The sequence below is a fragment of the Rhipicephalus microplus genome, chromosome 10, assembly GCF_043290135.1.
Source record: "Rhipicephalus microplus isolate Deutch F79 chromosome 10, USDA_Rmic, whole genome shotgun sequence".
Taxonomy (NCBI): Eukaryota; Metazoa; Arthropoda; class Arachnida; order Ixodida; family Ixodidae; genus Rhipicephalus; species Rhipicephalus microplus.
The window spans coordinates 19892931-19965019 of NC_134709.1; the positions used below are offsets into that span (position 1 = coordinate 19892931).

General features: G+C 47.1%; 1 protein-coding gene across 1 annotated transcript; it reads right to left on the minus strand.

Annotated features, from left to right (window-relative positions):
- Positions 1-6260: 6260 nt before the first annotated feature.
- Positions 6261-21491, minus strand: LOC142774616 (sterile alpha motif domain-containing protein 3-like). Its single transcript, XM_075875193.1, has 9 exons — positions 13084-21491; positions 10142-10251; positions 9834-10064; positions 9682-9766; positions 8818-8964; positions 7180-7404; positions 6874-7048; positions 6666-6739; positions 6261-6579 (listed from the first exon to the last, which is right to left on the minus strand). The coding sequence occupies exons 1-9, from the start codon at positions 13225-13227 to the stop codon at positions 6310-6312; spliced, it is 1461 nt and encodes a 486-aa protein (XP_075731308.1). The 5' UTR covers positions 13228-21491; the 3' UTR covers positions 6261-6309.
- Between the last annotated feature and the right edge of the window lie 50598 nt (positions 21492-72089).

Here is a 72089-nt window from a genome sequence, read left to right on the forward strand (position 1 = left end):
CACAAGCGCCAAAAGCTGCGCAGAAACGATTCTTGCGCCGCGAAAGCATGTAGTGTTGGCATACTACGCTCCAACAACAACAACAACAGCAGCAACAACAAAAAACCTTTATGCCCACCACTCTAAAAATTGCTGGTGAATAGTTACAGAACTTCACCTTAGAATCTTTGTTTCGAAAGCTGAATGCCCATTGATGTGAGCTCGAAGGCAGTATTAGAGAAATAAAATGAAGCAAATAAAGACTTTTTTCAAAACTAAAACGCAAACAATGAAGTCGACGTTCATTAATGCAAATCCGCTGTGTGTGACGTGGTCGTCAAGCATTCTGAGAGTGTTTTTTTTTTTTTTCAGGCTTCAAGCACGTTGAGAGAATGTCGCAAGCTAAACAAAAATGTCCGTGAAAGGGGAAAAAAATCGCCCCACCTCAGATTTCGTAACAGGACGAATTATTCGTCCACTGCTAATCCTTCTTTCTGAGAAACACCGCATGAGTGTCCGTCGTACCTTCGAACAGTATATGGATGGCAATATTGCCCTCTTCTGGGCTTATATAGATTTCCACATCACAGTGATCAATCAAGTATGGTTCCACTGAACAATGCGGGAGCAGGAGCGACACGCAGCACAGCACCGGTCTCTGAAAGTATACATATTGCTTCGGCTTTAGGAAAAAAATGACTCAAACTCGCGGTGTTAACGTTGTACGTGTCACCGTCAGGGGGAATACGAGAGAAATGCAAGATGTATTGAGAGGGTGTCGGTTGGTGGAGCGTATTCTTCGCGCATGTGGTATATAAGGTACGTGGTATCAGATGTGTGGAGGAAGAAAGGGGGGGGGGGGGGGTAAGAGGACTTAAGGCATGTTTTCCATCTACAAACATCCACGTTTCTCCGCCGCGACGTGCATTCTCTCCCTTTTTTTGACAAATGAACCCCCCCTCAGCGGAGGACAGGAAATGAAAGCTGCCCCCGCCGGCTGTGCTTTTGGCGCGGTTCGTAATAATAATAGGTGAGCTCTCCGAGGGAGGGCGCGACAGGACACGCGACAGCAGCGGCGCCTGGCGGACGTTGGCGTGCGTGCGTTTGTCTTGCGGCCGGCACATTGTATGCGCGTATAATAAGCGCGCGTCGACGCGCGCCGCTCGCAGTCATTGCTGACTGCGAGCGGCGCGCCGCATGTGCAGGGAGATCACGATTCTGGCGCTCTTTTCCGCTGCAACGCGTGCGACGTATTCGTAAACGTGTGGCAGCTCGTGCTCGGCGAAACGGCCTGTATTTGCATCTGGTGGTTTCCGAACTCGTTAATCAACGTGCCCAGATGTGGCGCGGTTGCTTCCGTGCGCTCGTATTTATTTTTTTTTCGTTGGTATTGTGTATACGTGCCTTCCCCCCCCCCCCCTTTTTTTTTTGTCATGGTCGCGTGGAAGAGAACAGACCCTGCTGTGTATGTTCCTACTTCCGCGTTCCTGGACCCGATGTTGGATGGCAAGACAGCTTACACCCCCGACTTGCAAACGAAGCTTTGTTGTGCATCTTTTCCTCGCTCTTCCCCTGCTTTGGTATTGGTCACGGTTTTACAGAGGGTCTCCCGTGTAAACGCCCTTTTCCTCCCATTTGTCATGAAAATGAACTTTTTTAGCTCTATAACTACGGCCTGTGTGGTTCGTCACGAAAAAAAAAAAGCTGTGTCACATATAGTTCAGTCGTGTACTAACCAGGCCAAATGCGTGTACACGTCTTCAGTGCCGTAATTTTTTACGCGATTTCTTGTGTATGTGTTTCTGTTCTATATATAGTTCGTTTCTTTACTCCTAAGCAGTTGTCTAAACACGTAGAGGCGCTTTCAAATTACGTGACGTCATTTATGTGGTTCCGAGCTTCCTGCCATCGGCCATTCGTTTTTAACTCTTTACTGGCCAACCCAAGTCGGCTATTGTGGTAAGGGTGGTGCTGTTCATGTACTCTGTTCTTTTCGAATCTGTCCTCTCTGTCTGTCTGTCTCTGTCTGTCTGTCTCTGTCTGTCTGTCTGTCTCTGTCTGTCTGTCTCTGTCTGTCTGTCTGTCTCTGTCTGTCTGTGTCTGTCTATCTGTGTCTGTCTCTGTCTGTCTGTGTCTGTCTATCTGTGTCTGTGTCTGTCTATCTGTGTCTGTCCGTCTGTCTGTGTCTGTCTGTCTCTGTCTGTCTCTGTCTGTCTGTGTCTGTCTGTCTGTCTGTCTGTGTCTGTCTGCCTGTCTCTGTCTGTCTGTCTCTGTCTGCCTGTCTCTGTCTGTCTGTGTCTGTCTATCTGTGTCTGTCTCTGTCTGTCTGTGTCTATCTGTGTCTGTGTCTGTCTATCTGTGTCTGTCCGTCTGTCTGTGTCTGTCTGTCTGTCTGTGTCTGTCTCTGTCTGTCTGTTTGTGTCTGTCTGCCTGTCTCTGTCTGCCTGTCTCTGTCTGTCTGTCTGTCTGTCTCTGTCTGTCGGAACTAGAAGTCCCTGCAGTCTTTATTCTTCCCATAACTTCTCTTTCTCTACCTAAGTCTCCCTCGTGTTTCTGGGATAGATTTCGGTATTTTCGTTTGCGCGCTGTGGAATGCATTACGAGGTCTACCCGGCTTTACGGTATATATGCGTTACCAGTACTTAGACTGGTGCACGTCCGCGCATGCTTGCATCAGTGCGCGCACAAGTTGCGGCTCTCTGAAACGGGCGCTGCGTGTCAGCGTCGCGCAATAATTGCTTCACAAAGCGCGCGCTCGTTTGAATTGTCTCTGACGAAATAACACTGGCGTTCGTTTCGCGCGTCGCGCAGAAGATTATGCACTGCATCGCTCGATTATGCGCTGTCGCCCGCCCGCCCGCATGGGGGAAAATCGTTGAGCAATTTCTCGCCGCGTGTAATACCTCGATGGCGACTGCGACGATGGGAGAACTCCGCAGCGCGAGTAGGTCTTCCAACCTTGAACTCTTCGCGTCGATGTTAGTCGTTGTCGCTGGCCCGTATACGCTGGGAAGTGCGCGCAGTTCAGGCGTATAACGGACTTTCCGAGTGGTTGCGTTAGACAAACAGGCGCAAAGAGCGTTCTTCGCGTCAACGCCTGCACTGTGGCGCAGCTCAAAAATACCGGTGCTCGTCCTTGTGGGCGTGTGCGCGCGGTTTTGTGTGTGTGTGTGTGTGTATGTGGGGGGGGGGGTGCTAAGTTGCTGCGCGCATGTTTGTGCAGCACATGCGAATATGTGCAAAAATCTTTCATGACATTCGAGTGTGCACTACTATTTTTTGTTTGTGTGTGGGGTGCGCGCCAGAATCGCAGAGCTGACGTCCCCATAGGGTTCAATCAACTACACGGCTTCGAGCTATCTGCCAGATTCAATAGTAATTAAGTTTCTTCGGATACGGAAACGTATACTGCTAAACATAAAATATATATAGTAGATACATCTGCCCACGTACTCGGTTGAACAGATGGATGGATGGACGGAAGTTAGTTATGGCGTTTTCGAAAGATCGCCAGAACGTTCTCGCTTTTTACTTCCGGAGGGCGTATTCTGAAACCTTATATTCCCAAAACATATTATAACGATATACTGTTTTTACTGAGTGACGTATATAGCCGGTGGCGGTGTCTCTCAGCCCTGTACATTAGGAAGCGCTGCGGAAAGGAGGCAAGTGTACGTAGGGCAACAGTGAATATGAAAATAAAAAAAAAGAGAGACACAGGAAGTGAATATCACGATGGGAAAGGGGAGAGGGGTTAAATACAGAGTTCCTTTTAGCGCTTAGTTTTAGCTGCCGACAACGCTTTATATTCCGCTTGAGTTGGGAGACGAAGATATTGCTTTCGAAAGTGCGTATCGACGAAGCAGGCCGTGCATCGCGTATACGGTTTTCCCGAGCGGATGCGCTGGTATCGATGGCCAAGTGTCCCCGCAAGGTCTCGGGGAGGAAAGCCCTCACATCAAAGGCGAGTGAGAGCACCCGTGAAAAGGGATGGAAATGTACGATACCGGGTGCGTGGGAACTAGCTTGTAAAGGAGGGACATCGATCAGGATTTGTTATACCGCTCATTTGAGCGTATACTCCTATGGAGTTATGAGCACGCCATTTTCAATTTTTATTTTTTTACTTTTGTTTTGTAGGGAACTACGCTGCTCTTTAACCTTTCATTTGTTATATGCGGGGCGTTGAGTATATAGGTAAGGCAAGGGGTGTCATGTTAGCCTGTAATGGTACATTACTCATTTCAATGCGTCCCGTTGTGTTTCGCAAGCTTGCGAATCGCTGCATCGTTAGCTTTTATAAGGTATTGATTCAGGTAGTCTCTGTAAATCGAGGCGTGTTGATTCGCCTCAGCTCACACTGATGAAGAAAAAGAAAAAGAAAGGTAAGACTGCTGTTTTGAAATAGTGGTATGGATCCGTAATGCTGCTTTCTCTCTCTCTCTCTCTCACTCGGTGCGTGTGCGCGTGTTTATATTTGCGCATTGTTCGAGTTTGAAGAAGCAATACAAGTTTGTTTGGTTTGTGGAGTACGTGTAACTACGCGACATTATACCTTATAGTTAAGAAACAACAAAGTATGTCCCCTGTGCTTTGTTTGCTATGTTTAATTGCTGTCTGTTTCATTAGTTGTGTATAATAGATGTCTGATTGATTGGTTTATTGTTTGGTTTTGACGTCTCGATTCAACACTGGTGCTGCAGGTGGACACCTTGGGTTCCTCGCCACTTTCGATGTCACGAATTTCCGCCCAAACTACTACACCTAAATGCGATCCCCGTGGCCAGGAATCTACGATATTGCGTAACGTAACGTAAAACCGTCGTTTTAGCGCAACGCACAATCGCAACGTCAGTTCACATGTTGTGACGTTATGTAAATGAGGAAGGAAAGTATAAAAGTAATGCTTGGACGCATTAGTACGACATCGCCCTTTGCGCCGTTTTATTTCAGCCGTAGGACTGAAGGAATCTATAGGGAGGGTAGCTCCTGTGGGAAAGAAAATGATCAAACAAGCAAACAAAAAAATACGGCGCAAAATTGAGCCGAAGCAGTCCGGCGGACCTAACTGGCTCGAGTGCGAACTCCCTCCTGTGGGAAATCACTTCCCCCGATGCTTTCTTCTCCACCCCGTTCCTTCCCATCCTCGCTCTTGGTGGAAGGGGGGGTGCTCGACGCGTTTGGAACCGGTGTATTCAAATCCCATTAGTCAATTACCGCAGTGCTGGGTGGGTTGGCCCGGATCACCGTGCCGCTCGCTGCTCGAGCGTAATCTGAAGTGAGGTATATAAGGCGGATTCGAAAGATTTGCACTCGTGACGATGACGAGAAAAAAATACAAAAAAAAACGAGAAAACATTACACGCTCGAGCAGGCATTCCACGGTGCCCGGGCGCCCATCGTTGCGAATTAAGCGCCCGATTATTCAGCTTAATGCGCTCGGATGGAGCGGCCGCCCTGCACTCTTAAAAAAAAAGTAGTGCTACTTGCTACTTTTGGGTAGTAACAGTTTGTCACATATGTTACAACCCTGTTAGTAACGGGAGTTAGTAACGGCAAGCGTAGTCACTGTTACTACTCTTGCCGTTCCTAGCAGCAGCTAGTAAAAGCAAGGGTAGGAATCCTTACTACCGTTGCTGTTACTAACAGCAGGTAGCAACAACAAGGGTAGTAACTGTTACTGGCCTTGCCATTACTACTTCCTGTTAGTAACGGCATATGTAGCAATAGTTACTACTACTCCCATTACTATAATATGGTTGTAACATATGTGACAAGCCGTTGCTACCCAAAAGTAGCAAGTTCCACTACCTTCTTCCAAAGTTACGAAGCTAATATGTTAGTAATCGATGCTACGTTCTTACTAGCTACGGCTGGTATGGAGGTACGACAGACTCTTCGAATACACAATTGTGTGCACACCAGGTTAGTTGAATTGATTATTCTGATGGCCATATTTTACCGAGAACATTGTAGCTGTAATGAATGCGACGAAAATGCGGGTATATATACCAATAATATAGATATGCACTATACATATAAAATCAGAATAATTGCCAATGTATTGCATCATGGTATTTAGCACTTTTTCTTGGAAAACACCTGGTTCTGTTCCACACTGCGAAATATATTATCATGAAAGACACTACGAACACACCTCCAAATTCACTGCTGAGTGTCAACGGCCGTATAAAACCACAGGTTTATGCGGCTGACATTGTCAGGAACAAAACAATGCATTGTTCCAAAAGCCAGGGAGCAATGAAATATGCCACACAGTGCATTTTTATATGAAAACATTTATTGATAACACACGTCTGTAGGCATAACTTAAGTTGCCTTTTCAAGCGATGATATTTGCCGTATGACTAGCGGCATCTGCTTTGCACTTGTCGGCAAGCCACAGAAATGTTCAAGTAGAGTGAATGTTTTTTTGTTGGCGCCACTGTACTTGACATCGAATATCCAGTATATTTCCATAAGCGCCGTCATACCTGCAATTACATCAAGCACCTCTACACTAAGCCCTTCAAAGCTCGCAACTATGTTTGTAGCTTCAGAGGCATTTTTGCCCTTCAGCGAAAGGGCAGGGTAGGTGTCCTGTAAAATGAGTAATACATAAAATCAGCATCACTGATGAAAAGTATACTAGCTGATATAAAAAAAGGTAAAGCAAATAAGCTCACCGGTCCCTGCAGAAATCGCGGCTGCTCCTTTAGGAGCATGGGCAGCAACTCGACAATGCCAACGGCAAAGCGATCTGTTGACGAAATATTTTTAGGCACATCAAACTTTCACATATAAGGGCATTGACAGTAATACTCCTATGAAAATGACTTATAAAAGTTTGGAAATTTGGGAAAACTGGAAAAGCTGGCAAGCTTCTACACGTACATTTCTTTTCGTCACCATCCAGTGCCTCGACTTCTTCTTCAATTGCTTTCACAGCTTCCTTCGCGCAACGACGACACTTCGCAAGCTCAAAACACCGGTCTCCATACCGGTTTATAAATTCCAGGACCTTTTTTTCTAAGTTAACGCCAGTGAGAGCAATGAACTCCTCATGAAGCTAGAACGACAAAAAAATTGTACCGAATCACCAACAAATTTGCAACTATCGATAACATAAAAAAACTCATTGTTAAGTTCTCTCACATACATTTCTGCAGCAGGATCAAAACCACAGCTGTTTCTGCTCACCATTTCAGCCTTTGCCAAAGCAGGGTATTTCAGCACCACATCTGCTGTTGATGGCCTCATTTCCTTCATCCACTTCTGTCTAGATGGTCTTGTCTGCTCCATAGAATCACCGAGTTTTTGCATGTCAGGAATAGGCCGCTTGATTTCTTTCACCATGTAGTCAATATGGCTATTAATTGTAGCCTCATCATGCTGAGAAGCGACATGTTGGGAGAGATCTACAATCTAATCAGCAAAAAAAAGATGGTACTGCACAGTGAAAGATCACGACAAATGACATGAAATAGGCAGACATGAAAACTCAACTTTTTGCTAGCTCAGTTGAAGAATGTTGGCATTTTTTTGAACTGGACATGTGTAGAGAACTCAATTACAGGGTTGACTTACGTAAGAGAACTGAAGCAGTGTGTACTGATACCATCTTGCTCTGCGAGTGTGTCATAAATTATGTTAATATCAAAGTTCTCACAATGATTCTCTCCAATGTCGACCACCTCGGCACTTCACCACTTCCAAATTTACACCTTGTGAACCAGCATATCGCAAATGTGTGTGTAAAACCAGTGAACCACGCCTCCTACCTATATCAGAAGGAGTCTGAAGAGGTAACACTGATTTTAAATATTGCCAACTGCGGTGTCGGTGTTAGAATACAAGAGTTGTTGCCTTTATATGTATGTCATATATGTAAAACTTTGACCAGATATTAGTTAGTAGTGCTTGTTCTTTCATATAAAAAGAAAGTTTGAAAACTTGAAATTTCGAACCTAATATGTATCTTGCCTCCCCCCCAAAAAAAAATGTTCACCTCTAAAAAGCTTCTGGAAAAACATTGGTTTATGTATAGTTACATGGTGTAGTCAACAAATAAAGAGCAATAAGGAGCTTTTCTAATGTAGAGGACAGACAGATATTGAAGCCAAGCATAGCATATGGGCATTGTTTATGGTGGCCACTGAAAGGGCATTAATTATCGCTGGTTGGAGCTTTCACATCACATGCTCACTGAGCTGCAGTAGTTTGATTTCACCTGTCCACTTATTTCAGTACTCATGCGAGTTTAATAGTTGAATCAAAGGATTGTCAGTCACTTTCAGTGATAAGTATGGTGCAAAATGTAGAACACAATATTTAAAGCTGGAATGATGCATGATGTCAATAACAAGCTGATACCGAGCAATAAATCTACTACTTGCTAACCAAGGAGCATGGAATCAGCCAAGTCGGGAACCTAGCTACAAAATGAAGAAAAGAATGAGGAATCGAGCAACATGCCCGCGGCACTTGCTGAAACGCCGAGTTTTAAACATACAGGGACACATAGAAGTTTGATAGAGCGTTACCATCTTGACTCAAATAATAGAGCCTTGCATGAAAACTGTGAAAGTTGTTGTTTTGTTCTCCATAGGAGATAAGATGATTTTTTTGTTTACCAAATTTATTTTGTCTTATTTTGCATTTACTATACTTTAACTGTCAATATGGCCCTGAAAACTTGCCTGGCTTCTTAATGTGTTGATATGAAGAGGTTATATCGTTAAAAACATGAATAATGTTTTACTTCAGTAGCTCACACATAAAATAAGAGTGACTTCATAGTTGAGTTCTATGTACCAGTCCATTTGACGTTTCACTTACCACATGGCAGTGCCGCTTAGTATTGGTGCTTTCTTCTAAGTCTTTGCGTTTTCCGTAAGCTGCTCTCGCTGCTTGAACAGCTGGAACTGTGCACAGAGACTTCCTCATATATGCGAATTTGTATTTCAAGGAGACTTTCCATGAGTCCTGGAAACAACAATTTTTTTTATTATTTCAAATTTCCGCACAGTGGACACTGTCCTCTTTGAACATGGTCACTTTTGAAGCAAATGATTCTTTGGGAACCTTGATACACTGCTTTTAACCTGCTATGGGGCAGAAGCAGATTCAGGTGACAATACCTGGCAAATTTAGCTGTTCCTAGTAATATCAGCATATCTGTTGTATTTTAGCTTTATCTGCTCATTCCAAACTCCGGTTCCTGCATTTTATGTATGTGCTGGAGCCATGCGGCATGGCGAAGATCGTGGCATTTCAGTCGCAGAACTGAGCTTGTGTGAGCCTCTATTCAAGCTGTGATTAGAAACTACATATACCATTAGTGGTAATATTCAATCCCCAGAAGCGATGCATTACATCTGTATTTATCCTCTTAAACCGGTGTTAAAGCTTATAACCAGGGCCAGTTTTTAACTTTATTAATGCATGATATGAATATATTGGCCATGGGCACCTAGTTGATGATTATTATCAAACCCTCAAGTTAATGTCTGCCATTATCAGAGTTCGATGAAACGACTCTAAGAACATGCATGGCAATTATTCAAATGTAATAAATATGGGGTTGAAACTTCTTGAATGCTCTCCAAGAACAAAATAACTTGAAGGGCACCTGCAGTCTAGCTCACCAACATGTATGACATCCCAATAAAGTTATAGGAATGCCATTGCTTTAGTGCTTACCCAGCCTGTGCCAATAGTGTCCCTTAGCACTGGATATTCCAACACGAGAGATTTTGCAGCTGCTTCGTAGAGGCTTCCTGGATAGCTGTAAAAAAGAGCAACTTTAAAACCTGTACTGAATTAAACACATGCAAATACATGCCTATACTTACACTGTTATAGTCATGAGATGATTTGCAATCCACCCTACAATGCGGGATTTAGTGTGACTGGACACTTTTCCTGGTTGTGTCCTTTCAATCGCATCCTTAATATCTAAGGGCACAGGTGGTAGCCTATAATCATTTTCACAGCAGGCAAGCTGCTGACTAGGTGACTGCTCATTACTTTCAAGGGTCTTGGGCAGGCTACCTTCATGCACTGCTGTCACTTTGTCAGTTGTGCTGAAAACAGAGGCTAGTAAGTGATGCAGTTTTCCAAAAGCAATATTAAACTTGGCACCTGAAATTTAGGTACTGACCTGCAGCTCATTAAGAAGTTTTCACTGCACACAAGCCTGATTTTATCTTTCTCAGAGAAGACATGGCCAGCTGGTGGGTCCACAAATTCATCATGTCGGACGTTGTATACCTGAAAGAGATTCAGATGTGATGTTCAAATTCCCATAAAGTTACCTCAATAGGCACAGAACCTGAAGTAAGCAGACTACCAATGTTATATTCAATAGCACCCTAGAATCACTTTACTTGTCCTGTTTTTTTTTATTATTATCATGATGCCGTGTGTATTGTCGAGAAACCCTTAATGTATGTATTGTAAAGAGCATTGTAAATTACTCGTCTGGACATTCGGTATCAGTAAGTTCAGATTTGTGAAATAGTGACAATTAAACTTGTGAAATTTCACTGTTTCATAACATCAATTAGAAATAAACAAAAGCATTTAATGATTGCTGTACTAGCAGAAGATAATCACTGTGCTACAACGAAAAACCACACTCACAGTATCTGCTATCTATAAAATACTGTATACGCTAATGGCACAAGTCTTCATTCAATAGACCATGGAGCCTTATATTTTCGCACGTTGAAGGAATTATTAGGCTGCATTTCTTGCGTGCGCTAAGCTGAAGCAAATTTTTTAGCTCTGTTGTTATCTCTGTCGTCAAACTTTTCTTCTACAGTGTATCACAATTTAGAAATTAGAAATGGCTCTAGCCAAGTTCGTAGAGATCTCGACGTTTCGGAACCAATTCGGTATTTTCCTAAGGAGATGACTATATTGGTCATGGAAGCATCTCCCCGTCTTGTTTGACAATGGCCCCTGCTTTCTCTTTCTCTCGCGTATCGGAGGCTGTGAACGTATACAGAGGGAATTGTTCCTAACGACCGGTTCATGTTTACAGGTGTGTTCTGAATGTAACAGCATTTGAACAAGAGCCTCCTTCATAGATTCCTTTCTGTTTCAAGAACAGAAGCGATGTCGAAGTCGATCTTATGATCGTGCTTCTCATATTACTCTGCAAGAACGCTATGCTGCACTTCTATCTTCCAGACTGTTTCTGGGAAACACTTTCTCTGACCTATGTAGCTGGCTTTACCTGGCAGCTATCACCTTTACAAAAATGGCTAAAATTCAAACTGTGTTTCAACATCCAACACCACCGCTTGGCAACACCATAGTTTTTTGCAGAAGCGAAATCATGCGCTAATAAATACAGTGTTGATAGCCCATTAATGTTTCGAGTGCACACATTTCGGCAATGAAATAGCTAAATAGAGATAAAGGATCCGTCGCTATTCCATTGGTAATTTGAATACTCACACACCTAATAATTATTGATGATTTCACTACACAAAGCAACACAATATATCAAAGAATACAAAGCATTAAACACACCTAACGACACCTGCGAGACAGAAATGCCGACCGTGGGGCAAACGTACAGCATTGGTGAACAAGCATCCAGAACACAAGACTGCGCGCGCACGCACGCACGCACGCACGCACGCACACATACACACACGCACACGCACGCACGCGCACACACACGCACGCACGCACGCACACACACGCACGCACACACACACACACACACGCACGCACACGCACGCACACACACACACACACACACGCACACACACACACACACACACACACACACACACACACACACACACACACACACACACACACACACACACACACACACACACACACACACACACAACACTTTACGCTAGCTTTGAGAATTTTCAGTTTCTGACGAGCATACCTGGGAGCACAGCTGGCGGTCCCCCCGCCCCTCACCCTATTGTCAATTAAGACGTAGAAGGGGGTCGCCATGTTTGCCCCACTCATTGACACAATAGGGAGAGGGGTGCTGAGTTTCAGAAGGCAGCGCAAAGTCAGCCAGGGTAGTATGCAGATATCTTTTTCAGAGGGGAGGGCACGTTTCTGATCTATAGTGGGTACCGGGCAGGTAAACGTTCATTTTGTTCTGTGTAGGCAGAGCGAAAAAAAATTTCGGGGTGGGGGGAGAGAACGTGCCCGGCGTGCAACCTTCACCCAGCCCCCCTCTTCAGAGGGGAACCCTGCGCATGCCGATGCTAACAAGCAGCTTCTGCACCCACGCTATTTTCACTATGGAAGATACATGCAGTAACCACAGAAATTAGCCTATTCCATGTCCTTCGAAATTGATAATAAGTCTTTCTTGTAGTCCAATTTTATTGATTTCATGTTTTACGTGCGGTACAAAAGTCTTACTTTTTTTTGCTGATCTCCTTACATACCTAACCTCTTAACATCCTAGCTATGCCTTTATTCGTGAACAATCTCGCTCAATTTGAACACCAGGAAACGAACTCAGCGACGGCCACTCATCTTACCAACGCCGTGTCTTGGTGCATTGCCTGCTCGATAACTGGATGACCAAGCGCGCTGCCCCACTTTCCGCTAATGAAAGTTCGTGCGTGCCTCCGAGAGACAGATCGAGTGCGCATTTTTTTTTACCATTTTCACCTCTCATCCTCTACATCTGTCATTCCCACTTCCCCATCCTCGGTGCAGTGTTGTTGAGTTGACCTCCGAAGTGAGCCACAGTTACGAGGCCACACTTATTTCTTCACTTTTTTTTAAAACCACCCCGATAGCCGATTCGCACCATTACATTATCGCAACACAACCACTGCGAATGCCAGCAAAGGGTGGTTGCGCGCCGCCGAAGCGGAGATTAAACCTGGTTTACATCTCCCATCAGCAACTCCGAGACCACGTGCACGCTTCGCGGGCCGACAGCTCCAGTGAGAGAGCAGGGCAAGAAAAGCCCCACGCTTCGAAAAGCGCGAGCGCATGCTTGGTAAAACTGTTGAAGCACGTGCTAACAACGGAATATAATCAGTACTGTTTGGGCCACTGTCACAATGCAATTCGATGCACTTCAGGATAGAGACAACATACCTCAATCCGGCATGCTTGCAAAGAATGGCCAAAGTCTGTCGTCTTCAAGGCTTCCAAAATGTCCGCCTCCGTCGGTCCACGAGCAGAAATAATCTTCTTGCGGCCTTGAAATGACACCAAATATTGGAATTCCGGCGGCTCCATGAATACACAAGCACGTGGGCGCGGGAGGAAAGCTGCTGACACGTTCACACTGCGACAACCTGCTCTTTGCCTGGCTAGCCACCCTAGCCTGGCTCAGCTTCCGTCGATGTGTGCGCCCCCTGCCGCGTTTCAGTAATCAGCGCCTCCTGAAGGTAACTATCACAACGACGCTGTCTGTTGTTAAAATTTTGAATCTTGAAGACCATTTGGCTCTGTGCAGCGGAAATTTGTCCTGTCTGAAACCTGTAGCTGGCATGCGAAGGTAATAAAGAACATTTTATTCATTATGCCGGTCCAGTTGGGGACAGCGAGTGAGTAGAAGGGCATGAAAAGAGAACAAGTTCTCCCCCCCCTTTTTTTTTCCTGGTCTCTTCTCTCGCTTTCTTATTCCCATTTCATCTCTCCACTCTAGTCTATTATCCCCCTTCCCCAGTGAACCACTGCTCAGGTGTCGCAGTTGGCGGCAAATATTTGCGGGGTTCACTTTTCCTTTCTTTTCCGATTCTGAAAACCACTGCCCCCCCCCCCCCCCCCTAACGTTCGACACTGTAACGCGCCACCACCTTCCATGTTTATATAGCTTACAATTATGCGCTTAACCAGATGGACATTGGTACAAATAAGTAAGACCACCACAAAGAAGCTAACTCAATTCAATTTGTGTGCATCGAGCGCACAAATTAATTAATTTATATTAATTCTCTGCTGCATGACTCGCTCGTGTAGGCAGATGCCACGTCCGTTTTAACGTGAATTTACGACGACAGAAGTCATGTGCAGCTACCACTTCGCTCAATACTAATTAAGCAGCGGTTGTGTTATTTCAGATAGTGTGATGCAGCTCCCCACGTGTTGTTTTGAAAGGTGTGAGACACAGTTTTCAAGGCCACTCGTAAAAACAAACTGCTTCAAGCATAATGTAGGCAAAGAATTCTGTTATCTCTCGGCCATTCGATGAGAACTTGAATATGTTCTCCGAGCACGTGAATGAAGTGCTAAGATTTCATTTATCGTGGCCATTGAGTTCGTGACAAAACAATCACCGGTGTCAACATCATTTATTCTACAAGCGATATTATGTCACTTCCGCACGGTCTCACTCCGAGAGAGACTCTAATGGAGTGATTGTGTTGCATGTAGGTAATATTCACTATCAAAACCTGTGTGAGAAATTTTTTTTGTTGCTTCAAGGTCTTGTTGTTCTGTTAGGAAAGATATACATACATTGGCTGAAGGAAAGAAGTGAAAACTGAACGGCTCGTTTTTCTTTGTTCGACAGAATATTAATGAGGACTAACAGACAATGATGCCAGAGATAGTATAGGGAATGTTATTCGTAGTTATTGCAATGTAAGTTTGACGAAATAAAAGTGGACGAAAAGGTAACTTACCGCAGTCAGGGACCGAACCTTCGACACGTGCGATGCTCTAGAGCAGAAGTTGGCACAGCGACGGGCCAAATGGAAGGGGGGGGGGGGCTTTGCGAGCAAAGGGATAATGTAAAAAAACTGTAAAATCATGTTTATTTTAAGCACGCGTCATGAGGTTCCAATTAAACATTGGTTACTAAAAAAATTGCATTTTAGGCCAAAACTGCCTGGTCCTTTAAGTATACGAAGAAATAAGGTTAGAAGGAGAGGGGGGGGTGGACGTCCTGCCGGGGCCACATATATAGTAGTGCCTCGCGGGCCGCAGGTTGCGAACCCCTGCTCTGGAGCATCGCATGCGTTATTCGAAGGTCACAGGTTTGGTCCCTACCAGCGGACTGCTATCTTTCCATGCCATTTTCTTTCTTTACATGTACATTGCAATTACTTCTAATAACACCCTCTATATATTTCTTGGAGTCATTGTCTGTTAGTTCTAATTAAAATCATGTTAGTTGACAGAATAATGGGGCGGGTGGCTGCCTTTACAAAGCTCGTCGGAGATATGACCATATATAGTTTAGCTAGACCACTGCGACGCATTTAATCAGGATGGCCCCGGCATATCGTACAATTGAATGGTATCCAGAGGACCGCTGAATCACACTAAAGAGTTCAAACATATCGGGCGCGTATGTCTTCTCGATCTGCAGTTGTCCAATTAATGTTTTATTATTCTTCTTAGAAAGTATTCCCAACCTCCGCTTCTTAAGATGGCACACTGTCTGCCATATTAAACCAGTACACTGCAGCGTCGAATCGGCATGCATATTCCATCGGCATATTTCACTAGACCAAAAAAAGTGACACTTTTTGGTTGAGATCTCGGTTTGTGCTCCGAAACACGGAGCCCAGAGTGGTCTATAGCCACTCTAGACCACTCTAAGTTACTGTGACCATTGTGCCAATAGACAACTGAGGTGGGTGTACGTGGGGCAACCGGGTTGGTGTGTAAAAATGGCTGATTGTTCGAGTTGGTGTCGGTGTGTAAACATTCGGCTAAGCGAGCATCTTAATAATTCTTCTACAAACGGCTATTCACTCAAGTCTAAACACTGTGTAAAGTAGGTACCAATAACACGTGTCACCCACTTCTCGACAAAACAAACATTTGGTATCGCCGCCGGGATCGTTGCACTCGAGAGTCGTTCAAATTTTTACATCATCACCAGACGTGGACGCAAAAGCAAACCTTTGCTACCTTTTGATGATTGTGAGCTGGAATAAGCATGGTACGTGGGCGTAATCTCGGCACCACACAAGTTGGCTGGACGGTGTCCGTGGGTCAGCCACGTTGACAGAAATGCCTGGATGCCTGAAGAAGCACACCATACCTTATGTGAAATGCGTGACGGTTGCATAAATACCGCTGTCGTGTGGGAATACGTACGTAGGCCAAACAGGACGCTGTCTCAACGACCGACTCGGGAGCATCCTTTATCTCTAAAGAATAAAAGAAATGCGTATTTACCTGCGCATGGTATAGCCTGCAGATGTGATCCTCGGCTTCGCGAGGTCAAGATAATAGGCAGAAGCAACGAAACATTAGTGCGAGCTATTGGGGGCGTTTGACATTAAGAAAAGAGGCACAGCTTACATTATTGATACGACTATTTTACTTTACCAAAACGAGCTGCAGCTTTCTGACACGCGAATGTGACCAGTGTTTACCGATTTTGACGCACGCATTCGCAGAGATTTGTAATCTGGTGGCCTGTTCTTTCAAATAAACAAAGAAGTTTATCGCACGACCTTTCTGCTCCCTCCTACTTATTTACTAGAATCTGTGTTTTTTCCAAGTTTGCGGTATTATGTACCCTACTGACGTTAAATCAAATCGCCCAACAACAATTTATACTTAGTGTTGCATATTCAGAAATTTTTCAAAAATAGTTTCCTTCGCTTTACAAGTACGTTTCATAAATGTTACTTTACTGTTTCTGTCGCATACATTTCACACAAAAAATTCAACGGTAATGTTTGCTTATAACACCCTCATCACCTGTCGAGAACGACGGGTGATGAAATTGGTCCCCCGCATTGAATATGTTCCATATTTTTGATCCCATAAATTATGCAGTTTAAAAGAAAACTGGGTTCCTTTTCGGGCTGCTTGGTGCTATATACATAAAATATGAAATACTCAATCAAATGTGATACATCCTTTTCAGATTCCTGTCGATCTCACTTCAGTTCGGTTTATTACCTTATCTCCCGTGGAATCACCCGTTTAATTTCTATAACCATGGTTAGGAGACTAATTGCGGTTATGCTTGCTGTGCAGTCCTTTAATTAATGGACTTTACTTGAAACAGAGGGACGCCAATCAAAGTAAGGAGTAAACAAATGTTTTGTTTTGTTGTTCTTAGGTGCAATATCAAGACTAACAAAGAAAAACTAGCCCTTGAAATATCCACTTCTTTTCTTCTTTTTTTTTAGCTGCAAGAAAAAATTCCACGATTCGCGTACTTTTTCTTCCTGCCGTGGGGTCGTGCCTATTCTTCATGATGAGCGAAATTATATTGAGCGCACTCGATTAGCAGCGCACCTTAAGCCGGTTGAAGTTACTGGCTGTCTCCTTGCGAAAGGGGCATGCCCTTCCTGTACCGACGTGGGTGCCGCCCGCAGCCGACCAGCCGTCTTGAAAGACGTCAGCTCCTCAGGGGAATGTGTAAAAAGTTTGTTGACTGACTGACTGTCTTGGATAGGCCAGGATTTCGCGAAAACCTGTTTAAATAAGCTGCATCTTGTTCGACGACGCCGGCATTGTGAAAATAGATGCCGTGGTCCGCGAACGTACTCTTTGTCACTGGAACTTGGGGACATCGCTCTTATGTTGCCGTAGCTTCTCAGGAAGTTCAATACTTGCCCTACGAATGAAATGTCACAATAAGCACGTGCGTGGCATGAAGTAAACCAACCCATGCGCTTTCCCTACGGGCAGCCTGTATTTCGGGCACGATGAAGGGCAGGTCCAAGAAATCCACCTGCACAGTGTACTTCCACGAAAAGCATGTCCGTCCAGTTTAGCGTGGCTTTTTCAAATCTTGAACTTGTTTTGCAAATAAACAAACGCTCGCTAATTGCAACGTATATCGTTGCAAATTTGGCGAGTGTTTGTTTATTTGCAAGACACGTATGCCCCTCGCCAGACGGTGTTTCGTCGAATCCTTCACTAGATCTTGAACTTGATTTTGAAAGAAACCGTTTCTGCATCGACCAATATTCACGGCGCTGCTAGACACGTGTAGGAATGTGTACCCTCTCGCTACCCGCAGCTAAGACGGCACATGAATTCCCGTGTAAAGGCAACTACTCCTTATCCTTATTGTCAGTGAAAATATCTCACCCTTGCCACCCACCCCCCCCCCCCCTTCCTCCACGACGCCCGCCTTCCAGGTGCAGTCTAGCCCGGCCGTGCAAAAACCCTCAAAGAATGCGGAGCTTCCACGTGTTGCCGGTTCATGTTTTTCGCCCTCCGCCGTCTTGTCAACTTTTTGGTCCTAAATGGTAAGCCATGCTGGCCCAGTTCGGCTGGTGAAAACTACGGATAGAACTGCAGTTACGTCTGCCATGTAGCTACCTGTAATCATGGTGAGCCGTCGGCGTACTTAGTCCAGAATACCGCCCAGCGGCTGTACGCAAATACTGCCGCGAGTGAACATGTTACACTCATGCCCAAGATGTGCGTTCTCGTCCACGAAGCTCTGCAAAGTCGTCTGGCACATAAGAGACCATCGCCACGACAATAGATTTTCTATCATGTGCGGTGTGGATGGGTGTGCGAAAACCTACAGTGAGTTCGAATCTTATCGAAGGCACATTTACCGTGTGCACAGACGATATATGGACATGGATGACGCAGAGGAAGCCGGTGTTGAACCAACAGTCCTCGAAGAACCACCGGTGCGTGCCACAACAAGCTGCGCTGCGCACGACACAGTGGGTGATCACAGTGAAATGTTTTCATCTGGTTGCTCGTCGAACATGATCAACACGGAATGCGATGCGGTCTCTGTTCCCACTGCTCGAGTGACCACAATCAACGACTTCGTGCTGAAAATAAAAAAACAGCTGTGCTTACTTTTTTTTCGTGTTGCAGAAGTGCACAAGCTACCGCACTCTACGGCAGAAAGTGTTTTCAATGACTTCAAGATTACCTTTCTCGACATAATTCGGACATTCGCTTCTGTCATTGAAAATAACATCGCGATGGAGTCGGCAGGAATCGAACTGCGCAAGTTACTCGCTGGTGAATTCTTAGAGGATATTTTTCAAGCAGCAAGTAGTAAATATAAGCGAGAGCAATTCGCCAAGCGTCACCTGCCATACGTAAAGCCTGAAGTGCGTGATCTTGGTGCTGGTGAGACTTTTCAGTTTGTTCCTATAAGTGGTGTCATGCGAAATCTTATGTCCTCTGAGAACTTCCGCGACCACATAGAGCTAGATTTCTCAACAGGAGCGCCTTCACCAACGCTGCATAATTTTAGGGATGGCTGCATATACAAAGAAAAGTTGCATGCACTACTCGAGGATGGCGCGCAGTATACGCTTTTTTTTGTGTTGTACAGCGACGAAGTGGAGATAGTGAATCCGCTGGGGTCAAAGCGGGGTGTTCACAAAATCCTTGTCGTGTATTTCAGCGTGGTAAACATCCATGCCAAATACAGATCACAGCTCAGCTCTATCCATGTAGTTTTAGTTGCACCATATAGACTTGTCATCAAGCACGGAATCAATGTTATTTTGAAGCCAGTTGTAGATGACGTATCAGCTTTATGGATGACTGGTTTCACTCTGTGGAAGAACTCTGTTGCGGTAAAGGTGAGAGCGATTCTTGTTGCCTTTTCCGGTGATAACCTTTCAATGAATCGACTTGGCGGATTCACGTGTTCTTTCAGCCGTGGTCGTCCATGCAGATTTTGTACTTCACCAAACTCGGCGTTCAACACTGCCTTTCACGAGAGTGATGTTCAGGTTCGAAATCTGCCCTTGCACCAAAACCACGTTGCAAGTGCTAAAATAAATAGGCAGCTAGGCACAGCACTGTACGGCGTTAAAGATGAATCTCCACTCACAGATGTTGCCTATTTTGATGTGACAGTGCAACTGCCTCCGGACTTGATGCACGATGTGCTGGAGGGAGCCATTCCACATGTATTAAGGCACATTTTGCAAGGCCTGCTTCGTTCTGGAGTAATTAGGCACTCAGACCTTGATCGTATCCGCACATTCGTTTTTGGTGCTCACGACAAAAAGAACAAACCGGAAGAAGTCGTGAAATCCTTTCTTAATGGGCAAAGTGCATACAAGGGAACAGCTTCTCAAAAGTGGTGCCTATTCAGATTTTTTTCTCTTATGTTTGCAGATATTGTTCCTAAACAAAATGAGCACTGGGAAGTGTACCTACTTCTGAGAAGCATTGCAGATATAACATTTGCCGACAAGATTCCTCACGACCATTTGGCATATCTGCAAGATGAAATACGATTTTTTTTATCTTCATTTGCTGCTCTCTACCCTGGTGCAATAATACCCAAACTGCATTTCTTGATTCATTACCCTCGGCTCATCAGTGAACTTGGTCCACTAAAGCAATACTGGTGCATGCGATATGAAGCCAAACACCAGTACATGAAAACTATTGCACAGCGCAACCAAAACTTTCGAAATATATGCAAGTCTATCGCAGAAAGACACCAGTTGCTGCAGAGTTTCGAATTTTCCAACTTAGAAGTGGACCGTGGCATACAGACTAAAAGATCCAGGCAGCTGAAGCTAGAAGACTTGTGCTCATACATGCGCAAAGTTGTCTCTCCTGGCATTCCAGTGTGGGAAGTTGGTTCTGCCGAGGTGGAAAACTTGGTTTTCAAAAAGTTCGATGTAGTCATCCTAGAGAAGCAACAGCTGCCACTTTTTGGCCAAATAAGAAGGCTGTATATTTACTGCGGAAGCCTTTTCCTGCTTGTAGATGTGCTCATGACAGTCAGATTCGATCGTCACCGCTGGTCGTATGTTGTCGACAATACAGACGAGCAAAAACTTGTACAGCCCTTCAATCTTCCATCACCTCAAGTTCTTGACCTATATTTTGGTGCTGAGCTGATGCTACGGCCTGAAATTATGATTGTTGAATGATGTCCAAATTGTCATCTTAGACAGCTTTTTGTCACGGGCTGAATCTAAACTACTAGTAGCGTAGCCAATGTTTTTTTAGGAGAGGGGTTTCAGTCATACTTCATATATTTTTGCTCTGGAGTTTGTGTATTTGGAAATGTCCTCCCTGGCTACGCAACTGAAGATGACGTATGATTTTATGTTACATCTCTCTTTTAGTGTATGGTTTCTAGTGTGCTGTCTTTACTGTATTTATCTTTTACTGTACCTGATGCACCCTTTCATCTACTGTTTTCTAACCAAAGCTTGTTACATTCTTTTTCTTTTATCAGTGTTATTGGTCTCTTCCCACTGTATTGCTGCAGAGCGCATGGCACTTTGTGTGATAACAAATTAAATGATATCCACCACATTTATAGTGAAACGCATTGTGCATGGTTACTTTGTTACATATTGCTCTGTTTATTTAGTAGTATCCGGAGCGGATAATTGATATGATTGTTACTTTGGACTATCTGATGCGCACATCTGCTGTTAATGTGAAATTGCTACCTTCAACTGCAACCGAAATATTATCATTCAGCGAACAATTTCGGTTAATCAACATGAAACACAATGGGCAGCCACAAAGTTACGGCTTAGGGCCTGTTAGCTTAGAGTTATGCAAATGTACAGCTGTGAAAATTTACACCTATAGAATATTTTCTGTTTTTTACACATGGTGCCTATATATATATATATATATATATATATATATATATATATATATATATATATATATATATATATATATATATATATATATATATATATATATATATATATATATAAGGGAAAGAAGTGTATAATTAAGGGCTCGTGTTTGCGTGTTTTGACACAATAATAATGAGATCTAACAGACAATAATGCCAAGAGGAAAGTATAGGGAAAGGTATTAGACCAAATTGTAATGTAAACGTGAAGAAAGAAAAGTGGGTGAAAAAATAACTTTGCCGTGGGCAGGGACCGAACCTGCGACCTTCGAATAACGACCTTCGAATAATATATATATATATATATATATATATATATATATATATATATATATATATATATATATATATATATATATATATATAAGGGTCATGAACCACCCCTGGGCTTGGTGAAGAGAGAGACCGTGATCAAGTATAGAATTTGTATTTCAATACCTTCAACTACTCAACATTTCAACTCTTTACTAACAAGAATACGAAAAAGTTAGTAATACCTCAAGTGAGGTAGTAAACGTTGCAGCTACTATACTTCTTTGCATGCAGCTAGTAACTGCTTACTAATGTATGTAGTAAATAGGTAGCAAAGAGGTAGTAAAAATTCAAGAGAGGTAGTAACAGCTGCAGTTGCTACCCTATTGCAGTTAGGTTGCAACTGTTTACTAATGTAAGTAGTAAATAGGTAGGAAGAAGCTAGGAACGGTTCAGGAAAGGTAGTAACCGTTGTCGTTACTACCTGTTCGCTTGCAGTTACTACCTTTTTACTAACTTTTTTTTAAGAGTGTGTCGCTGCTTTCAGTCACCGTGCACGCGTGGCTATGTGAAGACGGGAAGGAACAAAAAGATCACCAGATCGGCTGACCCAATAACTTGCGTTAAGTTGAAGTGAATCAGGCAACGCTGTATGAATCATTTTGCCCGTACTTTTTATTTTATAAGGCGCATCTCTTGGATTGTATTGGCTGAGTTGTAGGGATCCTGATGAAAAGCACTGTAGATGAGTTTTTCCACGATGTTCACACCGTAAGTATGCTTGCGCAAGGTCCTTTTTTTACTAGGACTTTTTCAGTGTTTCAGTCCGTTGATTGGTCTACTAACCGACGAACTATACTCCGTTTCATACATCATGTGCTACGCTGTCAAAGCTAGCGCTCTTGTTTGCGCTGTGTACTGCCGCGACCAAAAAGTAGTGCGTCGCTTGGGGTGTACGAGAATCAATAAATGCTTCTCGGGAAACTTCTAAGCATACATATTTGTCATCAGGTTAAAAAACAAACGCCTGTGTTGTCGGACAAACAATCCAAATATGCGAGTTGGTAATTTATGTTTGTCGCTTTCGTATCAGGTTTTCGCTCTCCGCGCGACCCGCGCCGCCGTTTTTTTTTTACTTGTTGTGGGAGCTTCGAAAAAATGCACCTGTAGTTAACCCAGCCTCATTGGAGCTGCTGTGCTACCTAATCAATGAATTAACGTCAGCTTACACGCAGTACTCGCTCACATCAACGAGGTAAACCGACAACGCGGTATAATCGCGACAGAATCGCCATGCTGGTCAAACCTCGGCATGCCAGCTCAGCAGGTTCCGGCCCTCACAAGGGAACACGGTATGCTACAAATGAATAGATACGTGCAGTTCACTTCCGTGTGCAATTAAGTTGAAGTTACTGAAAAAAAAAAAACATTTCGAATTTGCACCACGTGGATTCGAACCCATGCACTTCAAAACTACGGTGAACTCTCCGGAGCGACGCGTCAGACCATTCGGCTACGAAACCTTTTTTTTTTCTTTATTTCCGGTAAACTTCACATGCGGGTTGCTACGCTTAATATATTACAATTCACATTGAGCAATACAAAAAACTGGAAAATAACTAAGCCCGTCAAGCATTACTATAACACATCACGTTCTAGAATTCCTTCATGGTCAGTAGGGCTTCTACCCTTTCTACCCATAAAGGTACACATTCATCTGTTCTTACTACCTCGAGAAATCTTGAGATGCTTTCTTTAAAATACTCTCTTGCTGGTCTTCTGTCTGGGTCACAATGAAATCCAGCCATTCTAGAGCGCCATATACTATGCAAGGCAGTCATCATAATAAAATCGAAAGGAAATCCATCATCATTCTCTATATCCAAATACCTGATCCCATGAGGATCTAACGGGAACTCTTTTTTTATTGTCCTTTGTAATACGTCCCAAAAATAAACTCCTTCCCAACAGTGCAGAAAAACATGGTCAATAGTTTCCGGTTTCTTACAGATGAGACAGTGAGATCCCCAAGGCATATAAAACCCACGCTCCTCTAGGAAGGTTCTTACAGGAAGTGTTCCAGTGTGTAATTTGAAAAAGAACGTTTTCGCACTTGGAGCTGCTGGCATTTTTTTAACTCGTTTAAGTACATTCTGGCCCTTGCGTGCTGTATATAGCGCTCTGTACAATGGGATGGGGAGCATCGTGTCACATAAATCTTTGTACAGTTTTTTCTTTCCAACAGACCACAGGTAGTCAGTTGAAAACCGAACACACAAAAACCGCACGCTGGCCACAACTTCCTTCATGTATCCTTGCACAGCCCCTGTGGTAACATGAGTGCTCACAACAAACTCGGGCAACAGTCTACTTAGTCTTGTTTGACACACTGTTAGTAGGAAAGGGTCTCTTGTCTCACGAAAAAAGAAAAACCTATTTACTAACTGCTTGATAAACAGATGTCCTAGCCCAAGGCCTCCACACTTCACCCGTCTAAACAAATTCGTGCGACTGCACCTTTCCCAGTTAGAACCCCACACAAATACTGCAAACACCCGATGTAATTTTTGCACATTGACCCGGGAACAGTACAGCACTTGCATCACATACCACAGCTTTGACACAAAAAACCAGTTGCATGCAGTAGCCCTTGCAAACATGGACAGATAGGTTGCATTCCACCTATTCGCTTTCTCTTTAATTTCTTTCGTTTGCTGTGTCCAATATTCATCAGTACTTTTGTATGACTCAAGCGGTACTCCGAGATATTTAACTGGCGTTCTTGTCCATTTAATTGCTGCAAAAAATTCTGGTGTTGAAGGCCAATATCCATGCCAGAAGCCGAGGCATTTACCCCAGTTTATGTGGCTTCCTGTAACTTCGGCGAAAGATTTAGAAACTCTGATTGATTCTACAATACCGCCATAGGTAGTGCTACAAATCGCAACATCATCAGCGTATGCGAGTAGTTTGACCTCTGAAGATTGTACTCTAAACCCATTAATGATGTCATTCTGCAATATCGACTGACATAAAGTTTCAATATAGATGCAAAACAAAAGTGGACTAACAGGGCAACCTTGACGCACTGAGCGCTCGATTCTTATGGGGGGGCCCAATGTCTTGTTGATAATTAGTCTCGTACTACCGTTCCGATATGCCATGGCTACTCCGTCAATAATTATCTTACCAACATTAATGTGCTTCAATACTGCAAACAAAAGAGCGTGGGAAACGCAATCAAACGCTTTCTCCAGATCCAGCTGAAGTCAGCAGAGCTTGACTGGTGTCAACACATTCGAGCACGGATCGCATTTTATGACCATTTGTAGCTATTGACCGCCCTTTGATTCCACACGTTTGGTGTGGACCAACGATATCTTTTATAACTGACTGAAGTCTAGCTGCCAAAATTTTCATTAATATTTTGTAGTCTACATTTGTCAGTGCGATTGGCCTGTACGCTGTGACGTGCCTGAGCTTTTCAACCTCGTCTGTTTTCGGAATAAGAACGGTACGCGATTCACCAAAGGATGGTGGTAATTTCTTTTCCTGATATGCCTCATTAAATACGCCCGCAAGTATTGAAGACAATTCACTTTTAAAACATTTGTACCACTTGGCACAAAGACCATCTGGTCCTGGAGATTTCCCGGGATTTAACTTATCAATCGCCCGTTCAACTTCAGATGCAGATATAGATAATTCCAAAGCTTTTTTCACTTCCTCATTCACTTGCGGCATGCGTCCTAAATATTCGTCTTTAAATCTTTCTAGGTTTACCTGTCTACACGCAAAAAGGGATTCAAAATGACTTGAAAATACGGATAAAATGCTGTCCGTATCGGTTACTTTGTGACCGTCCTTCTCTATTTTTTCGATATGATTCCGTCGAGCGTTCGTTTTCTCCACGCCTAACGCTCTTTTGGTCGGCGTCTCTCCAGCCGCTAATGCCTCAGCCCTAGCACGGACGAGAGCACCGCGGTAGCGTTCCTCGTCAAACAGAGCAAGTTTCTGCTTAATATTGCGTATGTCAATTTTATACTCTCCCGGTTGTTTGCACTCCAAGTCTATTAGTCTTTCCAAAGTCTTTCGGAGTTCTTTTTCTTTCTTTTTCCTTTCGTAACTCAATGCGCAAGAACGATCAATAGCTTTTATTTTTATTCGCAGCTTGAACTCTTCCCATTGTTCTGCAAGTTTAACTTCATCATCCATTTTTATTTCATTGATACAGTTCATTGCCTGATCTAAGAAATACTCGTCAGTGATCAAAGTGGAATTCATCTTCCACAGCTCCCATGAGAAAGTTCCACCTTTTGTTTTCTCTCCCATATCACATTTAACTAAACAATGATCACTGAAGTGTATTGGGTAGACAGCATATGTCTTGCAGTGGGCTATTAATTCAAGCGACACGTAAATGCGATCAAGACGCGCATGGCTATTCCCCTGAAAATGTGTGAAACGCACATCCCGCGTTCCCTCCATACAGCTGCCCACGTCTTCTAACTCGAATTCAGTAACTACGTCCGCTAGCGTCCTACTACTTTTATCGTAAATGGCGCGTCCGTTTGCTCGATCTCGCCCATTGAGGACGCAGTTAAAATCACCCAGTAATACATATTTCCTTTCCAAAGTGAAGTGCTGCTTTAGGCTGGAAAAAAACATTGCTCGCTCCTCGCAAATGGTTGGTGCATAAATACACACTATACGCCACTGACATTCATTGAATACTAAATCACAGGAAACCAATCTACCAGACGGGCAAGAAAAGGTATCTTGCACTACCAGACCCGGTACCTTCTTAATGAACAAAACACAGCCTGCAGAAGTGCCTATTGCTTGAGTTACAATTGCGTAGTAACGCGTCGTGAACCTCAGCACCATGCCCCGGGCCTCCTTCTCACCGTCTACTTTTGTTTCTTGTACAGCTAGCACATCCAGATCATGATCCACAAGTAGCCTGTAGACCTGGCTCTGTTTCCGCTTGGCGGCGAGACCTCGAACATTTAACGTTGCCACTCTAAGTTTCGGTGCAACAGCCATGTCTACACAGTGAAGAAGTTAGTCCGGGGCATGGTGCTTACCTTCGGCGTCTAGCATAGAGCTAGACATCTTCGGAGCCTCCAGGTGGACCCGTGCCACTGGAGGACAAAGGTGGCCAGTGATTGTCCGATATCGGGTTGGGACGCAGCCTTGTGCTTCTGCGTCTGAACGAAGTCGCCTTCGCAGGTGGCCCCTCTTCTTGCTTTTCGCTGGACGCCTCACGCCGTCCTGCAGACTGCTCGCGGGGTCTTTTGCTTGGCGCCCCACCACTGATACTCTCGCACGACACTGAGTGTTCGGTTAATTCCACCGGCTCAGGCTCCTTCGATGAGGTGCTTGTGAAGCCTTCTTCGGCTTGGCCGGCTGGCTCTTGAGTAACCACCTCCCCAGATGCTATGTCTGCTTTGGCTGTTGGTTCATCACCACCAGTCGGTGTAACTGTACCTGTTGAAGGTTCAGGGTTCACCGCGTCGCCTGCGCCTTTTGCCGCGTCTTCAGCCTCGGTCACGTCCATCATCAACTCTGCTGTGTCGTCACCTTCGGCTGATCCGATAGCCGATGCGTACGTGCGCATGCACGCATCTTCGCTGTGGCCGAACCGCCGACAACGCGAGCATCGGGGTACCTTACACTCTCTTCTGACATGGCCGGTACCTTGGCAGCGCAGACACTGCATTGGCCGACCAGGTGCAACCACAAGTGCCAGTTCACCAGCCACCCTGATTTGATGGGGGAGATCTTCAACCTTCACGCCACTCTTGAGCTTAAGAAGCACAGTCCGTGTGGTTGAACCCTTGTCGCTGACACCCTGAACACGCCAATGCTCCCTTGTGACTTGTACGACCTTCCCATAAGCCGCCAACGCCGTTCGCACGTCTTCATCGTTGACGCCGTACAGCAGCCAATGAAGACGCAGCCGCACCTGCTGATCCTGGGGGTCTACGATGATGCAGCGTCGGCCCTTGACTTTCAACTCCTTCACATCCAGCAAGCGTTTCGTAGCGTCCGCGTTGTTCATGGTGACCGCCCAGACATGATTTATCTGGTAGGCCCCCAGTGCCAACACCTCCGGCAGCAGTCCTGTAGGTCCGAGCGCGTCTCGGAAATCTTCGACTCGATACGGTCTGCCGCGCACGTCACCGTGTAAAAACACGGTGTTTTGCGCGACGCGTCCCTTGGGCAGTGGTGGCAAAATAATCTCATATCCTGCGTCTTGGTCTTCGGTCATCCAGTTACCGCGACTAGTATGTGCCGCAAACGCCGCTCCTACGGAGCACATGATTCTTGCGTCCGACGCGCGTGAGAGCCGACGAAAGAATGATTCGGCTACGAAAACCGCGTGGAGCAACACCTCGTGTTTTCTTTACGGACTACTTGCCTAGCCTTCACAGCGTTGCACCTGATGTATGAAACGGAGTATAACAAACTTCACGTCAACGAAAGCCTACGCGTGGATTCGCGTGTTCGACATTCAGGATAACGCTTTTCAGGACTGCGGCCGTCTTCTGCAGTGGTTTAGAGACAAATGTTTGCGACTGCGCTGACGCATTTCGACGGCAGACCATCCCCGGAATGAATCTTTTTAGATATATGTCGACCGCACAAGCCCTACCAGCAAACGGCTAAGGATGCGGTATTGTGGTTGGAATGAATAGCAAACCGGCTATATGGCAAGTCTGTGTTGCCATTTAACAGCAGGGATTATGTGCTCGTGCCCGATTTCTGATTTTAAAACTATTCTAATGACCTACCTCCTTCATTTCGTAGGGCAGTAGCTAACCCATTCATTGTTTGCTCGGCGTCAACTGCCTATATTTTATAGACGTATTTCTCGGACCTCTCACATTATCAAGCAAACATATAGTAGTGAAACTTCGGGGTTTTTCAAGCTAGACACATCTGGTGACCATCCGGACGAAGAAGTGTGGGAGCAATTCCGCACAGACATTAGCGGAGTACCTTGCGCAATATCTCACGTTGTATAATATTTCTTACATCGTATATGTGACGAATCTCAAAGCATACTGATGTGACGAATCTCAAAGCAAAATATGACGAATCTCAAAGTATCCTTTGCTTTCTTTTCCCCCCAAGCGCATTATTTTTTTAATCGAACGAGATATGTGAAAGTGCCTTGCATTGCTTGCTTGCTCCATTTACCGATGACGGCGTTGCGATTTTGAATGGGCGTTTTGAATATGCATACTTCATCAAACGGCCCCCATCCCGCATGACGATGCCGTTTTCTCACTGCGCTGACCCGCATATAAAACGCTCTAGTTATCCGTTCATTGTGGAGGCTCAATTTTGCTGCGCGCGCTTTGAAGTATTGATCGGCGCGTTAATCTGGGTGAGTGCGTTTGGAGAAGGAAGAACCTCGCGTACGATAGCAAGTGAGCTTTGCCTATTAAGCCCGCATGCATTTTCCTAACGAAGCGCGCGAAGTGCGCAGTAATTCGGCAATTGGATTCTCCCAATATAGTACCTTCATTTTACCCTCGATTCTTAAACAGCAGCAGCCACCGAATTGGCGGAGCTTATCTACTATACACGCAGGACGTGTGCGATTCAACGCCCCTGCCTATAACCTGCTCCACGTATTTCACTCCCGTGTTATCTTTGTTCTTTCAGTATACTGCTGTCGCCCGTACGACAGCGGTTCTGTTACTGCTTGGGCGAATGCAAATTGACTTCGTATTGGAATCTCTTCTCAAAAAGAGCGGGCCGTCGCGGCGGTCCTTTGCGATTTCTCAATGAATCCCACGGTGGGTTTTTAATAAGGCGAGCTATAGCTTCTAAACGGGGCCTGTAGCCGGGTCTCGCACTACCGTGGCTTGAACCGTGTGCTTTCCGTCTTTTGTTTTGTTGTGTTTGAACATTGCACCTTCTGTTAAGTGTCTTGAAAGCGTTTTCCTTTTTCTTTTTTTCATGTCCTTGGGAACCGATTAACAAAGCTACGCCCTAGGCACCGCTTTCTATCTTGGATACAAATGGTTTACTCTCTTGAGGCTTCTTTTATTTGTATACGAGCGCGCCCGAGAAAAATGAGCGTAAAATTTGTTGTTTCCCTAACAAGAGGGCTACGCATTTAGGGCAGGATGCGGTGGACAAAATCTAGACACTCAGCTAAAGTGGCTAGCAAAAAGGAAGAAAGAAGGGAGGGGGACGCGAACAGTAAAAGCATTTTTCTACACTTCCTGATGGCCCTGCGCCTCATCAGGCGGCTGAAGGGCGGGAGCACTTTGCAAAATGCTTTTTTGTTCGTTCCAAACCTCCTTTTGTAGGTCCAAGACGATTCTTGCAAAACCGGGGAGCTAGGTGTGGGTGGGAGCACCCGACGAAGCGGTAGTAGTGCATGCGGCAGTGCGCATCGTCGGGACAATAAAAAAGTGCATAGCAATGCAGCGCAACTACTACAGGCGAGGGAGACGAGAGGCTCCGACTAAATGTAAGAAAAAAAAAGAGCAATGGGGAAGCCGGGGCTGCACTGTTGTGCCTTGAGCAGCGGAAAAGATAAAGCGGCGTGCAAAAGTTGGCGCCCAACGTAGGAAGAGCACGCGCACCACTTCTGCCTACCAGCATGCACGACCGCAGCGCCGCCTTCGGCGGCAGCCCGATGTTGTCGCAGCGCGAGTTTTTTCTTTTCGCAGTTTGTATTTAACAATTTTTTTTCTTGCTTTCGTTTTTGGATGCTTGCTTGGAGCGCGTTCCGGTCCGCCTCAGGGTGTCGGCTCCGCCTACCTACCGCCGCGCAGGCGGCTTCGTAGGCAACGAAAACGAACCCCCCGAGTGACGCTGCGTGTGACGTCATACAAGTGGTAGGAAGACAGCGCCTTCTTTGCGCCTCGCGGCCGGAACGCGCGTTTCTTGTTCTCTCCGGCGCTTTCACCGACCATTCTGCCGGTGGCGGCTGGTTGCACAAGTGAGCTCGAACCAGTCTTGCATTCGCTGCTGTGGCTTCTTCGGCGCCCAACGAGCGGGGAAGCCGGTCACCATCGACGTCCTTGTCTCGGTGGCGGCTGTGCAGGGCCTCTCCCCGTGCTTGTGTATGTGTGCGTCGTCTGTGAGTGCTGTGTCCGCGCGCCGCACCGGCGACGACGCTTTTTTCGTGACATTCCATTCGCGTCTCTGTTGCCGCCGGCGACGCGTCGCGCTTGGCTCGTCTTGAAAACTTCGAGCTCCCGCGCCTCGCCGCAAGAGAAACCCCGCTGCGCCGAGGTTTCTTCCCTCGAATTCGCGTTGCTTCGTTCGAGGCGGCCGAACGGCGCAACCTGGCTTGCCGAAGCGAAGAAGCCGACGTCCTCGCACCGTAACCCCGTCTTTCTACCGGGCCTTGACGGTTTCCCCAGCGACGTCGTCGAACCTAGCGAGGTATGTTCCGTGAGTGAGAGTGCGTGTGTTGACCGTGTGGTACGTGCATCTTTCTGTGCGTCGAGTGTGTCTTGGTGATGTTGACCATGCCGTTTCCTTGCCTCCTTCGCACGGGCTGCATGCAAGGACGTTCTGCCTTGGCTTCATCCTTCTCCTGCGTGTTTTTCCTCGTTCGCCGTGCTTGGCAAATGTTCTTTCTTGACGCGTTTGCTTAGATCTCCGCGAAACCTTTGCTTGTTTGTTTGTTCGCGTCCTCGAGCATTTACGCGATAGCCGTTTGAAGAAATCCGCCAGTTTAGTTATCGCTCCCTGTAGTAGTAGTAGTAGTAGTAGTAGTAGTAGTAGTAGTAGTAGTAGTAGTAGTAGTAGTAAAAAAGAGGTTGCCAGGGAGACCAGCCTCTAGTGGGCCAGCCTCCCTGCAGTACTAGGTGGAGTCCCTAGTCAGGGACCCCATTGGTCGTGGCCGCTGACCTGGCACGTTGGACCATGGCTCGTTGGGCCGCGAGGTCCTGGCAACCTGTAGCACGGCCCTTCATTAAGTTCGATGGTATGTTCATGAATGACAGCACTGTTGTTTTTAGTACACTTGCTGTTTCCTTCCATTGGTCAAACATTATCTAAGATGGCGTGCCATTCACCAAACGGATGCCAGTACCACTAAAAAGGAGCCTAGTTTGCTTTATGTCTCTGATGTCACTTTGTTTAATTTCATGTAACTTAAGTGGTTGCTGGAACAATGCTACAGATTATCAACAGCCCTACATCTCTGCGTGTGAATTGTTGGCATTAATGACCGCCAAGTTACGTTCGTGTAAGCTTACGCATGTTGGAAAGCCTTCGGTGTAACGTCGGTGAAGCCGGCGTGATGTATTCACCGTGAGAGCGTCGTGAGTTGGGACAATACGAGGCAGCGATGGAACGTCAACCAACTCCCATCTTCACACCCCGCGACATAGTTGACGAGAAGTTTTGGATGAGGTAACAGTTTCGTTTCTACACCAATTTCAGTACACGCCTACTGGAAGCTGCGAACGCGTGGTGTCGCTTCGACTTCACTCTCCGTGTGCTCAGATTCGGGTGCACGTTGAAGAACCCCCAGGTGGTCGAAATTTCTGGAGCCCTTCACTACGGCATCTCTCACAATCGTACACTCTAAGCCGAAAAGGACTAAAGTGGGCTATGTTATTGGTCCTTTATGGGCATGCCACAGATTTTGAACCAGTTTTGAACTAACTGCAGGGGTTCAACTGTTACCCCCTAGCACTCGCTCCACTTGGTTTAAATGTTGGTCCAAATAAATGCTCCAGTGGGACTAACAGTTGAACCGTCTAGACGAATGGCAAAAAAAAAAAAAGATGGTGGCCCTGCACTTGGGGAGTATATTGTATGTTTATTCCAATTTAATCAGCACTGAAGAGCGCAGTATATTGGTCATGCAACAGACACACTTACATACGCACCATTATTTCAAAGTAAAACACCGCAAACACTGACCGCCTGCGCTACACTATAGAGAATGAACTACCTGATATATATTGCACAGTATTTTGACCTCCCATGTAGTGTGAAGTAGGCGACTTTTACTCTGCTTAAAAAACAATAAACATTCACACCGTAACCTGTAAATATACATGGACTCATTCCATCTAATCTTCACCATATCTCCCGTCAGAATGCGAATTATCAGCTGGCATTCGATCATGTCGGCTGAACCCCAGCGTTCCCAGTGCTGGTGCACGAGTTCTCAAACACAAACATGGCAGCGGCGCTCGTACAGGAGAGCCGGCGAAGCGGCCAGGCTCCCCACCGATGACACGTATACCGTGTCGGCTTGCCGATGGCGTCGCTAGGCTTACTAGGAGTACGGCTAAACGACCACCGGCGATCGCAACATGCGGTTCGCGTGGAATTTTCGCCGTCTTTATTTTGTAGTCACAAATGAACAATATGATGTCGACTGTTGGTGGCGTATTACAGAGTGATGTAGATATATGCATACTTACACTGCGACGATACCGCTCGTATGCAGGGTACTTTCATTCCGCTCGCTGTGCGCCGCTGGCGTCACGATTGGTCGTATCCGCGATCGCCTTCACGCTTGATGTTTGACAGCGATTGTCGCGTGGAGAAAAAGACCTACCTTTATATGAGCTTTAATGCAGAAGATATTATTTTCTGTGAAAGAAATTGTATGCAATGTTTCCTTCGTGTGTGCCGGAAATGCACTCGCATCGACAACCAGCTTGATACCGATGACGTTCGAAGCTTACTTTTTTTTTATATCGCTTATGATGTTCTGGCCAGTGACTGTGCGGGCACACGACCGCCGACGAACAGCTTGCTTGGATTAGTGTTGTCAGTGTACTTCGTAGTTCTAATTCAGCACATTCAAGCGAGTTATCCATGCATTGCCCGTGTTCGCGGAGACTTTCACTCGGTTTCGGCCCTCCCGTGCCGGCATTGTGGAAACCCGAGGGCGCTTGCTGTGTGCACTCACTGCTTGTTGAACTTGCCTCTCATAACAGCTTCTGTTAGTTTCATAGTGCTTCACTTTCACAGTGGCGTATAGACGATATAGCTCGTTTTCGTGATAGTCGACAGTGCAGCATCGACAGGCGATCGCGGCCCAGTTGCCCTCCCCGTTGGCCCCTTCATTGCCGGGCGTTTGCGCACGGCACGCACTGTCGCGCATTTAGTCCCTGCTGGACGAACAGTTCTTCCGTTGCTTTAACGGCTGCAGTTAGTCCAACTTTGCCGAACTTCGACTTAGAGTGTAATGCAGTTTTGGGACGTTAAACCCCACATATCATCGACTGCACTCTCGACATAATGTACTCGTGTGCAAGTGCGTAGCCAGAAATGTTTTCATTTTTCGAGGGGGGGGGGGGGGGGGGTCAACCTTAAGTGTATATCATAATGTTCTTCCTCGAAGCAGCAGGCGTGATTAGTCTGGCGAACTGTCGAGGTAGTGGAGTGCAGGTATCACCTCACTTGGTTGTTGCTCAGGCTTAAATGCGATAAATTCTTGTTTATCGCATTAAATCCTAGTTTGGGCTAGTTGGTATGACATGACGATAGTTATAGCGCGAGAACGGAGCGACGACAATGCGTGTCCTTCTTGTCTCTTTGTCGTCGTTCTGTTTTCGCGCTATGACGATCGTCTTGTTTTACGCCGTGCATACAAACGTAAAGGGAATGTTCTCCTCCTTTACCATCTTGTTTCAATGATGGGCAGGCGATGTCGGCCCCAAAGCAACAAAACAAGCGCATTTGAACCGCTTAACACTGCCTTGAGCATGTTAGTTTTGCGAAGATGTTTTCCAACCGAAAGCACGAGTGAAGCTTTCCTGTTAACACTACAGGGGGCGCTCACTTTTCCGCAAAAAAAAAAAATATATAGTTTTGGGTTTATTAGGTGTTACGGCTTGGTGGCGCTAGCCACCGCCCGATCTAAAGGGTACAGCCATATCCATCCATCCATCCATCCATCCATGGTACCCAGTTAGTCCCGGTACCTCACAGAGCTCGCCTGTTTATCTAATAGAGGGGTGAGGTACCCTCGTGTCGGCTCACTAATGGTGAATTCCGCTGGAAGATCCGGAGCGGCCGCCGAAATCCTGGAGCGAGCACTGGGATAGCGCCAAGCCAGATCTGGCGAGTGGGACACGTGAATGCCCGTGAATGCCTGAAGTTGTTTGCACATACGTCACTAACCAGTCCTGAAAACTGCCGATTATCTTCGGTCGAGACTTCGGCCACGGCGGGAAAGCACGTGCAACTAGTCCTCGCTGCTGCTACTAGTGCTGTCGCTCAAAGCAAACCAGCAGCAGCACGCCCAACAGCGTCAAACAATGCCATTTTAGAAATGTTAACCCGTGCAGAGGGCACCACCTCGAAAAAGAAAAAAGAAACCGCTCATGGCAGCTGCAGGCAACAGCACTGCTTTACTGTGCCGGAAATGACGGCAACGCATTCTCGGAGTTCCGGCGAAACCCGTCTCTGCAAGACGGAGCCAGAGGAACGCTCCGCCACGGAGATAGTTGCTCCTAATCTGCCAGTGGAACATGCGAACTTTCTCCCAATCTACCAGCGAAACACATATTCTGGGCCGTGGTGCAAGAAAACTTTTCCCGCTCGACGAGTGGAATTCGCCATAAGATGTAGTGGGAACAGACCAAAGTGCGGAAGCAAGTCTGTAGACAAGAGTTGTTGCTTGGAAAACAGACCTTGCAGGGAAGCATTCTGAAGCATTTTTCCTTTTAATCGATGCACTGTTCGTAGTATATGTCAATCAATCTTGCCGTCGAGGCATAACGTAATCGAAGTCTACTGGCCAATGAAAGGGAGAGTATGAACAGTAGAAAAACACTAAGGACTAGGCCTCTTGAGCTTTTCTAGGCAGCAAAGGTCCCCAGGACCGCCGGTGATCGTATTCGTGTGGTTCAGTCGTTCTGTTGGTGCACACTGATCGTTTCCGAGCGCTCTGGAGGCTGCGAAATATTTTCGCCAAGTAGCGAGTAGGAAGGGGGAACGTGGCTTGCATACCTGCTCGCTCTCGTTGCGAGGCTTCGGAGCTGTTGTTGATTTCAGCACTTTAAAACATTCGGAGCGCTCTCAAATGACCACCCGAATGTGCCCACATAAGCATGTGGAACTGAGGCGAAGGCACGTCGTTGCCGGCAAAGACCGCGGCAGCTTTTCGCGGGGGCCTCCCGTACGTACGAGTCTTGCGTTGCGAAGTCGTGACAGGCTGACCGAGATCGAAATATATATATATTTTTTTCTTTTCGCCAATCCCTGGCACCGCGGAGAGCCGCGGTGCGTTCATTTCTTGCGGACGGAGAGAATGGCACGACTGCCTCCTCTGCTCTCTCCCCTTCTCTCTTCTCCCCTTCTCTCTTCTCCCTCTTCTCTCTGAGATTGCGCCCCTCTCTCATGGGATTGCTTTCGAGATCGTTTACCTCGTGGGCGGAGGAGAGAGAGGACGTTGGCGAGGGAGAGAGGACGTTTGGCGACGCTCGCTCGCCGTTGACGATTACGGAATATTTCGGGCCCACGATCGTTGTTGCACAACTGGTGGCCAAGCTCCTCGCCTCTCTGCTCGTGTGTTTATATATGTTGCACCGGGAGGATCCGAGAGAGACGAACTCGCGTAGTCACGGCCTGGTCGTCCCGGCTTTTTTTTTTTTTTTTTTTTTTCGTTTTGCTATGGTAGGGGGTCCATTGGGTCTCGCTGGCGCCTTGACCGTCCCAAGGAAAAACTCGTGTGAAGCTGCCAGGTTTATTTCAGCGCATTTTCTTCTCTCCGCCAAGTTCTTCCGTGCCCCGCCGCACCTGCTGCGCTCCGATTGCCTGTTTTTATTTTTTTCTTTAAACTATTACAGGTGTAGTAAGTGAGCGTATGACCGCACGTGGATGCCTTTCGCACTTTTTTTTTTGTCTTCGTTTCGCTGCGTCGCCTGCAGTTGTTTGTTGGTGGTTTCGGTTCGTTGGGGGTTGTTCCTTCAGTTCCTTCCGGGATACCAGTGGTACACACGGAATAATCGCGATTAGTTATTTTTTTAATGAATTATACGAACAGTACAACAGGTAACAATTGATTGGCTTGAAAGCGAGATAAAGGAGCAGCCTGGAGAGGGAGACAAGGAGTTTTTGAAGCGTATTACTCGAGGGGAGCTAGTTAGCGGATTGGAATCCTTGAATTAACCTCCTTGGTTAGGATAAAATATTAGCACGCATCTACATCTTAGTATTCGGGTGGCGCGAGGCAGGAACAGTTATTGGAGTACAACAGTGGACAGGTACAAAATAGCCTATTGACGTTCTTCTTTTGAGACATGCCGACCGATTTAACGTCGCGCAAGATTTATTCGGCAGGGTTGAGGGCCATAGACGAACTGGGGCTCCGGACATTGGTCAGCGATATACGGCTCCAAGTTCTATTTCGGAGTGTCCACCGCGGACTGCTTCAGAAACGAAATGGTTCACTAGGGGCCGCTTTCGTTTGGAAATTGGAAAAAGAAATCTTGACCTTATAGTCATCTAGTCTTATTTATGGTACTGTGGAAAAAATAACTTCGAAGTGGTTTTTTGCGGAGTTATATCTATTCTTGATACTGTGTCTGAATAATACGTGCGGAGGATGCCGCAACAGGGGCTCGTTTTGGGCAAATGTTGCTGTGCAGGGTTCAGGATTGCTTCCGCAAACGTTCTTCTGCCGCAGTGGCTTTTATAACTTATGCCAGAGAACATGTCAAGTTTAGGCAATGCTATTACATGAAGACGCAGCAAGTGGATATTGGCGAGCCTGATGTGGAAGTTAACGTGTGTACTCTAAACTGCGCCTTATATAACTACGTCTCAATATTGAGAACGCCTGAAGTGCTTGGAAAAGAAGCATGGTTGTCAATCACTCGATCGGTGACACGCACGCGGAAACATTTAATGGATCAGAATTGTTAGATGGGCCGAATCTAACAGCACGCAAAATATCTAGCGCGAAAAATGTACACCTTATTTCTATATCTCTGACTCGAACTAAGTGCTTGCGGTTAAGAGCTGTACGTTTTTAATTTTTGTTTTCTTGTAATGAGGTCCTCTGTGTTGGCACCGGCGCTGGGCGGCATATCGCGAGATAGCGGTCGGCTAAGGAAGTCCGCGGGGGTCGTTTACGCGCCGAGCTCACGGGTGTCGCGTTTCTCGAAGCCAGGCGCTATGTGCGTGCTGTATCTTATATATGTGAACACCCCAGGAAATGTTCGCGTGAGACCTTACAGCCTTTATAAACCGTATCTTTCTAAACTCATCTCACAGCAGTCATCATCGTTTCTTTTTAAGTTTTGCAATGTTTACTACCTTCGGCATCAATATAATGAATTCATTCTTTATATTTATTGCCACTACTATACACGTGATGTTGCTACGGGAGGTGCGAGGCAGTTTTTCAGGCATGGCCAGGAATCTGCGTATTTCGTTCTCTCCGGCTGCCCTGTGCCGTTCTGGTAGGGGCCGAGACAACTGCAGTCCACCTTTTCCATCTCGCTATGCCGCCCTCTCGTGTTTTGGTAGAGTTTGGGGAAGGGGCCACCGTGATGGGGAGAACTGGCATCGCTAGAACGAAGGCCTCCGAGACTATAGGTGTCGCTTCGCGACTTTTCTGCCAGGCAAGCGTGCATGCGCCGCGGCATCGTGTGAAAAAGTGGATTGCCAGAAGCGAAGCATCCGAGATGAAGAGGCGTTTCTCGACTTTTGCGCGAGGGGAATGTTGCATGCGCTGGGCATCGCGGAACAAGGCGTATATGGCCTCGGCCCTGATATTTCCTTGTAATGCCGCTCGTGACATGCATTGGGAACTTCGTGCTTTGTTCTTTCTCACTCTTTTTGTAAAACGCGCGTGCATCGGATGGCTTACCTAGCGTTACATCTACCCTGAAGAGTTATGAATATAGAACCATCGCCAAGCCATAAACGTCACAGGAGGTTATTTCTACAATCGCATTTGGACGGATTTATCAGCGCAAAAAAAAAAGAAAAAAAGGCGGAAACTTTAGAGAAGAAACACACACACTGCGCTGTGTGTTTCTTCTCTAAAAGTTCCGTCTTTTCTTTTTTGCGCTGATAAATCTGTTTAAATAATCATGAACCAACACGCCCAAGAAGCAGTATTAGCAAAATCACATTTGACAATCAAGTAATGAAACCAGGGAAATCTTGGTGTTACTTGTAATCTTTTAATTAAAATGTTGAAATTTCGAGGTGAATAGACAGTGTGCAACAAGGGCATAAGCCTCCGGTTGGGATCGAATTCACAACCTTCCACGCCGCAGTGGCGTGCTGGGCGGCCGGGATCCGATCATTTGACGTCAGTGTACGACCAGTCCCTTTTGCGGAGCGAGCTGATCAGAGTTCGGTTCGTTTCCCGACGTCCGCGCTTCTGTGCGTATATGGGCGTCGGCACGTCCCGTCCTTCGGGTGGCGAAACGGGAGAGGAGCATAAAAGCCCGCGTGGTGGTGGAGTTCGCCGACTCTTTGTTTTTTGCCTCTCCGAAGGACGCTACTATCCCCGTCCGTCCGGATTCGCCCGAATGCTTTTCGCCGCAGTTTATGCGGCAACGCGATTACGTAGCGCTGCGCCGATGCATGCGCGGTAAATCGCAGTTGCGAGCAGCGCCGAGTGAGCGTCAGCGGCTTCCAACCAACACCACCCAGACTACTGACTAGTCTAGGTGACACCACCTAGACTTCTGACTAGTCTAGGTGGTGTTGTTCCAACTCGGGGACGAAATGAAGCGGCCGCCGTCAGTGGTGTTCTTTCGCGTCGCTTTTCCTCGCTGTTTTACTGTCTGGGACTTGCCACTGTTGCCGCTGTTCCTGCTGATATGTAGTATATTTATTAATTTATCAATTACAAGGTGTTGAAGCCGCTACCGGGGTATAGTACCGCTGTGTCACTTTTGTTTTTTTGCTAGTTATCATTTGTGAAATCACCATGACTTTGAGTACTGAAGCGCACGTCCGTGTTTTGGTTCGTTAGAGTGGTTTAAGTTACGTTGCGCTTTAAAGTGGTTTAAGTTGGGCTGCGCAGTTTTAGCACGTCCATGTGGAACCTTACTTGCTAGACCCGCGGCATATGTTACACGGTGTTTCTTTTCTTCAATAGACAGCATTCCTAGATTACGCAAAGGTTATTTCGCAACTTCCTTAATTGCGAGACTCGCCATATGCTTACGTACCAATGCTTGTGTTAACGTACTACCCACCCTTATTGGTAGGGGTCTTCCATTCAGGGTGGCGTGCTTTCCTGCCGCTCAGAGCCTTTTAACCGTGCTGCACGCAACTCGGGCACACACACGCGCACGGACTTGAGACCGGTCTCGGCAGTCCGTGACGACGATATGACGACGATGGCGCGAGGAGCCGCGAAGGTTTCTGCACTTGTGTATTTATTTACGTGCAGCGTGAAAGTGCCGGCGAGGCTCGTTTGGAGGAAGCCGAGTGGTCCGCGGGACTCTCCCGTTCTTGCAGTCTTGTTGCGCTTGGAGACTGGTTGAAAAACAATTTTTTTTTTTCTTTCTCGGTGGCAACTTCAGTCTTAAGTGCCCTGCGAAGATGACTCGGGTTGTTTGGAGGAGGTTGAAAAGCATCTGGACGCCCTGCGCGAATTTCGGAGTGGCTTTTCGAACTTTGCTGTCGCAAATGACTCCCCAAAGAAGGGAGGAAGGGCACAAATAGTCTTTCCCTTCGGGTGCGGTTGTTTCATTGTGCGTGCCACGGTTGTTCCGATCCTTCATGTTGACATGTCTTGCAGTTCCGGATTTTCCTGTCCCGTCGCTTTAGTTTTTGTGGTAGCTTACTAGTGTTTGTCAGAGGACGGACGTAACAATGCACTTGAGTTGACCCTTCGAAACTATCACATCGGAGGCGTCGATGTTTGAGCTTGTTACCCGCAGCACTGGTGTAGTGATTATGGCGCTTTACTGACCCGGAGGTCGTGGGATCGAATCCCGGCCTGCATTTCCATGCAAGCGAAATGCTGGAGGCCCGTGCGCTTTGATTCGGATGCACGTTGAAGGACTCCAGATGGTCAAGCTTTCCGGAGCCCACCACTACGGCGGCTCTCTTAATCGTGTCGTGCTTTTGGGGCGTGAAACCTGAACAAATAATACTTGGGCTTTTTTTTTGTTGTTGTCCAAAATCCTGCATTCTGTATACAGCTCAAAGACTGCAACAGCTATCACGTGACGCGGTCATTGATGCGGCACGATGAGTTCTGGTGATTTATGTTGCGCGCTAAGACTCACTCGTCCGTCGTTCACGGAGGCTGTGCATTCGCTGCCTTCGCGAACAGCGGTTAATCCAGCGCATGTTTGAGACATTATTTTGTAGAATCAGTTGGTCTCCCCCCCCCCCCCCCCAAAAAAAAAAGAGGAAGGATGTATTTTGCTTATTATGATCAAGTTTTACTGTTCAATATATCCGTATTGTGCGCACGCAAAGGCTGCATTTACAGCGAACCGGCTTCTGCCGTCACCCGGGCCGCCCCGCCGCGGTGGTCTAGTGGCTAAGGTACTCGGCTGCTGACCCGGAGGTCGCGGGTTCGAATCCCGGCTGCGGTGGCTGCATTTCCGATGGAGGTGGTAATGTTGTAGGCCCGTGTGCTCAGATTTGGGTGCACGTTGAAGAACCCCAGGTGGTCGAAATTTCCGGAGCCCTCCACTACGGCGTCTCTCATAATCATATGGTGGTTTTTGGGACGTTAAACCCTCATATCAATCAATCAATCCATCACCCGGGCCACCTTCGCAGCTTGCCGCCAGGCTGATGCCACGGTGTTTTTGCACGTTTGCTGTTTGGGGTGTAGTTTGTTGATGCCTCAGCAGGGTCTAACGTATTGGGTGAAGCAGGCTATGTACCATGTGATACTGTTAAAATTTGATGTATACATGTTAACGACGTCGTGGTTTAAAAACAGTTTATGCAGCTCATATTGACAGGTGAACGAGGTGTCTCTGACGGGGAACACGCTGTTCAATCGCGTCATTGCCGTTCCATTCGCACACTCTCGGACCGTGCCTACACGCGCGGGATAAAAACGACCCCAAACTCCCGACTTTCGCATCGGTGACACTTTTTTTCCCTCCCTTTTCTACCTTTTCATTACAACCTCTTTTACTATTCGTGTTACGGAGTGCGTATGTGCAAGCTGTTGCTCGCGTCGTAAACACTCCGCAGCAGTCTTCCTTCGGCCATCCCATTTTGGACGCCTGCGGTTCTTTCCCCACTTCGAGGATATTTTATGGCCGCCCTCCGCTTTCTGTTTTGTTGCCTTCCCCTACATCTCCCCAGCTTTCGCGTAGCGACCCGACCGTTCGCCGCGGTGAACGCGAGGAAGGAGCTTTGCGTATTTCTTTTCCCGCTTTGCCACCTTCGTTGTGCCTACCGCGCCACGCGCTGTTTGTATGGGATCGGATCGCCTTGCCGTGGCTTTTCCTTTGCTTTGCGCGAAGAAATGGGAACGCCGCCGTGTGGCCCGCTGCTCTCGGGATGGGGGAGGGGGAGGGATGTTACTGAAAAGCCACGGGAAATGACACTGCGTTGGCGAGAGAGAAAGCGAAATGTCATCTATTACCGAGGAAAGAAGCACGGCGACATGAGCGGAACCGGATGTGGCGGGGTTTTCTTTCGTTCCGACACCAGCCCACTGAAACCACCAGCATCGCTACTTGTCACTTCGGGAAAGAAATACTGAGACCTTTTTTTTTTATTTCGTTTGTATTACCCGGGAAAAAAATCCATTTCCAAGTGAATTTGGAGGGGATATGTGGGAAAACGTCGAGTAGCGTTTTAAGTGACGGTGACTGCATCTTGAAGACTTCCAGAAGGGCCGCGCGAAAGTCGCCGTCTTTTCGTGTTCTCCGCGCTTCGGCAAGCGATCGTTCATGGCCACTTGAGCCCATTGAGATTTTTTGCCGCCATTCTTGGCGAGTGTCAGTTTTGTGGCTAACTGCTTCCCGCCTTCCCTCTTTTTTTTTCTTTCTTGTGGATTAAAGAGCCTCACCGGAGCTGCGGTGTCCTCCTTTGTGAAACGAACCGCGGATTCGTTGAGTAGAGCCGAGTTCTTACGTGTACGATGCGTTCTTAGTGCTTACTCGACCGTCGCCCCGACAGTTCCCGTTCTTGCCATTTAAACGTCGATCCCACTTGCACCCCTGGTAGCTTTGAAGAGCTCTAAGAAGGGGGGCTTTTTAAAAAAAGATGGTTTCGCCGGGTGTCTTTGGGCTTCGACGTCCTTCAGAAAGGAGACCGACGACCCGTTGTCTGGCGTGACGCGACTGCATTGCGCGATCCGGATATCGCTTGGTCGAGCTACTTGTCGAGGCGTATAATGGACCCCAATCGAAGGTCTCTAAAACGTATCGGTTGTTTCTCCTTCGCGTGTGATACTGGTTCTGTTCCGCGTTCGAAACGTGTCCGATTGAACGGCTTCACGACGAAATGACCTCGACGTCGATGGTTCTTGGCGTCCCACCGGGGGTTATTGTATCGCGAACGTTATGGTGCGCGGCTTTTGCGACCAATTGGACTGCATCTCATCGAAGCTGTTTGAGGGTGTGGCACACTTAGTGGGGCTGATAGGCTGTATTTCGTTTCGCTGTCCGCCGCCATCGCCTGGACGTTGTGCGACCGACCACGGAGCAGCAGCCGAGCACCGGGCTCAATAGAGTGCCGCTGGTCTATGTAGACTGCTTCACGGACGGGCTTGAGTGTCGCCATGTTGAAATGTTAACCTTCTTGTTTTGTATTTTCAACCACTAAATAAACGGTGTTATGGTAGACGCATATGCATGAAAACGGTCGGGCTGGTGCGTACTACGTTTCGTGGCCATATTATAATTCACGTAGCGATGTACAAAAACAAAGAAAATGTTGGCTTAGCAGCCCAAAATGGCGGCGCCCACATGTCTTACGCAGCGTAGTCTATGGGCGCCTGTCTTGTCCAATTAGTCCTGTCCAATTAGCGCCCGCTGAAATGGTCTGTCGACTTACGGTGGAGCGTTACACAGACTTGCATTCGTGGTCACGACGTGTAGTCGCACTTCCATGGGTACGGCCTAATGGGCGCACATCAAAGCACGCGCGGATGCTTCTGTCACAGTGCTCCTCCCTCATAAACAATTGAGACAGTTTCTGAACGTTATAAACCCCATGGATTCATATCCTGTTGCTTTAGCGTTGTCACCTATACACCGAACAATATTGCACGTTAATTGACTGCAGCGCAGTGGTGTAGTACTGTACCGTCCATTGTTAAAGGCAGCACTCTAATTCACACTATCAATATTGCTGGCCCTCTAACTGAATTACTGACGAAAACAATATGCATGCGCATAACCAATGTGTTGAGAAGATTCAGAACTTTTCACCACCAAAAAGTTTTACGAATATCCAAGCTACTGTTCCTCCGTAAGAGAGCGAAATCTAAACATGTTCTTCACTCAGGCATTCCTTTGAACAATGGACGCGTCTTTACATAGACACGCCTCTGGCGACATTCTAGTCGTTATACGCCGTTCGCGCCTCCGGGTGTAACCTCGGCGGTTATTGGATTCGCCTGTCAGAGCTTGCCTCGCTCTTTTTCCAGCTGCGCGCGTCGATGTCGCGCAGCTCTCGTTTCGCTGGAAGTGTCTAGTTTGCTTGCGATCGACACAGCCGCATGTCGCAGTCTTGCGCGCATAATGCAGACCGAAGAAGCGTGGCAGCTGTTCTCTTGTTTGTGAAGTCCGTATGGGCAAACTCTCATCAATGCTAACGGATTCTCGACACCGTTGCGTCACGCCCCACCTCTCCTTCCACCCCTCCTCCTGTCTTTTGTGGAAACTCGATGGATGGTGTAATCGCCGCTGTGCTCGGTTACAACTAAAGTCCCTAGATTTTTCTTTCTTCTGAAAATCTAGGGACGTTAGGTGCAGCCTAAGGGAAGAAATATTTCAGCTCCTGCGTGCTTAGAAAAAGTTGCTAACGTGGTTGCTTGGGCGAGTTGGTACGACATGATTCACTTAAAAAAACAGCGCCGGTAACGAGGGACAAGAGAAAGAAGGAGACAGACAGCGGCACTGACCTACAACAAGATTTATTTTCCAGAATCGCACAATATATACTTGGGCAGTATCTAACAAAAAAGAGAAAAAAAAACAAACAAAACAGAATCCACCTAACAACCACGTAGTCATCTCCACAACGCACCATGAACAACACGTGTGCTAACGTGCCGAAGGAAATCTATTTCTTTTAGTGATAGTGCTTCGATTGCGCTATCACTAAAAGAAATAGATTTCCTTCGGCACGTTAGCACACGTGTTGTTCATGGTGCGTTGTGGAGATGACTACGTGGTTGTTAGGTGGATTCTGTTTTGTTTGTTTTTTTTTCTCTTTTTTGTTAGATACTGCCCAAGTATATATTGTGCGATTCTGGCAAATAAATCTTGTTGTAAGTCAGTGCCGCTGTCTGTCTCCTTCTTTCTCTTGTCCATCGTTATTGGCGCTGTTTTTTTAAGTAGAAAAAGTTGTTAACGATTTAGAGTACTAGGTACTTTACTATGGGAGAGCATAAAGCCGTCCGTCCCCTGGTACGCACGAAGAACATAGACACAGCTGGCTTCTTGTCGTGCTCCTGCCGTGAGAGTTTTGCCTGCTCGTTTTTCGTGACGTCAAACGGCTCTTGAGCGTTTCAGGTAGCCAACTTTGTCTTACATGCGCACTCTTTTATCGCTGGTTCGAGTTCCGAAACATTAACGTCCTGGAAAATTTCTTTGGGGATTCTGAGATCGCTGGCTTAGCCAATCGTTATTGTGTTAGGTTGTAACGACGATCTTTAAAATTTATTTTATGTACTATCCTAGCCATTCCTATAGTGCTGCCATTTATAACTTCGCCCTCGAACTAAATAACAACTGGGCTCACCTATACGTGGTGCTTCTAAACTTGTATCTGCAGAATAAACAGTTCCAATTCTTCTTTCGACTAGGCTACATTCCGAACTAACATCCCGAACTAACAACACGCGTAACGACAAACTTTTTTTCAATGCTTGAGCATGTGGAATGTACGACGAATTCAGCTTCTGCAATAGCACCTGTGGGGACCTCTATATGCAAAAAAAAAAAATAGTGGTATATTGCAGTAATAGAAAAAGCTGTAACGACGTACGTTCGCGCCGGTGATTGGCCAAGCTTGTATTTCCAGTCGCGCCCGTCTTATAGAAAGATTCGACGTTCAGCACGCAATCGCTGCGCCCCACGATGTTAACTATATGCCGTTGTTGTAGTTTAATGCGAACGCGTGTTTTCGTGGCCCATCTGGACGTCGTCCCCATGTGCGGTCGACTGATAAACTCTGGTGCGATTCGTGGCCGCCAGACGTCGCGAGGTGCGCGTACGTACCGTGTAAGGTTATTCCTATGTGCTCCTCCTTCCGCGCCCTTCTCTTGAGCGACATGGGAGGAGAGAATCGAGGCACCCTATTTTCATGCGTTCAGGCTGCGTTGACCATAGTTTCCTAAAAATAACTAGAGGGGACTCTGGCGCTGCGATCGTTAAGCGACCATGGAAATGATGGGTAGTACACACATTTGCCTCCGGTCTTCGTACTTGCGGGCGGCGAATTGTACTTGCGGCTTCGTTTATTGCTGTGTTTCGGTTTTGTTTTGAAATAAGGATCCAACCCTTGTGAACTTCGTGACCCGATTTGGAAAAGGTAAGTCCAAAGGAATAAGATAGTGAAACGCAACCGCTGAACATTTGCTAATACTTGTTTCTTGAGAAAACAGCGCCAAGCCACGCGACATACACGCAGCCGAAAGCAGGCCAGAAGTACGAAGATTAGACAAATGTGTGCACTACCCGTCATTCCCATGCTCGCTGAAGCGCCGTGCGTTGTAGCTCCCATAGACACTAGCGCCAGAGTTCCCTCTAGTGTATATTAGGAAACTCTATGGCGTTGACGTCCTTCTTGAGGCCGCGCTCCGGGGCATCTCCTCTGTCATCTGCGCAGACACCGCGGGAAAAAAAGCGGATTTCGCGTTGCCTAACCTGTCATTCGGCTGCTGGAGTGGATCCTCCTCCTGTGCCACTCGCCGCTCCGAGCGCATCCTGGTGGTGAGGCGGGCATAGGGACGTCGGTGGTGTCCGCCACCGCGTTTGTCTCCCGTCTCAGCTGCTCGTACACCTATAGCGTTGCTGCTCGAAAACGTCGTACCATTAAGGGACTGTGGTCGTACGCATGGTCTCGCTCAGTTTATTACCCGATATCTGTAGCTCTAGAAGAACTCTTGGCTATTTATCGCTTACCACCAATATGACTGTTGTTCTACCTCCGTCCGTGCATGACGTTGCCGCCGCATAATTTTCATCACTTTATCTTCCTATAAGCAGCCTATCTTACGGAACATCGTACTTTTCCAAGCTTAGCCATGTCGTGAGTCAGTTTGGTGGTCGAATGGCAGTATGACATAGTTTACACAGGTGAATCTTTTATCACTAGTTTTGGTTATTGCGGCATCGTGAAGCAATCGGTGACGCTTGCATCTAGCAACCCTGTCGGTGAATTATACCCTACAATGGGGCGAATTCGACAGTACGGTTACATATGCAACAATCGGAACCAGACCCTAGTTTCCAACAATTTGCCCCGATGTGCTTTAGGCGAAACGCCGATGCAAGCAGCCCGAGAGTGCCTTCCCGAAGCCACCGTCACTGTGCAGAATTAGCCACCTTGTACGTAACACCCGTAACGTGCACGCCATGCTCACACACTTCTCACAGGCACAAGCGCACTGCTGCAATGACTGTCGCAGTAAACCGTGCCGGAAATAGCGAGGACTTCGGGATTCTTGTGTGGACGGAATCTCGGTGGCCGCAGCTTAGCCCTCTGTCGCCGCCGCCGCCGCCGCATTGGTCGCGGCGGCGTCTCAAAGGAATCCTCGACGGGTGTTGCTCAAAGCGTCTCGCGCCTCGTTTAACAGCCTGCCGCCGCTCCTTGTCGTGCGCTTGTGTAACAAGCCGCCCGTTGACGGCCTTGGTCGTGGCAGCGGGCAGGGTCGAGGGGCTTTGGCTATCCAGTTTTCGCGTGCGCAACTCCAATCTTCCTCCCTTCTTTCTTTCTGTCTTTCTTTCTTTCTTTCCTACATATCTGCTGTTGGTTCGTTTGTTTTCGTTTTTTTTTTTTCGAATGACGTTGGTCGCAACGCCTTGGTTCTGCTATATTTCTGCTGTCGTCAGCGGGGCGAGTGCCCTCGTATGTCTCGCTCTGGGCACTGGGTGACTTTCTTGCTTATTACGTAACGGATCTTTGATGCCATTCGTGTGTTGACCTTGTTACCAAGTTCCATGTGCGTACTTTATTTCGATGTGTTGCGCATGCTGAGGGACTTTTCTGCGCAAATGCGGCCTTTTTTTCCTTCTCTTTCCACAAAAGACTAAATTGAAAGGTATTTTGCCTCCTGGGCGTACGTGTATGGCGTAATCGATGTCTTGGTATGTCGAAAAAGGTGCTTTGTACAGATACGTACACTCGAAGCCGAAATTCGGCAAAGTTGGACTAACTGCGAAAAGCATATGGAGAGGATAGCCGTTTCTTTCTACTTGCTTTCACTCTCTCTCTCTCTCTCTCTCTCTCTCCTTGTTCAACCCAGTGTACCTCTACTTGACTGTCTTTTAAGTTGGCTCAGTGTTTGTGGAGTTTCAAGCTAGCGAGCGTTGTGCCCTGAGAAACTTGATTGATTGATATGTGGGGTTTAACGTCCCAAAACCACCTCATGATCCTGAGAAACTTCCGGCCACTTCATTTACCAGCTCCTAACTCCGAAACTGAACGCACGTTTTCAAGTTTTTTAAGCGTAAGGTAAGCCTGTCTAGTTTTTCAGATAAAAGGAGCGTGCGTAATCTTCAAACCAGCGTCGTATCATTCTTATGTAGCTCAAAACAGCATTTATTTGAATATACTTTGTTAAACAACGGAAAGAACGTGTAGAAATTTAGCGGGTTATATTCTAAAGGTATTTTTGCCCACCGCTGCTATTAGGCACATCGATGTAGGAAATCCGATATTACGGTGTCAAGGTGTTGTGTTCGTAGTAGAGTACCGTATACTCTAAATCGTCATCCACTTTTACTAAACACACAGAGAGTTTGAGAAGTGGGGACCCGAGACACTGGGTCCCCAAGCTGCGTTGCGTAGGTTGCTCTTGCGTTCGGAGGATCGGCAGAGTTTGCGAACTGGGTCGAATGCACGGGGCGCCGCCCGTGGGCAAATGAAAAATTATGCGACACGCGGGCCATGTGGCACTGTGGCTCGCGCTGCGTCTGCTTCGTCTCGCTGGTGACCAAAGACGCCTCGGAGGCTCACGTTAATTCTTCTTATTCGTCTTCCTCGTCGTCGTCTTCTTCATCGTCTTCTTCTTCGTCGTCTTCTTCTACTTCGTCGTCGTCTTCTTCTACTTCGTCGTCGTCTTCTTCTTCGTCGTCGTCGTCTTCTTCTTCTACTTCGTTGTCGTCTTCTTCTACTTCGTCGTCGTCTTCTTCTACTTCGTCGTCGTCTTCTTCGTCTTCTTCTTTTCATCTTCGTCTTCTTCTACTTCGTCGTCTTCTTCTTCTACTTCGTTGTCTTCTTCTTCTACTTCGTCGTCGTCTTCTTCGTCTTCTTCTTTTCATATTCGTCGTCGTCTTCTTCTTTTCTTCTTCTTCGTCGTCGTATTCTTCTTTTCTTCTTCTTCGTCGTCGTCTTTTCATTAATTATTATTGGGCCTTCGGTCAACACGAACGTAAGAGCCCAAGATTGGCTTGGGTTCTGCGCATGCGCCCTGGCGCGTCGCAAGCTTTTCGGGGGCCCAATTCTCACAGTCTAATGAAAGGGTCTATACAACATCTCGTGTTCTGTTCAGATTTCCCTTGTGCGCATGCTTCAAGCGAATAAGCCTCTTAGTAATTGACATGCGTGGTCGTTCAGCCAGGACCACTGCGCGTCGTTTTTAGACACGAGGCGGATCCACCTGCTTCGTCTTCGTGACCGATTGAACGCCTTCTTCTCCATATGACGTGCGTTGGCGACGGAAATTGAGACGCATTGCGCTCGTATAGCGACACCGGGCGAGCTTTTTTTTTTTTCTTCCTTTCAAGGACGCCGAATTCGATTCACATCGCGGTCGCATGGCAAACGACGCGTGCTTGATCGATGGCCGTTGTCATACCAAACAAGATTATTCGCGGTCACTGTCACAAGCACTATACACGCCAAGTTGGCTTTGTGCGTTGGCACTCTGGAAGAGCTGGCGTGGCCTGTAACGGGAATCTGCAAGCGTGGGTGGAGAGAGTGATATCGCTTCATTTTTTTTAGACACTACAATACGTCATCATTTACCGCCGCCCCCGCACCTCCCCTTCAGCAACAGTGTGCAAACTTAGGCCAGCTTCGTAGATGATTGAAGATGGAAACTCGGCGGTAAGCACAATGAACAACAACAAAAAAGAATGCGACAGGCCGAAGACTGTACAGAATTTTATCGCAGGAAAAGTCAGTGTACGATTCTCCCGACAGTAGTTCTGTTTTTCGGGGCCCGTTGCACTTGTAGCTATATTTCTCGCCTTCAGCGATTTTTGAAGGAGCGGCGACTTGTGTCGTAAGCTACCGTATTTACCCGGACAGTCGCCCCGCCGCGGCGGTCTAGTGGCTAAGGTACTCGGCTGCTGACCCGCAGGTCGCGGGTTCGATTCCCGACGGCGGCGGCTGCATTTCCGATGGAGGCGGAAATGTTGTAGGCCCGTGTACTCAGATTTGGGGGCACGTTAAAGAACCCCAGGTTGTCAAAATTTCCGGAGCCCTCCACTACGGCGTCTCTCATAATCAAATGGTGGTTTTGGGACGTTAAACCCCACAAATCAAATCATTACCCGGACAGTACAATTGGGCAATTTTAACCGTTGTAGGTCACGTGATGCTCGCTAAAGATAGCTGAAGTATCATCATGTAACTTTTACTACCCACGTTTATAAATAAGACAACGTTTTGTCATGTGCATCAGGGTTCGTCGCCCTATTCTTTCCGTTGGCACAGGGAAGGGGGGGGGGGGGCGGAAATCAAGTACCATGCTTTTGCAAAGACATCAATCTAAAAAAAAAAAAAGATTCTGCATGTCGCAGTCGGTAGGCGCGTTCGCATATGCATAAACAAATTGCCGAGTTGGCTGTGCGCCAACATTCTTTAACTCTTGGTTTACAAAGTCGCACATACGTTCGAAGATGGGCAGATGGCAAATGCGGAGTCACCGTGTGTCGTTCGCGTGTAGTATGATCTTGACAGCGTTGGTATCTCGTTTTGCGCCGTGGGCGGCTTTTATCCTCCGTCTTCACATCAGCAGCGAAAAAAGCAACCCACCGACGTGGCTGCTACATCGTCGCCTTTTTACAAGGGCCGCTGTACCATCTTTTTTCAATTTAGACGGCATCGGAGACCCGAACCGTCGGCGTTCGTTCCACGTCAGCGTGCTTCTCGAGACGACCGAAGCCTGCTGTCGTTTCGTATCGGTCGGTAGCTTGTAAGACACTGATATCTTTGTTTGTCCATTTCGTTTATACGCCGACGTCGAAGTCTTGTCTCTTTTTTTACTTTTTCGCCTACTAAATAGGAAGGCAGATTCCACAGCCGTCTCCGCTGCCAGGTTACACAGCGCCATCTGCTGACGTATTCGATGAACGAATGGAGGAGGCTTGTCCACGCTAGTCACGTCTCCGAATCTTCCATGCCTGTTTTTTTTTTTTAAGTATTCCAGGAATCTCACTTTTATTTTTCCTGGCGTACGTATTTCGCTGCTCTTTCGCCCACGTTTGCCTTGCAGTGGCATCGAAAGATATCGGTCGCCCGTCCTGAAGGCCGAGGTGTTTACGTATTCGATTGAGTCAATCGAAAGCTTTTCTTATCGGCTGACCGACCCACTGCTCCTCCGCCTTTAAATCCTGGCCCGTCCATCCGTACTGAGATTGTATAAGAAGTCACGGGGAGCATCCCGAGTCTGCGACTGACGTTCGAGATGGTCTCCTCGGCACCCGCCGTCCGGGCCTTTTTCCTCCTCCTCGTCTTATTTTATCGCCCTCTTATTTTATCGCCCGTCCCCTCGTAAAGTGCGACCGCGCTGATCCCTTTGATGATGCAGTTGCGGTCGTGATTAACGACGCGGTGACTTTTATTTATTCGCCTCAGTTTCTCTTATCTACAGATCGCTGGGCCTCTTATACTGACGTTTATACTATCGCTGCTGGGGATTTTTTCAGAGACGGAGCGAGCGAAAGTGAGATTCTTATCTCTGGTGACCTGGCGTGTAGCCTGTAGCTTCGACTCGTGCTTGCCGGATTACCTTTACGGGCACCGCGTTTTTGTGATGAAAGTCCCCTCTTGTGTTCTTCTGAAGGTTGCAGGGCTGCTGCTGCTGCTGCTGCTGCTGCTGCTGTGGTGGCATTGCACGGCAGTCTGCAGTCGACTGCGTTGGTAGCAGCTCGCCGAGTGTTTTATTGAAGGAACCTGTTTCTTTCGCCGCAGATGTCTCTTTTTCAATGACTGCCATTTTACGCGACGCGGTTCGGAAAGAGGCGTCGTGGCGATCGGGATTGCGATTTTACAGCGAAACTGAGTCTGCCCTGTGTCGTCGGCGTCGTCCTCGCAGCAGCAGCAGCAGCAGCAGCAGCAGCAGCAGTAGTAGTAGTAGTAGTAGTAGTAGTAGTAGTAGTAGTAGTAGTAGTAGTAAAGCAAGTGTCGTGACCAGATGCAGGGGATCATGTCAAATTATGACGCTAATTGGTAGTGATGATGATATGCGTGGACTTGTAAGCCAGTCATTACACTGACACTCTTACTGCTTGTCGAAATCGCGTTCGTGGGCCAGCTTTAGTGCTAGCAACAGCGTTATTTCCTTTCTTTATTATTATGACGGAAGGGGCGACGATAGGGAAAGGGACACGGCGCGTCGCACAATGTGACGCGTATGTAAATCGAGTTTAACGGGACGTTAGGCCGCCGAATGTACCACAAGTCCGTGCTCGCGGGATGCGCGCACGTGCGATATTACGACGCACCATACGCGCTCGTATGAAAAGCGATCTCGCTTCTAATAAAGCGCGGGTACCCAGCTCGCGCACGCGCTGGGTAGGGAGAGAGCTGCTTAGTTTCCTTTTGTAGCTCGAGGGTTGGCTCTGCCGCGCAGCTCCCGACTTCGACGGCGAAGAGACACACCCCAGTTTTTATCGCTGTCGCGTCGACTCTTGTAATGATATTCCTCCGCGGCGGTTCCCGCAGGCTTTCATTTCCGTACCACTCTTCTTTATTTGCTCTTATTATTAAGCTTTTCTTTTTTCTTTTGGGAGAGAGCAGGGGGTGGGTTGGGATGACCTCAATATGAAGCGCTGCGAGAGGTGAAGAGGACCGCCGTAATATAGGGTTCCGAGCTTGCCGCACTCGCATTTTTTTGCACTTCCCCCTGCCTTGGCATTTTGTAGGGCGCCACTCTTGGTGCGCCGTGTCTTTTCTATCTGTGTCCGTGTGTCGTGAATGTGGCGGTTTCGCGGGAATGAAAGAAGGAAAGGAGCGCAGACACGAGAGTTTGAGGATGAGAACGAGTCGGGACTCGTCGACGTGCGTCCCACTGCGGTCTCGTCCTTCTCCGGCGAGGCCGTCTTTTTTTTTTTTTTTTGTTCCTCGGCGCTCCGTGACCCTATTTATAATGCAGTACGTGACCGCGAACGACTCGCCTCTCGCTGTACGCAGTCCGCCGTGTAACTCCCCACCTGCTGTTTTTTAGGCCTTGCCTGGTTCCCTACATCCCACCCCCCCTCGAAGGCGGGGACATTTTTCATCCCGGCAGCGCCGAGACCTTGCCGCTTTTGCTACTGATTCTCTCTCTATACGTTCGTTTCCGACTCGGAATCGCCTTATGCTTGCACCTTGTGGGATCTGAGGTGGTTTGGCGTTTAGCAGACGGTAGGAGCTCTACCCGAGTGAAAGAGAGAGGTGTTTCACTGGAAAATACGAGCGAGGAAGTATAATGGGTACGCCTTGTTTCGTAGTTCGGAGGAACTCGCTCCTTAATGAGTTCTTGCCACCGCCGCCTTCTCGGGGACCAGGATCTCGTGTGTGTGTGTGTGTGGGGGGGGGGGGGGGGGATTGCGGAGGTGGAGGGTGCGAGAAGTGTGCGACTCGTTGCTGTAATTCCGAGGCAGCGACGCTTGATTGAGCAATATTTGGCCGTTTCTCGCACGTATTCTGTTATTTCCAAACGCCGAAAAAAAACTCGCCCGTTACCCTCAAGTTAATGGGATTTTGCCGTTGCAACGTTTATCACTGTGTCCGCGTCGTCGGAGTTGTTGGCCGCTTATCTCGCTTTATATACCACTTGTCGCTCTGGGGCGCAGTTTCGGTCGAGAACGGAGCCGTGATTGATCGAGTCTCGTGGAGCGAATCGGGTGTGTTCGATAGGGCACGGCGGGTTCGACAGGGTTAGCAGAGGAAACTGAACGTCTGTGCTGCTTTGGTTCCGTACTCTCGCCTCTTCGCTGTGACGTATAGTATGCATACGCGACCAGGTTTCGGGTTTCTTGAGATGTCACCCTCCTGCCGTCATCTGCCGTATATTTTTAATTGCTTTTTTTTTAAATACGAACGCCTCAGATGCCTGATCACACGCGAAAAAGTGGTCATCGTCATCAACACGGAGAGGTGTATAAAATAATGAAAGGTGGGTGATGTGGTGACGTCATTATGACGTAACCACATTACGCCTTCGCTTAGTTTAATCTGCGCGGATCTTGAAGTCGCTGCAAAACTGCGTTAAGTGCAGAAATAGTTCAAAAAGGGGGAGAACGATTGACACAATCAGCTGAAAAAAAAAGCAAGACTATTGCTGTCGACATCTAGTCGTGTTTAGATGGATGCATAAGCGACCGTGCGACTTTAAATGGACAAAAAAACAACACTACACGGCCGATGATTAGCAACATGTGTTATATTGCGCGAACGTGAAATGCATAGCCAGATATGTCAAAGAATATGCGTCATCGCTTGGATGCATATTTTCGCGTTCGGGTAATCGAAAAAACATCTGTTCCAAATCTGCTCCCGTGTTGCGGGTTGCTCTTCAGGGGCCCGTTTTCTTCCGTGGTTCTGTGACCACAAATTTCTTTTTTTTTTTTTTTGCAGTGATAAATAGGTTAGTTGTTGGGTCATAAATTGACTTTGGGCAATACCGTCTTTTGATCGTTGTGCCAAACCAATAAATCCTCACCACCCCTCCTACCCCCGGAGAAATGTTTTGTGCAGGTGTCGGGTTTCTTGAGATGTCACCCTCCTGCCGTCATCTGGCGTTAATTTTTTCGAAAGCGCTACTCTGCAAACTTAAGATAAAAAAACAAAGATTGAAAAGTAATTTGTTGTTTTTCACAAGTGATATTTGTTATCGTTTTGCAAGCATTCAGCTCTCTCGTTTAGTAGTGCCATTATGTATAGGTTGTGCGTGCAAATTGCAAGATTAGCCCTGGTACGAATGATTGTATGGTGTTGCAACAATATGCTGAATAATATTGTAAAATAAATTTCCTCTCCTGCTCTTTGTCGCTTGATTTCCTTTTGCCTTTCGCAACGCCTTCAATTTCACGTTTTTTTAAAAATTTAGATTTGTTTCTTTCTCGCCCTCTTTGCCGCTTGATTTCCTTTAGCCTTTCGCAATGCCTTCAATTTCACGTTTTTTTTTAAATTTAGATTTGTTTCTTTCTCGCCCTCTTTGCCGCTTGATTTCCTTTAGCCTTTCGCAACGCCTTCAATTTCACGTTTTTTTTTAAATTAGATTTGTTTCTTTTTCGCCTTTGACGCACTGTGATCGCGTAATCGCATTCCTGTGCTTTCTTGAACTGTGCGTGCTGCCAGCATTCCGCTGTCTATTCCAAGTATTTTTTTTTTCCTGTTTTGGTTTGTTTTGCGCGTTTCTTCTCGCTTCGTACGCACTTTCAATACTTGATCGCATCTGTGTGTTTCTGTGGCCGAAAGTGTATGCTACCTGCGTTGCACAGTCAATTTTAAGTGTTCTTGTTTTAGTTCGTTTTACGTATTTGTCCTCGCGGCAATTTTCTCACGAACTTCGCTTTTTTTCCCCTCTTCGGCTGTCTCGCAGGTGCTGATAAGAGAGCGACCACCGGCGCACTGAATTTTTTTTTTTTTTACCTCGTCGTCGTCGTCACAGCAGCCACTGCAACTTTTTGTGCATCCAAATGGACGCCGCCAGTACTCTCGCTCTCCACGTAAGTGCTGTTTATCGTATCCTCGAGCCGGCCTAGTGTCCGTCTCGTTCTTTATTTATTTTTTATCTTTACCATTACCATCTTGTTGTTCGGGCCATCCCTAGAGTCCTGACATTCCTCCCTTTAAATATATTCAAAGTTTGGACACGAGCGAAATGCTTCGCGGAATGGTATTTTTCACGCGGTTTCGTTCGGTCCAACAAACTCTACGTAAACCGACGTGCAGAACGTCGGCCTCGGAGACGTTACGCTGCACGCAAAGAACACGCTTTCCAATCTCGGAGGTCATGCCCCGAAAGCCGTTTGTAGAAAGGTAAAGCAAAAAAAAAAAAAAAAAAACACGCTTCTTTATGCTTGTTTTCACACTTGGTTTTTCTTGCACTGGAGTGAGGTCGGCGCTGGGGCTGACGAGGCAGGCGCGCGCGTAATACAAACTCGCGCGGGAACGGCGCTGACGTCACGTTGCCTCTTGAGCCACCGTGATGCAGCGCTAACTGACGGCTGTCATCGACTCCCCTGACGGGAGAGGAGACAGAGAGGAAGAGGAGCTCGTCCTCGTTTTCTTTGCTCTTCTCCGCCGCGGCAGGCTTGTATCAAGGGCGCGGTTTGAAGGGAGAAAGCGGCACGACTGTGAGTGTGTATTATACGTCTCGCTCAAAAAAAAAAAAAAAAAAAAATGTTTGCCAATCGGGTTGGGCGTCTTTGCGCGCTCCAGGGTCTTCTCCCGTCACAGAACGGGCGGTTATGCGCATCGCTGGCGTGCGTGTACGCAAGTCTCCGCAAAAGCGACGACGAAAACGCCATTTTGTGTTCTCTCGGTGCCGTTCTGCGGCTCCTTTGCCCGTTAGTTCGGTGCAGCGTGGACGAAGCAGCGCGCTCTTGGGTCGCCTTGCACGTTAGTTTAGGTGGAACATTTACCCGAAGATGTGTAAATTGGTTGCCGAGACCGCTGCCTAGAAAAAAAAATGCCCGTTAACGGAGCTTGTCGGGAATGTATGGCTTTTCGTTCGTTTTCCTTTTAACGGGTATTTACGGGGGTTTTTTTCCCCCTTTTACGGATTCTTATGCGGTAAGCGCCAGCTACAATCACTGCTCTGTCGGATGTTTCATTTGCTTACGTGGAATGAGATCGAGGGTTTTATGACCCGTCCCGGTGGTGTTTTTTTGGCTAAGGCACTCGGTTGTTCACACCCGCAGGTGAGCAACCGAGTCCCAGGTGAATCCCGGCCGTGGCGATGACATTTGGATAGTGGTTAATATGCTTGAGACCCGTGTGCATGAATTTAGGTGCATGTGAAAGAACCCCAGGTCTTTGAAACTTCCGGATCCCTCCACTAAAGCGGCTCTCATAATCATATATGTAGTGTCGGAACGTTAAACCACAATTCTTATTATTAGTAATAATATAATGTTCATGTAAATAAATGAAAATCTGGTTGCCGTGCGGCTGGCCTGCTTTCTCCCACACGATCTGCACGGAACTTCTGAGGGGCGCGCGAGTTTATGCTTTTCAACCCGTTTATGAGCGTCTCTGCCATCCCTCGCGGTAGCCTTCGATTTGCCTCGTCCCATTCCTTAGCTGCTGCTGTTGCTGCGGCGGCGGCTGCCGTCTTCGTCGCGCATTCGAAGCCGGCGCTGACGGCTCCAGCCCCGAGCGTTTGCACGACGCTGTCGCAATCGTGTTTGCGCAGCGTCTTGGACGCCTTCGAGGACGTCGTCTTGAAACGTTCTTGAGCGTCTCACATTCGGTTCTTCGAAGGCGCAACTCCATGCTTTCGAAGCTTTGAAGGTACTCGGGGGAAAACAGCGCGAAAATGGTACAAAGTAAGAATTACCACGGGACACAAGCGCTGACGAACAACCGTAAGTCTTATTACTCCGGTAAACGTATCGCTGAAAAAAAGAAAGACTTTAAAACCATCACGTGCGCATAATAACATGCAAGAAGAATCTGCCACTAGTCGAAACGTCCCACGTTAACAGCTCGAAAAATTGGCAGATCCCACGTACTGTGGGAATCGATGATATGCGAAGCAAGAATGAGGGGAGCTCGATATGCCACTTGCCCCGCCGCGGTGGTCTAGTGGCTAAGGTACTCGGCTGCTGACCCGCAGGTCGCGGGTTCGATTCCCAACTGCGGCGGCTGCATTTCCGATGGAGGCGGAAATGTTGTAGGCCCGGTGTGCTCAGATTTGGGCGCACGTTAAAGAACCCCCGGTGGTCAAAATTTCCGGAGCCCTCCACTACGGCGTCTCTCATAATCATATGGTGGTTTTGGGACGTTAAACCCCACAAATCAATCAATCGATATGCCACTTCAAAATGAGCACAACGTTACGAGGTGGACGTAAATCATGCCGCACGTGACTTCCACGTCGAGATTATCATGTTTAGAAACGTGTCGTGTACCTTCGTCGTCGGTTCACGTCACGTGGTACCAGATTTTCGCATGCGTGGAACTAGCGAAACGGCCACGAGCACGCTATGAGCGCTGCACCTATAGTCATGTTTCGCATAACACGCATTTCACGATCACCATGTTTCGTCGTGTCGTTTACCTTCGTCGTCTATTCGCGTCGCGAGACGCCAAGTTTGGTCGCGCAACGGTGTTGCACAATTATGCAGCTCCGGGTGGAATGGCCACCGTACAGAAAAGAGAGCGCTGAGCGGCACCGTTGCGTCGTGGCGGAGTGAAACCGGTGCGGCCCTTCAGATGAGAGGGCAATTATCGATCGTGCACGACGCGGTAGGGTCTCTCGCTAATGACGCCGTTGGTAATGTGCGCGAATGTTGTATATACGTTTGCGGGGCCTGCCGACGCTGTCCTGAAGGTTGCCTAGCTCGGCTAATATCGGGTCGCACGACGTTTATGTGCCTGGGTGTTTTTGTGTCTTCGCACTAGACCACGCTTCGCACCGCGCAGTGTCTTACTTTCGTGTGCTCGAGCTATATAAACTATTCTGCTTTTGTTCGTTGCCGAGTGATGGCGTCATCGAATGGTTTCCGTCGCGTTGGCTGCCTCGGAAGCCGATCAATCCCCCGCAGCTCATTCGCCTTGGTCAGATTTACGCTGCCGACGCGGAATTATGGGAGTCGTTGGAGCGGTAGTATCGCTGATGTGAAGCGGAATTATGGGAGTCGTTGGAGCGGTATTATCGCTTACGTGTAGCGCGTTCTTTTGAGCCCTGTCGTTCGGCGTTCCTCGTGAGGCATACTAGCGCAGTATCGGTAGTTGGTGATAGTATCAATGGTTTAACGTCTCAAAGCCGTTTTAATTAGTCATGACTGCACGTACAACTTGAACGGCTGGGTACACTTGATCGCCAAGGCATGACTTCGTAATTGAGACGTGAACACGCGTGGACAATATGTGAAGGGTTTTCTAAAGGAGATGATTTTCGTTACGCATTGTTCGAAGAGTTTGTCTCCCTTCGTGCAATATATTCTTGGCTTACCAAAGCGTGGTTTTGCGATATCTCCTATTCTGCAGAACACGTTTGTAGGGGTATTGTGATGTATATCGCTAATCAACGAGGCAGTTGTTTCCACCGATTTAATGCAGTTTTCAAAAGCTTGCATGTTCAAAGAAATGCGCCGGCGAGCACCCGCCACCTTCAAAGTGTTTCGGAACTCATTTAACTCTGGAATGCTCTCTGAAAAATATGCCTAACATATTTTGCCTAAATAACATATATGCCTAAATAAACAAGTCACCGTACCTTCTTCATGACGTATCACACCTGCAATAGCTGCTTATCATGACGTCTGTAGTATTTTTCAGAAGCATTATATTCAATTGCTACAAGCGCATTGTAGGGCATTGCTACAAGTAGTCTCGCAGTCCTTTCGAGTCTTCTTGGGTGAATACAAATTCGCATACACAATACCAATCTGTTGCCTCTCTGCTCTTGGACAAATGTCAAATCCGTCAAACCTCTGTGTAAAATCTGCGTGGCATCTGTGTTCTTTATACTTGGGGTTGGAAGTCCTGCTCCAATCGCTCCAAACTTGCTCTGAAATGACACCGAGATAATGTGAATGACGACGAACTTTTACTGTTTGACCGACTGATAAGTTCTAAAGAAACTGAAAAAGAATCTGTGTACTGTCATCCCACTGGGCTACTAGTGTGCAGAATTATCGGCTCTTATCTCATTTGTGTCCCGAAAACTGGCATATTAAGCATTATAGGTCATTTGGCTGTTTTTTTTTTTTCAGCTAGGCATGCAGGCTAGTTTGGTGAACTGCCAAAATGAACGGGATTGCTTGTATCTCATACCAATTATCTACTGCTTGTTTGGCAACAGTGATATGGTACTGAGCTTACTTCTATAATAAGGTGCTCAGATTTCCTGCTTTGATTTTATTTCTGCCACAAATGCTAGTGTTTTGAATTGTAGCTCATTTCACTGCACATTTTGTACAACCTGCCATTGTTTGCTACATGAAATTCGCATTGATTGTTGTCTGGTAACTATATTTCATAAGAAATAAGAATATTTACAAGATTTACGACACTGCTCTGAACTCCAAATAATATATGGCAAATTTATTAGCTGCCCTAAACTCGCGTTTTCCATAGGATCCGAAAACACTTATGGCTGCTCCAAAGCAGTACTTTTTCTGCTCCAAAGTATGTTCCGAAAAGTAAAAAGTCACTTCCATCACTAATAATACTCAGCGTAAGCCTTACTCCTTGTTTTTTTTTTTTCCCCATACGTAAAAGTGGACAGGGATGGTTCTCTTGAAAAAAAAAAAAACGCCTTATTCACACGAGTGATTTTCGATTTGATCACTTAATTTGTGGGTCTCGCCAGCCAGGCTAAATCGATATTTAAATGGCGGTGGGGATGCATTTGCCGGCTTTTTTCCGAGGCCTCTTTGCTGTCGACGTATGCGCATACCTATAGACCTATAATTTATCTCTTCCGCGCGATTTCCTTCGTCGTGAAATATGATGCGTAATTGGTGGGTCCTTCTTGCGCCGAGTTTGTTGTCACTGGATCTTGTTATAACCTGAGGTGGTGTTATATACATGCTCATACTGCCGCCGTACGGCGCGTGGACATTCGCGAAGGGCGGCAATCGACGGCGGCAACCGAAACGCGACTGAGCCTCGTGTGCTATCTGATGCCGCCACGCCTGTTTTCAGTGGGCGAAAAATGGAGCGAACTGGTGTGTTGAAGTCCCTTGTACACGTGATCGTGTGACTTTTGGAATGCGAGTGGTGTCCGTGTCGTAGCCTTTAGTACGTAGCCTTGGCCAGTGGTATAGGTGACTGTAGGGTGACCGAGCTACTCGGGGGCATTCTAAATGTTTGTGCTTGTGGGTTGATGCGGTGATAAAACAAATCCGACACTGGACGACGCCGTGACACGAAAACGACTTGCTGTATACTAGCGGCCGGTGTAGCACGCCCGTCGGAAATGTTCCGTAGAAGAAACAATTCATACAGCAGCGTTCTGTTGAAGTTCGCGAGCGAAGCATAATGTCAGCTCACGATTTTTGTCCAATCGGGGGTTGGCGGCTTGGCTGGCTGATTATGGGTTAAAAGTGAAAAGTGAACGATTAGATGAGTGGTGCGCTGTGGTTGAACGTTGCTCCGTTTGACAGGTCATATTCAATGCCGTGTTTTTCTGCTTGACTATTGCGTAAGATTCAGTAGCGTTTAATGTGAGTAGCGCCTCTGTTTCGAGTGCGGGCGCCATGCCTCATTATAACATTACGCTCTTTGCGTCATGACTTCTGACTTGTAGTATCCTCTGAACTGACCAGAGTGCGCTGCTCCATTGTGATGACATAGTGTACTGGCATCACTTCTTTATTGACATCGATACGAGGGGAGCAGTCTCCGCCCGTATGTCCGTTTCATGCTTGCTGCTACCTGTTATACACGACACAACCCGTATTGGCCGTCTACAGGACGGTTCAGCTATCGGACATTGAAAGAGAATCGACCGGAGTCGGCAAGCGATGTGGTTTCGCAAACGGGCTGTAACGCAGTTTCAGTGACAGCTCGTACGTGGGGGGTTACGCTGTTAACTGCAGCTGTCCGCAGCTCACAAGCGATGATAGCCGACTGTACTACGTTGCGACATTCAGCGGCAACATCAGCGGTTTCCTGTGCTTTGGCGCCATGTGAGGTGTTTCGTAAGGTATCTTTGAAGGAACCGCTTAGGTGTCAATCTGTGAGTAAGGTCATTGCGGCGCCCCCCCCCCCCCCCCCTCTCTCTCTCTCTCTCTCTCTCTCTGTGTGTGTGTGCGTGCGTGCGTGCGTGCGTGCGTGTGTGTGTGTGTGTGTGTGTGTGTGTGTGTGTGTGTGTGTGTGTGTGTGTGTGTGTGTGTCAGAGAGGGTAGGTGTACACATCTTATTCCCTCAATTGAAGCAGCTGTTACATTAGTGCGTTTGTCGGTTCGTAATCTTCCTATCGGCTGGTATCATAGTTTCGCTGCCACGCGCATGCGTCAGTTAAAGGCGATGGGCTCGAGAAACGCGACGTGATGCGGGCGTAGTCGAAATGGTGGTTCTCTCTCCGACTTCGAGCCGTCCCTCGTCTGTGCCATGACCCTGATGGTAAAGCGATGTTATAAGGCGTTTCCCTATTCACCGAATGCATCGTTATTTCTTCTTGTGCATGCCGCACAAACACCAGAGAATGAATAGATCATCCTCATCTAAATGGCACGCAAAGGCGGAAATGTCGAGGCCCGTGTGCTCAGATTTGGGTGCACGTTAAAGAACCCCAGGTGGTCAAAATTTCCGGAGCCCTCCACTACGGCGTCTCTCATAATCATATGGTGGCTTTGGGACGTTAAACCCCACAAATCATAAATGGCACGCATGTGGTTCCAGATTTATTGCTTCCATCTATACATAAAAAGAAACAAACAAAACATCGATGACTCATTTCGAAGCCTTGATTAGCTCCGCCAAGTGCGACGACGTATTCCTGTAATACTGTGTTCAGCGAGTTTCTACGAATTAATCCACATCGAGGGGGGGGGGGGGGTCTGACTGTATACGCCTGCTCGGTGGGTCATGATACGGAAACTGTACACGCGCACCTGTGATCTGCGTTTAAAGCTCAATCGGTGCCGTTATTTATTGATTCGTGCCTCGACAGAACCGGGATGGGGCCATTTAGATGTCGCAAAACTAGAGTATAGGCTACAAAAAAAAAGGGGGGGGGGGGGCATGGTTTGCCGGCTGGTCGGGTTGCCAACTGTCGCGCTATTTACAGAGTGATGCACTTCCAGAACCTTGATCCTTACGGCGAATGCCACTTGAGCCGCAGGAACGACGATACCACACAACTGGCCGCTTCGCTCACTCACTTTAATGTCTCCCCGCGAAAGTCGAGCGACAGACAATGCAACGACCAGGACGTAGAGTTAGGCAGAAACGTCGGTCGAATCGCGTTAGCGCTTCCCGCGGTGCTGTTTTGCGCGACGACGAACGACCTTCGCGTAAGCGTTCCTACTCGGCTTCACCGGCCGTGCGTGCATCGCTTGTCAGGCGGTGCCTCCACTACCCCGCGCCGCGCAAGGATGTCTTGGATGCTTGCCTGCGTTTCGAGACGACGCAACGACCTCCCGATAGGCGCTGTGCCCGCGTTTGGAGACGACGCCTCCCGGTAGATGCGCGTGTGCGCGCGTGTGCGTTCGTGCGTTGCTTTGCGCGGCGGTGCCCGCACCGTCTATTTTGCATGCGTAGCGTTGCGCGAGCCGGGCCGAAGCGCATGCGTAGTGTATATGCTCCCGCAGGCGCCGGGCATGACGGGAAAAAAAAAAAAAGAAAAAGCGACGCGTCCGTCCGTCACACGTGTGTCGCGGCTCTATGCAGTGTGTGCCTGCGTGTAGACCTTGATGACGCTGTGCGCCTCGTCTTCCGTTTGGCTGCCGTCTCCGTGTTGCGGTGGCGTCGCTAGTGTGTAAGCAGGCTCGCCGCTTTGTTTAGCTACACCACGGAAACGAACGTCACGGATGTTATGCGCGTGGAAAATGCACGCTTTCTGTTATATGTTATGCGCGTGGAAATGCATGCACGAAAGAAAGCTTTCACCCCGTTAGTTTTGTGCAGCCGCCCGCCCATCCTTGTCAGTTATATACGCTACTATGTCGTAAGTTGTCCTACTCCATTGTTGAGAGTAAGAAGTTGTCACGCGCCCCGCCGCGGCGGTCTAGCGGCTAAGGTACTCGGCTGCTGACCCGCACTATCTTGGGATGAAATCCCGGCTGCGGCGGCTGCATTTCCGATGGAGACGGAAATGTTGTAGACCCGTGTGCTCAGATTTGGGTGGACGTTAAAGAACCCCAAGTGGTCGAAATTTCCGGAGCCCTCTACTACGACGTCTCTCATAATCATATGGTGCTTCTGGGACGTTAAGCCCCACATATCGATCAAGAAGCTGTCACTCTTGTTACAAAGAACTTGAAATGTAACGGACCAAGCGGTATCGATCACTACGTGACGACGCGCTGTTGCACTTATTTTGTTGTATCATTTCATGTTTATTATAACTGACTCAAAACTTCCTCTAGTTCACTCTTTGCACAGCTATGGGTCCACCCACTGCGCTTTAGTCGTTCCTTCTACAAATTGTTTTTTTTTAATCCTCGTGGTGATACGCGCTTCATTTCGAAAAAAAAAACATCAAATAAACGAAATACATGTCCCTCTCGACAGAAGGAAAGACAAGCTTATGCGACTGCGCTTTTCGATATGAAGTTTCGATTCGGCATAACTCCGCTGGCGCTCTTTGGCCATACCCGGACCTCGCGCGGTTAAAACGCCACATGTATATACGATCATCGTCACCACCTATCTATTATTAGCTTCTCGCGAGTCCTCTACGCTAAGGCCTTGGAACAGTCGTGTCATTGGCCGCGTATTTCGCGCCGACGAATGACACTTGTTTCACTATATACGTTTTTTTTTTTCGTTCTCGTCGCACCGCTGCGCGCATCTCTAATGGGCGGACGCAGGTGATATATTGCTTTTGGCTTGCCACCTGTGCCACGTATGAATACGACTCGGATAAGGCCATCGATATTTCTTCGCCCCCTTCACGTATATACCGAGCCTCCCGCAGTGTCGAATCGTGCCACATGGAGAACACGAAAAAAAACACGTCTTCGAAATTATTCGAGGGGGCGCGCTCTGCGATCCATCGCTCCACGCCTCCGCTTGCGTGGGATGATGAGGCATGGGTGCACGTAAAAATGTACACCGTATTTATATGCGTTTTCTTTTTTGCTTTTGTTTTGAACGTTAGAACGCCAGTTGCAGATTCCGGCAGAGTGACTTTCTTACGCTGCTCGTGCGTGGATGTCGTCGAAACAGCGCCGCCGGACTGGCTGTAAGCGTCATTGCTTTCGGTTGATTGACCTCTCCCTTTCTGCGGCGGCGCGCGGCGCCCGCGTCGTACAGAGTCGTTCGTTGCTCCCTGTCGGAAGTTCGTCACCGCTCTGAAAAAAAAAAAAAAAAAAAAGCTGCCGCGGTTGCCGTATTGCAGGGATGTCGTCCTCTCTCTATATATACTTCGGCGCCTTCTTTCTTGAGTGCTTGCGTCGGAATAAAGTGGCACAGTCGTTTGTCGTTCGGTGTGCCGGCCTCCCTTCGTAAGCTCCGCGTAAACGCCAGTGTGGTCTATTTATTTTATTTATTTTATTTATTTATCACATACTGCGGACCAAGTGTGGTCCATGCAGGAGAGGGCAATACAGTTCAAATTTCTTCTACATACATACACTTCCGCTACAGTATACATTCACTGCAGAACAAAATTCATGTACATTAAAAATTCGTGAAAAACAAGGGACAAATACAGGCAAAGAAGCAGACTTAAGCGACAAGAAAAGGGAATAGTTTCATCTCGGCGTGTCGAGCATAGGGGAATCATGGGGCAGAGCATTCCAATCAGAGACAGTTCTCGGGAAAAATGAATACTTGTAAATGTTAGTGCGTGCAAATATAGGTGCAATGCTACGACTATGTTTATGACGTCGTTCGGTCGGTGGGTGGTCATTGAAAAGGCGTTCGTTGTTCGAGCGGTCCTGCTGATTCTCGGGGATGGCCCGCGTAGCGGGGACAGATTTGCGTGGACTTGGTCAATTTTTATTCAGTTTCTTTGCATTCAATGTAACATCGGACGGAGGGACCTCCTAATGCTACAGCATAAGTATGCTAAATGTCTTGTGCAGCATGACAGAAAAAAAACGCATTTATATAAAAAAGGGAATGGTGGAGAGCACACCTATAAAATTAACAGGAAAGCTAGGGACAGTGCAAGATTACAGAATGAAAGGTACAAAAACAAAACTGGCTTAGTGTATAAATCTATGAATATGCGATAGTTAGTATAAGTGGAAAAAAATAAAGTTCCAGTGAAAATTTTCAGTATGCAGAGGTCATGGACTCATCAAAACAAAGTAAATAAATACGATAAGATTGAACACAAGGCTGTATAAAAAACAACAAATACCTAGTTATAGATAAATTGCAGCTACAAAAACGCTGAAATACGGTTGTCGCTGAGCCTCTGCTGTGTTCACAACGGTGTGCACCGAGAAGGTCTAAAGTTGAGAAAGCAAACGAGGAATAAGTGTTGCCTATCCGTAGATGCACGGGTTGTGGGTGAGTGCTACCTTGGTTTATGGAAGCTCCGCAATTGCGTTATTTCGCATAAGCAAAAGCACCTTTGCTTATGCGAAATAACGGTCTTGCGCTTGAAGTGCTCAATTCAACGTAAGTGACCCCGACACCTTCAGAGCTGCGGCTGGTTTTTGTGTAAAAAAATGAGCAGTCGTGCGATTAAATTGATAATTGCTGCTAGAGCCGCCTAAACACTCATTGCGACTGGACCATTTGTAAAACAATCCACCAACCTTTCAGTCGAGTTAACGCTTATAAACATTCACTTTTCCCATCAGCTATCCACCACTGAAACAGGCTAGACAATAATATTGTGTGCTGTAACGTCAGTCATTTATGAACTTATTACAGTGTGTCCGATTTGAATCATGAACTGTTGACAATGTGTCTTCTTTCTTGTTATTTCGTGTATGTCATGTCCCCACTCGTGCATGGGCCGGGAAGAGCCTGCAGTATGTTCAAATAAAAACAATAACAATTGCCCCGACAACAACAACAACAAAAAAGGGCCAATCGACGTGTGCGCAGCATCCCGCGCGCTTTGCGCATTCAGTAATAAACGCAGCCCCATTGCTGCGTCGCGAAATTCACCGAGAAGAGTTAATGAGACAAAGCGACTCAATCCACCGTCACGCACGTCTCATTTCACCGAATGTTCTTAAAAAAAAGAACGCTTAAGCGAAACTGTTTTCCTGACTGCGTTTTACTAACTCTTACGAGACACTCTGTCGCGGGAAGGGATTTGCGCGTGCTATTCCTAAAGTCTGCGCGCTAATGACTCGAGTTTACCTGTTTTCTTTTTTTTTTTCTGTGACGGCTCTCTGGTCAAAACAAGTTCCGCAACGCAGACGTCCTAGCAGTGCTCCCTAATACCTAAAGGAACTGCACCCTTCTCCCATCTTTCTTTAGGGAGTGGGGGTAGAGGGGGCACGAACCAATGAGTTGTTTTTCGCTCAATAAGAGCATTCTTTTTACTATCTGTCGCAGCGAAGCGGCGTTTGTAGACCCCCCCCCCCCCCCATTTAGTTGTACAGTCGTCAACCCTTCTTCTATTAGTATTTTAATAAGTAAAAGCAATGGAATCAGCGCGCCCGTGGTAGTACACGAAAACAACCTCAATTGCGCTGGAACCGGAGCTCCTCTTTGTCTCCCTTTTTTTCCCCCCAAGCTTCTTTCCTGCTTGTAGAAACTGCGCGGTACGACGATTCCCGCGCTGTAGACAACTAATTTAGTGAAAACGCCGTACATCCAGCGGTAAAGTCGCTTTCATTTCGGCTCCCGACTTTGTTGGGGAGCCTACCTTTTTTTCCTTGTTACCCTCTTCGAAAGTGTTTTATCTTTCTATGACACGCGCGGGGGATTGTCGTCTGCTGCCATTTTTACCCCTCATTTCCCGCCCTATTTCCCTCGGTGGTGATGGTGGTAGTGGGAGGGGGGGGGTCTTGCGTTACTTGCTTCCCCATTTCCCGATTTCACCCCACCCCGCCCGCAATCCCTATCTCCCAGCCAACGATGCGCACAGGCTTCCCAATTTCCTTCTTTCTTTTTACGTCCTTGTTTCGTATCTCTGCAGCAGGCCTTAAACGTAATTCCCGCGTCGCGATTTAAAGCGCCACCGTTTTCCGCCATTCTTACTTCCCGTCTCCATGGCGACGAAATTTTTTTCGAGCGCCCACTTTGATCCTCCGGTGTACAAAACCTGCGTTGCACTGCCGTAAAAAAAAAAAAAAAACCTATCCCCGAGCGCAGTCGTCTAATTACACAGAGCGCACGTGTATTTACCTACCTTTCTTGTTCCAATTGGGCTCATCAGCAGCAGACGCGTGGCGCAATGCTTGACCTTTGAGAAGTCGTATTGCGTTGAGCAAGCGGAAGACGAGATGTGTATAGCTGGCCCATTTCAACAGGTATGTGGATCCCCGCCCTATCCGACTGCTATATGTCTATCTGAATTCAACATATTCATTGTAAAGTCGTGTCAAAACCCGAGTCGTCTCATTATACAGCGGGGGCTTTTCGTAACTTCATACGGGAGCCGTGCGGCGGCGGTTTTGTGAATTGGACGAGACTGTGTACATTTTCCGTGTTTCGCGCCCTCATTCGCTTCCCGCGTGTTTTTTTATCACGTGAATGGAATCAATGTTGGTTCGGGGATGAGAGTTGACGTTTCCGGTATCCTGGAGGATTTGGCAATTTGAGATGTCAGGTTCGAAAGGAGACGTGCGCATGCCGTCGTCCCGACACTGGATCGATGTTCCCGCCTTCTTCCCTCTGCTGTGCTTTCCTAAACGGTTGTGAAGAACGGTGGCAGTGGCACGTGTTAACGCAATCTTTGCATTTTTCGTTCAAGAAAAGAATTCAACAAGAAACTTGATAAAGCGGCATTAACTGCAGTGTCCCTTTTCTCGGCACCAATTGCTTCCCGACCTTTCAGTTTGCTTCCTTGTTCAACCCTTTCTTTCTTTCTTTCTTTCTTTCTTTCTTTCTTTCTTTCTTTCTTTCTTTCTTTCTTTCTTTCTTTCTTTCTTTCTTTCTTTCTTTCTTTCTTTTTTTTTCTTTCTTTCTTTCTTTCTTTCTTTCTTTCTTTCTTCTTCTTCTTCTTCTTCTTCTTCTTCTTCTTCTTCTTCTTCTTCTTCTTCTTCTTCTTCTGTCTTTCTTTTGTCTTTCAAACGTGTCGTCTGCTTGCGTCGTCTGTTCGCATTTGCCCCATCTCTGCCGCGAAAGCGTCTGCGCAGCGGGCCGTGTGCCGGCCGCCGATGTTGCGATGGCGCTCTCTTTAATCGCGTCTACGAAAGGTCAGACCGAAAGGGTCGATCGATCGCAGCGTGCCCTACTTCCGCCCCTGCCTTTGTAACCCTCTTTTATCACTCAAATTTCCGCATTTCGGAAAGCCTCCGGTCTTCCCCCTTTTTCTCGCTATCCAATCTTCTTAAAGAAGCCTTCCTGCACTGTGTCCTTTCGTTTATGAGAGGTGAAGGCGGGGGCCCTTCGCCTTCACCTCTCGTGTTCTGTTTACCCCCACCGCCCTGTCCCCCCCCCCTTTTTTTTGTTTCGTTTCCTGAGTGATGAGGGGCTGTAGCACGCAGGGACGGATCTAGCCGCTCCCTTCAGGGGGGTGGGGGGTGGTAGTGCTCAAAGTAACACCAAGCAGCGGACGAGGTCATGAGTCTTTTTTTTTTTTTGCTAACAGAAAAACACCATCATGGCATAAGTACTGTTAATGAGTGCTCACAGTGGTCGCTCTTATTTGTAGAGTATACACGACTACACTAGTTACGCTAGTGTTACGTCACTAATGTCGTGGCAGTTCAGCGTACGCGAAGATGTGTGCTCACATAGCTTGACTGTCCAGACTTTGTTTGCGTTTAGCCTCGCGTCATTCGAATAAAATAGATCTGTTTGACCCAAGCTTTCCTTCATTTCAATTGCCTGTTGGTTTTATGTGATATAGCATTTCTTAAATGGTCATTTTTGTGCAGGAAGACAATATTAGCAGGCCTTTTTTTACTTGATTTACTTCTGAACCAAGACCCATCGACAAACTGTAGCTTTGAACTAACCACGCCCGAATGCCAGATAGCGCTGAAACATACCCGTCCCAAGTTACCTCTTAGCGGCAGCTATCTGTTACAGCAAGATGGCAAGTTGGGCCAGTCGGATTACGTTCATAATTGGAAATTTTTGTTGAAGCGCCCTAAAAAACGGACGGACAGAAGAGGCTGACAAGGACAGCGCTTGCTCTCACAACTGAAGGTTTTAGCTGTTATTGTTAAAGCTATCTGTTAATTGTTAAAAAAGCTATATTGTCATAGCTATCTGTTAATTGTTAAAAATAAATAGGCGAGGTGAATGCGAGGCTCTTGACTGAAAATTTGCCAATGAACAACTGGCTGAAATTAAAAGCACTTGACTTAACTCAGCTTAAGGATTGACTGACGTGAACGTTTCAATATTCCGCTTACATTTACAAAAAAAAAAGAGATGTCTAAGTTCGCGTTTGTTTACTGTGTATTATAGATTATAATCTGAACCTTGCCTTATAGCATGGCCTCCGAGATCAGCCGGCGCCGCGCCGTTGCGAACGGTGTGCCGCCGGCTCATCTCGGAGGCCACGCTTATTAAGACCCACATGCCAGCGAAGGCTGAGTAAAGAACGCGAGTAAGCCATTTGTTTCTTATTTTTCGCAGCTATGTTATTGTTAAGTATTAAATGATCTGCTACCGTTAGATACATGTCTTTGCGCATCACTTACGGTGAAATTTTAGACCCGTGACTTACGTCGTTGCTTTAAGCTATATAGAATTAAAACTAAGTATTTGTCTGACGTTTCAAAACAAGCCAGTTTGTTTTATTTTTTGTATATGACTATTAAACAGAGGCTTGTTGGTTGAAGCCGGAAGTTCTTTCTTTACCTTACTTCATTTGAAACTCTCCGCCTTTTATTATTATCATCTTGACACACTATACTTCCTTGCTTGCCGCTCCTTACCTTTCACGCTTTAGTAATTGGGCCGCGAAAAACGGCCTCCCGATACAAGAACCGAGTTAAACGAAAAAAAAAAAGTGCTTTTCCTGTTTCTTCTTGGTAACATCACTTAGAGATGTGTCGTTGTTCGAAGAATTTGCATCGCGCCCTCACCCTCCACCCCCCTCACTCTCCCGCTACAAAGTGACGAACTATATACTGAGTGCTTCATATGCTATACTGACCCAATGGCACCGCTGCAGCGTATCTGCATATTCTGCCAATTTTCGTTATCGCTTATTTATTCGTTTCGACGTGCTGTTACTACCGGGGGCCTTTGGCCTGGCGATTGGAAATTTCGCGGGAACTTCGCTGAGGGGCTATAGCTGGGGTTTGGTGGAAAAATAATAAAATGCAAAGCACGCCGCGTTGGTCATTGTCTATCTTGTCGCTGGTTCTTAAAATCGTTTCAAAATTCGCGTTAATGGTTGTGACAGCGATCGAAGCCCATGCGTTCAGTATTTCCGCGTTATATGCTGGAAGCTGGTTATGATGACGTACTAGCATAAAGTTAACGCCTGCGCGTAGAAATATTGAAGGTTTCAGGTTCGTTACTGCGTCACCGAGTGTCGAAATTACTGGTGACAACGCGCCTCAACCTTCGACAAGTTGTGCAACGCCTCGCGTGTGTGCGAGGGTCTCGTTCGGTGCGGCTTTGACGGAATTCCGGAAGTATACGTTAGACAAGTCGTAATGTGGGTGGACAATTCGGGAGACGGGTCAAGTTATGTCACATAATGATATTTTGCATCTTAGATTCGTCTGTGTAGGTAGTGTAGTAGTGTGGTGCAGTTTTTTTTTTTTTACACAACTGGCAGCGTGTCCAGGTCACGTGGTTGTCGCGTAACCTTCTAATACCCTACGTTTTTTTTTTTTTTTTGGGCGTTGCT

Excerpts from the sequence above, each read along its gene's own strand:
- LOC142774616 (XM_075875193.1), bottom strand. The coding sequence starts at position 13,227 with ATGGAGCCGCCGGAATTCCAATATTTGGTGTCATTTCAAGGCCGCAAG. Across the intron at positions 9,767-9,833 it reads CATCTCATGACTATAACAGT|CTATCCAGGAAGCCTCTACG; the intron begins GTAAGTATAGGC and ends TCTTTTTTACAG. Across the intron at positions 6,580-6,665 it reads CGCGATTTCTGCAGGGACCG|GACACCTACCCTGCCCTTTC; the intron begins GTGAGCTTATTT and ends CTCATTTTACAG.